This window comes from Mercenaria mercenaria, chromosome 16 (genome assembly GCF_021730395.1).
Source record: "Mercenaria mercenaria strain notata chromosome 16, MADL_Memer_1, whole genome shotgun sequence".
Taxonomy (NCBI): domain Eukaryota; kingdom Metazoa; phylum Mollusca; class Bivalvia; order Venerida; family Veneridae; genus Mercenaria; species Mercenaria mercenaria.
The window spans coordinates 4,620,782-4,685,319 of NC_069376.1; the positions used below are offsets into that span (position 1 = coordinate 4,620,782).

Sequence of the window (64,538 nt, forward strand, 5' to 3'; positions counted from 1 at the left end):
GTTAGCTTACAAGTGTGTTTTATGTCATTGCATACTGGGAGCAACTGCACTTGGAAAAAAAGCCGTAGGTAAGTAATTCATTTAAGAAATAATTCATAGCAAAACAGTGCTTTATCACTATTTATACACGATGGGCGGTTATACGTCGGGCGTAATAAATCCACGAGGGCGCAGCCCGAGCGAAATTTTTTCGGACGACGTATAACCTGCCAGAGTGTATAAATAGTGATAAAGCACTGTTTTGCTATAAATTATTTCGATTCTAATAAATTATGTTATTTATTGTAAAATTTATATCAAATATGATGGAACTGTTTCTTCGCCCAAGCATGGCGCCAATAGTAGACACATGTTTGTTAAAACACGCCAGGACCGGAAACGGTAATACGTCTTGCGGCAGAATTCAGTTTGAGCGAAAATTATTGCGAATTATTCAGCACAGCGAATAACTAATTCAGTACACTGGCACCAGATCAGAAAGAAAATGCCTCCGTACGTGTTATACCCTACCCCTAGGTTTTCTATAAGAACCATGGTCGTGAACGGGAAAATATACTAAACCGTTTCAATCGCACATTTCATACCTAAAACACGCAGTGTGGTAAATGTGTACTATGGATATCAAACAAGTAGTAATTTATCTTTCATTGTGTACCGGTCACATTTTTTCAATACATTTTATCTTAGAAAAACAACGCGTAGTTTATAGTAATTTCAACATTACACAAAAAACTTGCTTGAACTTCCCTGGTGAAGTTCCGTTCTAGATTACAAAACCATTCTGATTGGCTGTTGTGAAAATGTATGTCAATCGTCATTTTACTACACGTGTTCGCTAAAATGTGAAAATGCAGCAAAATGTGCAAAATGAATAAAATATACAGAACAGATGCAGACCAATGTACGATTTCAAATTAAAGATGATATACAAGATGAATTTCATTCATTATTTCGAGTTTTAGTGTAAAATTGTGATTTTTTTAAAATCTGTTTTTGTTTGTTTACGTTTCGCCAAACATGTGCGCACTGCCGTGACCTCTAGACCGGATGTTCATTAGGGGAGTTCAAGCAAGTTTTTTCTGTAACGTTGACGAAAGCATAAAATATATTGATAATCTCAGCAATATGGAATATTGAGACAATGTGACTGGTACACGATGGAAGATAAATTATCGCTTGTTCAATATACTAGGTACCCATTCACCGAACTGCGCGTTTAAGTTGAGAAATGTACGATTGAAACGGGTTAGTGCACTTTCCCGTTCATGACCATGGTTCTTATAGAATACCTAGGGGTAGGGTATAACACGTACGGAGGCATTTTTTTCTGATCTGGTGCCAGTGATTCAGTATGTGTATAATTAATCAAAACATTTGTGCAATGCGACATTTCGTTTAAAACATGTTATTAAGCAAAATATTTCATGAAATTTGTTGAAATTTGTTTGAAAGCGCTATTTCTTGATGCGTACATGGCGCTAAATATCACGTTGACGTAACGTCAACATAACATCGTTGTGATGATTAAAGCATTGTTAGCCGTATTAGAATATATGTTATAATTCGCCCGGCATATAACATCTTTGTCGTGTTAACATATGATACAAGGTTCAGCTATATATTGTTCCTAAAAATAATATCTGATTTTATTCAAATTTCCTAAAAGCTTTAAAATACTTTATGTCATATCCTTAAAGTCATTTACTTTTTGGTAGTTTTCTTTCACCAAAAAAATGAGAATAAAACATTTAGAGTTTGAGGTAAAGGATCCCGTTATAATAATCGGGAAATATTGTATATCTTTGTATACGAATTCGGCACTCTTCGGTTATTACGGAAAGTCACGTTCAGCTACATGTACGACCGCAGAATGCCGAATTACGTAACGGCAATATACGTTATTAGACGGAAAGTGCCGAGTGTCATTACGTCACCATTACCTTAACTTAAAAGCAATCTAAAATCTTTTCAGTAAGTATTTTGAATACACTGTGACAGAAATTATAAAACCTCATTCAGTATTGTTACAAAAAATGTAGGTGTTAGACAAATTATTGGTTGAAATGAAATATATGTACTTTTATAAAATGACACAACCTTTACATCATTGTTTTCCCTTTTTGTTGATAACGTCACACCGATATATGTCATTACTATGTTAACGAACAATTGAATACTTCTGCGGCGCGGTGCGGACTGATTTCATTTTTCTTATCTTTAACATTTAAGGCGTAATTGCTTTCTAAAATTCATTATTAATGTGAGATTATTTATAATTTGGATATCTCGCTTTTTGAAATGTAATAAATATTGTTTGGCATCTGTTAGTGAATACTTACTTATCTTTAACATTTCACTTCTCTGAAACTTTATCTGAATGTTGGCAATTGTTTTTTGCTTTTTTTTCAAGAAAAAGGCACTGTTGAAGGCGCTAAGATTTTTAAACGTAATCGCGACGTCTGCTTTTAATATAGATATGTTTTATAGAAATGTTTTATCATTTTTCTGGTATTCTAGGATGGTTACATAGTGTAGCCAGAAGTATCAGTGAAGCTAACATTGCCAACGTTACAGATAGTTGACCCAGCATAAAGGCGTATTACATCACAGCTTTTACGTTTACGTCACTGACGTCAATAGGATTCGGAAACGTGTCACCAAATAACAACGGCGAAAACATATTCTCAATATTTGCTGTTCTGCTTGGATGTAAGTAGCATTCGATTTATCGTTAATAAATGTACCTAAAAAGGAACATAGCCGGGAATATACAAATCTTGTTACAACTATTGTCTCAAACCGATAAATGTAGAATAAACGTTGAATATCACCAAATTGAGAAAACGTTTTGCATAAAACTAGGAATGTAGACAACTAGGTCAAAGTCATTAGATTTCTTTGAACGGTGTTCTTAAATATTCTAGAGTAGTCTACGGAAGAAAATGGTACACTGGTACCCAGTCCTACTGAATTTAAAATCCAAAACCTGCCTTCAGTTGTCGTAAATATTAATCACGTGACTATGCTATCTAGATTCTACACCAGGTTTTATTTAGAACGGTCCTCACTCGTTCTAATCATTTCGGAACACCTCTCTTTTTCACTCCATTTACTTTAGAGTAGATGCAGAATGTTTGCAGTAGTACAGGTAATACGCGGCATGTTTAATAAGATGGTTTGAATGATGTTCTGCGGTTTTCATTATCTCAGCTAATGATGTAAGTTAAAATAAATTACGTCCTGATCATTCTGTAATTGGCGGCCTAGTTTGAAGAGTTTATATATTTTACAGCACTGCTGAGTGTCAACGGTGAGAGTGTATCATGAGACAGATGAGTACCACGAGAAAATGAAGAGTATTAAAGAAACCAAAACATTCATCATCATCCGAAGAATCTTGCAAACTGATTGCACGAGTCCTTCTTACACACCTGGGCGTACACTAATGGAATTGACATGAACATGGTACAGTATATACAGAGTTTCTATGAATCAAGAGCGTTCAGTCTCAGTTTTAACTGAAGGTAGTTGCCCGTACTGACAATCGGAAATTTCCGTGTATTTCCGTAATACTCCGTGTGTGATTTCGGAATGCTTCTGTCGTGATAGGAAATTCCTTTTCATAAGTACTGGAGAACACTGAAATCGCATACTGATAAAACATCAGTGAACGGAAAATATCGAATGTCATTTTTTATATTTCACCAAAGTTCGGAAATATTTTATGTGTAAAGCCTAAATTTTTCACTTCATAAAGAGTCGAGTTTTGTTTTCTTTGGTTATTGATCGGACTATATAAAGAATTATTATACCTCACATAAATATCCAATGCAAATTTCCCATTAGTTTAACTTGAATAATATATCATATTCCCCAGCAATTTTATATCTCATGCGCAAAATCGTTATTTTCAGTTTCTGCGCATGTGATATGCTACATAATGATAATTTCATATCACCCGCGCAAAAGCGCTATTTTGTTTTTCTGAGCAAGTGATATTAACTTTTCAGATCTCCCGTTGAGTGATTGATACTTTTGCACTGAGTAAAAGACTGAGACGTTAACTTTTCAGAAGATGTGCTTTTATAATTTAGGATTAAATTTCTTTCATTTGTGAACTCGGCCGATTTTTCTTTTATTAATGATTTGTTCTACGTGCAAAAAAATTCGAAAACAACTTTTTTATCAAATATTGAATCGAAACTATTTCCATGAGATTGGAAATGATCTAACTAAGAAAATAAGTGCTCACACATATATGTTTCGTTTAGAAATAATATAGTTATCGCCGTTTTTCGAATGTTACTGCTAGCGATGTTGAAATGATTATGCGCATCATGAAACATAGGATTCAGCGATATGCAAACGTCTCGACTAAATCTATCAAAAATGTCTTATTACACAGAAGAGTTGCCACCGGAGTGCTAACAGGTAAGCACTCCTTAATTCAGTCTCCATTATTTGGTAATTCATTTTTAACGTTAGATAAATCATTTAAATCATTATGTTGATTTTACAGTAAATGTTTGACCTTTAATGTCATTTCGGTATAATAAAATATATATTGCATTCCTAAGAGGGTGATATGAAAAATGTTCACCCTCGAAATATGAATATAGACCTTGGCTGTCGCCTCGGTCGATATTCGTATATCTCGTATAGCCTGTAATAAGATGTCATAATCAATCTTAACCTCGGAGGGGTCAGATTGTCTATCTATAATGAGTGTAATTGATTGACACTAAATATCTTTATACGACAAAAGAGGTCACAAATGCAATCACAAGGACAGAACATTAATTCAAAAGGTTTATTCAGTTGTACATCATTAAATTTCAAATAACTCCAGACACTATCCTTCCCCCCCCCCCCCCCACCCCACCCCAACCCCGATTTTGTTAGCATTTACGACCCATCTTCTTAAACGCATTAATTATTTATTACTTCAAGATGCTGAAGAGTTTCTTCGTTTGACACCATCTCGACAAAGTGGGCGATCTACCTGCTAGAACGGGACCTGAGATAGGAGAGGATGAGCCGACATCTATGACATTCTAAATGCTCTCCAGCAAGTCTCTGTGACACAAATACAGCGTCCAAAGACAGAGCAGTGAAAAGTAAAGACTTTATTTATAAATATTAACATAATTCAAAGTCATTTCATGATTTTGATAATATATCTAAGAGATAATTGTAACAAAGCAATAAGATCTTTTATGATTTTTAAAAATAGTCAGTGTGAACAGCAGTATGTTATTATCACAGCGTAACTGTAGAAACATTTTTCCTCGGTTCTGTATAAGACAGGATCCAAGTATTTTCGAAAAAGGAGAAAGCAGAAATCACAGCTGAGAATACATAATTTTCTGATGTACATGACGGGTTAGATATTCTGTGAGCTGTGAGAACGTGGTTTAGGTCGCACTAATGAGATTTGGTGCAAACTGTGCGAGGTTATGTGCGCACTGTATATGAAATTTGGTAGACAGTTTGCGATTTTATATGAGCATCGTGTAAGACTAAGATCTGGTGCGCACGGCTGACTGGTTTTCAGCTCCAGAAGTTGTTTGTCCCTAACTGTTCCATGGCGGTGTCATATCATGCGGCTTTCTTTATTTGTTTTACTTTAGCTATATATGGTTTTATTTTGTCCTTGTGTAAATGTCAGTCATTTCTAAACTAAAGTAGGGTTTAGTTTCCTGGAAGTGGCGATTTTGGGACATGGTTTCTTACTTATGGTGCTAATTTCTCTTAATAAAGTTTATGAAATATTTATCATATATAAACATCAGACATTTGACTATTAAATCTAAATATTTTAGGTTCGTGTGAAAAAAAGGCGAAATATGAACAAATGTTGCAGGCCCTCACCTGGACACAGTTGCACAACGTCAGCCGATACAAGTAAGTATCGTCGTCTGCTTGTAGAACGCTGCGGTCACACAGTACATACAACGTCAGCAGTTACAAGTAAGTATTGTCGTCTGCTTGTATAACGTTACGGTCACACAGTTGCACAACGTCAGCCGATACAAGTAAGTATTGTCGTCTGCTTGTGGAACGCTACGGTCACACAGTTGCACAGCGTCAGCCGATACAAGTAAGTATTGTCGTCTGCTTGTGGAACGCTACGGTCACACAGTTGCACAACGTCAGTCGTTACAAGTAAGTATTTTCGTCTGCTTGTGGAACGCTACGGTCACAGAGTTGCACAACGTCAGCCGATACAAGTAAGTATTGTCGTCTGCTGGGAGAACGCTACGGTCACACAGTTGCGCAACGTCAGCCGATACAAGTAAGTATTGTCGTCTGCTTGTAGAACGCTACGGTCACACAGTTGCGCAACGTCAGCCGATACAAGTAAGTACTGTCGTCTGCTTGCGGAACGCTACGGTCACACAGTTGCGCAACGTCAGCCGATACAAGTAAGTACTGTCGTCTGCTTGCGGAACGCTACGGTCACACAGTTGCGCAACGTCAGCCGATACAAGTAAGTATTGACGTCTGCTTGCGGAACGCTACGGTCACACAGTTGCGCAACGTCAGCCGATACAAGTAAGTATTGTCGTCTGCTTGCGGAACGCTACGGTCACACAGTTGCGCAACGTCAGCAGATACAAGTAAGTATTTTCGTCTGCTTGTGGAACGCTACGGTCACACAGTTGCGCAACGTCAGCCGATACAAGTAAGTATTGTCGTCAGCTTGCAGAACGCTGCGGTCACACAGTTGCGCAACGTCAGCCGATACAAGTAAGTATTGTCGTCAGCTGGGAGAACGCTGCGGTCACACAGTTGCGCAACGTCAGCAGATACAAGTAAGTATTGTCGTCTGCTTGTAGAACGCTACGGTCACACAGTTGCGCAACGTCAGCCGATACAAGTAAGTATTGTCGTCTGCTTGCGGAACGCTGCGGTCACACAGTTGCGCAATGTCAGCCGATACAAGTAAGTATTGACGTCTGCTTGCGGAACGCTACGGTCACACAGTTGCGCAACGTCAGCCGATACAAGTAAGTATTGTCGTCTGCTTGCGGAACGCTACGGTCACACAGTTGCGCAACGTCAGCCGATACAAGTAAGTATTGTCGTCTGCTTGCAGAACGCTACGGTCACACAGTTGCGCAACGTCAGCCGATACAAGTAATTATTGTCGTCTGCTTGTAGAACGCTACGGTCACACAGTTGCGCAACGTCAGCCGATACAAGTAAGTATTGTCGTCAGCTGGGAGAACGCTACGGTCACACAGTTGCGCAACGTCAGCAGATACAAGTAAGTATTGTCGTCAGCTGGGCGAACGCTACGGTCACACAGTTGCGCAACGTCAGCCGATACAAGTAAGTATTGTCGTCAGCTAGGAGAACGCTATGGTCACACAGTTGCGCAACGTCAGCCGATACAAGTAAGTATTGTCGTTAGCTTGTAGAACGCTACGGTCACACAGTTGCGCAACGTCAGCCGATACAAGTAAGTATTGTCGTCTGCTTGTCTAACGCTACGGTCACACAGTTGCGCAACGTCAGCCGATACAAGTAAGTATTGTCGTCTGCTTGTCTAACGTTACGGTCACACAGTTGCGCAACGTCAGCCGATACAAGTAAGTATTGTCGTCTGCTTGCAGAACGCTACGGTCACACAGTTGCGCAACGTCAGCCGATACAAGTAAGTATTGTCGTCAGCTTGCAGAACGCTACGGTCACACAGTTGCGCAACGTCAGCCGATACAAGTAAGTATTGTCGTCAGCTTGTAGAATGCTACGGTCACACAGTTGCGCAACGTCAGCCGATACAAGTAAGTATTGTCGTCAGCTTCTAGAATGCTACAGTCACACAGTTGCGCAACGTCAGCCGATACAAGTAAGTATTGTCGCCTGCTTGTAGAACGTTGCGGTCACAGAGTTGTACAACGTCAGCCGATACAAGTAAGTCGCAACGTCAGCCGATACAAGTAAGTATTGTCGTCTACTTGTAGAACGCTGCGGTCACACAGTTGCACAACGTCAGCCGATACAAGTAAGTCGCAACGTCAGCAGATACAAGTAAGTATTGTCGTCTACTTGTAGAACGCTGCGGTCACACAGTTGCACAACGTCAGCCGATACAAGTAAGTATTGTCGCCTGCTTGTAGAACGCTGCGGTCACACAGTTGTACAACGTCAGCCGATACAAGTAAGTCGCAACGTCAGCAGATACAAGTAAGTATTGTCGTCTACTTGTAGAACGCTGCGGTCACACAGTTGCGCAACGTCAGCCGATACAAGTAAGTATTGTCGTCTGCTTGCAGAACGCTACGGTCACACAGTTGTACAACGTCAGCCGATACAAGTAATTATTGTCGTCTGCTTGTAGAACGCTACGGTCACACAGTTGCGCAACGTCAGCCGATACAAGTAAGTATTGTCGTCAGCTGGGAGAACGCTATGGTCACACAGTTGCGCAACGTCAGCAGATACAAGTAAGTATTTTCGTCAGCTGGGAGAACGCTACGGTCACACAGTTGCGCAACGTCAGCCGATACAAGTAAGTATTGTCGTCAGCTGGGAGAACGCTATGGTCACACAGTTGCGCAACGTCAGCCGATACAAGTAAGTATTGTCGTTAGCTTGTAGAACGCTACGGTCACACAGTTGCGCAACGTCAGCCGATACAAGTAAGTATTGTCGTCTGCTTGTCTAACGCTACGGTCACACAGTTGCACAACGTCAGCCGATACAAGTAAGTCGCAACGTCAGCAGATACAAGTAAGTATTGTCGTCTACTTGTAGAACGCTGCGGTCACACAGTTGTACAACGTCAGCCGATACAAGTAAGTCGCAACGTCAGCCGATACAAGTAAGTATTGTCGTCTGCTTGTAGAACGCTACGGTCACACAGTTGCGCAACGTCAGCCGATACAAGTAAGTATTGTCGTCAGCTGGGAGAACGCTTCGGTCACACAGTTGCGCAACGTCAGCCGATACAAGTAAGTATTGTCGTCAGCTGGGAGAACGCTACGGTCACACAGTTGCGCAACGTCAGCCGATACAAGTAAGTATTGTCGTCAGCTGGGAGAACGCTTCAGTCACACAGTTGCACAACGTCAGCAGATACAAGTAAGTATTGTCGTCTGCTTGTAGAACGCTACGGTCACACAGTTGCGCAACGTCAGCCGATACAAGTAAGTATTGTCTTCTGCTTGTCTAACGCTATAGTCACACAGTTGCACAACGTCAGCCGATACAAGTAAGTATTGTCGTCTGCTTGTAGAACGCTGCGGTCACACAGTTGGACAACGTCAGCCGATACAAGTAAGTATTGTCGTCTGCTTGTAGAACGCTACGGTCACACAGTTGCACAACGTCAGCCGATACAAGTAAGTATTGTCGTCTGCTTGCAGAACGCTACGGTCACACAGTTGCACAACGTCAGCCGATACAAGTAAGTATTGTCGTCTGCTTGTAGAACGCTACGGTCACACAGTTGCACAACGTCAGCCGATACAAGTAAGTATTGTCGTCTGCTTGTAGAACGCTACGGTCACACAGTTGCACAACGTCAGCCGATACAAGTAAGTATTGTCGCCTGCTTGTAGAACGCTACGGTCACACAGTTGCACAACGTCAGCAGATACAAGTAAATGGCAACGTCAGCAGATACAAGTAAGTATTGTCGTCTACTTGTAGAACGCTGCGGTCACACAGTTGCACAACGTCAGCAGATACAAGTAAATCGCAACGTCAGCAGATACAAGTAAGTATTGTCGTCTGCTTGTAGAACGCTGCGGTCACACAGTTGCACAACGTCAGCAGATACAAGTAAATCGCAACGTCAGCCGATACAAGTAAGTATTGTCGCCTGCTTGTAGAACGCTGCGGTCACACAGTTGCGCAACGTCAGCCGATACAAGTAAGTATTGTCGCCTGCTTGTAGAACGCTACGGTCACACAGTTGCACAACGTCAGCAGATACAAGTAAGTATTGTCGCCTGCTTGTAGAACGCTGCGGTCACAAAGTTGCACAACGTCAGCAGATACAAGTAAGTATTGTCGCCTGCTTGTAGAACGCTACGGTCACACAGTTGCACAACGTCAGCCGATACAAGTAAGTATTGTCGCCTGCTTGTAGAACGCTGCGGTCACACAGTTGCACAACGTCAGCCGATACAAGTAAGTATTGTCGTCTACTTGTAGAACGCTGCGGTCACACAGTTGCACAACGTCAGCCGATACAAGTAAGTATTGTCGTCTGCTTGTAGAACGCTGCGGTCACACAGTTGCACAACGTCAGCAGATACAAGTAAATCGCAACGTCAGCAGATACAAGTAAGTATTGTCGCCTGCTTGTAGAACGCTACGGTCACACAGTTGCACAACGTCAGCAGATACAAGTAAGTATTGTCGCCTGCTTGTAGAACGCTGCGGTCACACAGTTGCACAACGTCAGCCGATACAAGTAAGTATTGTCGCCTGCTTGTAGAACGCTGCGGTCACACAGTTGCACAACGTCAGCAGATACAAGTAAGTATTGTCGCCTGCTTGTAGAACGCTGCGGTCACACAGTTGCACAACGTCAGCAGATACAAGTAAGTATTGTCGCCTGCTTGTAGAACGCTGCGGTCACACAGTTGCACAACGTCAGCAGATACAAGTAAGTATTGTCGTCTACTTGTAGAACGCTGCGGTCACACAGTTGCACAACGTCAGCCGATACAAGTATTGTCGCCTGCTTGTAGAACGCTGCGGTCACACAGTTGCACAACGTCAGCCGATACAAGTATTGTCGCCTGCTTGTAGAACGCTACGGTCACACAGTTGCACAACGTCAGCAGATACAAGTATTGTCGCCTGCTTGTAGAACGCTACGGTCACACAGTTGCACAACGTCAGCCGATACAAGTATTGTCGCCTGCTTGTAGAACGCTACGGTCACACAGTTGCACAACGTCAGCAGATACAAGTAAGTATTGTTGCCTGCTTGTAGAACGCTACGGTCACACAGTTGCACAACGTCAGCCGATACAAGTATTGTCGCCTGCTTGTAGAACGCTACGGTCACACAGTTGCACAACGTCAGCCGATACAAGTATTGTCGCCTGCTTGTAGAACGCTACGGTCACACAGTTGCACAACGTCAGCCGATACAAGTATTGTCGCCTGCTTGTAGAACGCTACGGTACCACAAATGAGTCGTTAAAATTTGTATAAGCCCTATAACAGTTTCTTTTATGTTTGTAGAAATGAGAGAAATGAGATTTTTACTCTCTTATCACTTGATTCTTGTGTGTAAATCTGACTTTTTTTATAACTGCCAACCTGTTTATAGCAAAGAATCGCCGATGCCGACGCAAGAAACCACCGATAAAGCATATTTCGCAAAGAGTCCGCCGATATGGGTATTCACCGTGCAGTTGTGTACTGAATTTTAGTAATAATTTGAAATTGAATTCATTTTTATGCAACTTGTGTGGACAAGACATTTTGATTAATGATTTACGGCTGATTTCGAAATCAAAATATATAATTATACATAACATAACATATTCTTTATTCGACATAAAATTGCAAACATACAATTTATAGTCTATACAAACATACAATTTATAGTCTATACAAACAGTACAATTTTTGTAAAGCATAACACATGGCAGTAGTTTCCAAACATTTATCTGAGAAGTTCAGTAGAATAAAACCTAATACATGTATACTTCTATATCATAACTCCCGACAACAAAAGGGTATGAAAGAGAACTTGATCATACTTTACTCTTATCAACACAACTAAGAGCAGGGTAAGGACAAGTAACCTTTGATTATAATATATAACAGCTTGCAGAGGTTATTTCCCTTGCATTGTTTAACTAAATTGTGTATATACAATCACGAATAAGGACGGTCCGACTAAGTACATAAATTAAAATGTTCATAAGTGTAAAACATAATTAATCTGTTCATAGTTGATTTTACGAATTCAAACAATGAGAGAAAAAATCTACTGCCGATTATTAGATTAGATAATATTATAATTATAAAAGATCAAACTGTCAAATTAATTTACCCCCGAACCAAATAAGTCATAAATTCAAACTGACGAAAAAGTAATGAATTTTTTCTACCTATTCTATTTCAAGTAAAATACTGGTTTTTCATTTTTTTTATTATGATTTTTTTTATATAGTATTAAGTTTTATAAATAACATATCTCTTGAAAATATTTTCTTAGACATGCAAAAAGGATTTCATTTCAGCACTGTATTTTCTGAATTAATGTTTTAGAAATAACACCTGCACGGAAAAGATATTTTAACAAAATGCGATTCGGGATCTATAGGATGTTGCCGCTTATTTATAGATTCGCCTACTGATAAACGGTACTGATTGCCGCAAACTGATAAAGTTTCAGACTTCAACCTGACGAACAAAGCTTTTGAAGACTTAATGTTTGAATTTCTACATCAACTTTCAGCCGTCCTGTCAATGCCACAGTCAGTTTCCGGTGGAACTAACATATTATCTTGGGAAACATCAGACGACAGAGCGCCCTCTGTGATCGTCTAGTAGTCCTCCGCGTTCCAGGGAAGCTGGTGATACAGCGTCATCTGAAAGAGTGAGACAAACTCGATCGAGAAAATCAACTTCAAGCTCAACCATTTAGCACAGTACAATATCACAATGTGAATTTTCAACTTTAAAGAAATTATACAAGATCCATTTTGCTTCATATTAAATTATTAATGTAGTTTCGTGTAATATTCTGCTGTCGTCCAATTCTACTATTGTCAAACACATTTAATAATAATGATGATTTAAGCATTTAGTATCTTCTTAGTGAAATTCAAAGACGTTAACCGTCGTCATAAGTTATCCGTGGAATCATTTAGAATGTGTATCATGTGGTGTTGACCTGGCATTTGTGAATATTCCATATTTTTCCGTAAATTATAAACCTAAATAGTGATAATACATATATGATTCTTAATTCAGTTTTGGAATGTTGCACGTGTAGGTAGCTGTGAGGACAAAACGTAAACTGGAGCTTCCGCTATCGGGGTCGTGAGTAGCTTCCGCTATCGGGGTCGTGAGTATAGCTTCCGCTATCGGGGTCGTGAGTTCTAGTCCTTCGTCTGAATACTACGTTTGCGTGTGTGTGTTTGTGTGTGTGTGTGTGTTTTTATTGGTTTTTTTTTTCAAATTTAATTTACAAACTTAAAAGGGTGAAATATTGCTAAGATAATTTAAGAATGAAAACATGACAATAACGTTCCCGGTATATTACACAGAGCAAACATATTTCGAACCCGCGGTAACATTCATGGAAATACACTATACTGCGTAAACTCACGAAAACGCCAGAAAATATTGGCGAAGATTAATCAGTGCAAGGTCAATACTAAAGAAAATTCTCAGTTTGGTTGATATTTAGAAAGTGAAGAAGTGAAAAACTATTTTCTCTTTGAAGCATTTATTTACCAGATACAACTTACAAATGGATTTATTGTATTTCCTATGTTATCACATATATAAACTGTTTGTAAGCGGCGTAAGTACTGACTGAACGTAAATACCTTTTTCTTTCAGTCGAATGCAAGATTTCGAAAAACCTGCTCTGTACAGTGGACAAGATACATCTATTACTTGGACAACAACCAACCCAGTCTAGAGAAACAGTACCGGAACCAGACCGCTTACCTGAAACGTATTCCATACGTCGAGGTCCTCGACTTGTCAAATCTCCAAATGATCTCGCCAGTCTTCTCCATAGAATGTGGTTTCTACATAATAGTGTGCAACAATTCATTTTTTTTATTGACGGTTGAAAATTTATTATGAAATGTACAGCGTATTTTTACCTTCATCATAAAAGATCCATATTCAAATCTCTAAACCATCTCGCGAGAATATTGTCACGCTTTAACACGGCTACTAAACGCTAGCGCCACCACCAAATTGTGGTGATAAGGAAAAGAGCTATCGACATTTCCGTGGTGCAGCTATCGCCCGTTTGAAAATGTAAACACGTGAGTAAAATTTATATTTTATCTTATATTTTTATTGATAGAACCTTTTTCAAAAATCGGAGAATGTAGTTCCATGTAACAACACTTTAACTAGCGTTTGGCTGTGATTTCATTAAAATAATATGCAAATTGTGGTGTCAGGAGCTTTTCTCCCGAATTCTTGACTTTGATATTTGACCTCTAAGTGTGACATTGACCTTAGACCTAGGGACCCGGTTCTTGTGTATGACACCTCCGCCTCATAATGGTGAATAGTTGTGTCAAGTTTCATCGAAATCCCTCAATCCATGCAGAAGATATGCTCCGGACAAAGTCTGTGGATGCCGCCCGCCTGCCCTTCCTCCTGGAACATTCCCATAATACATCCTGTTTTTTTAAAAGGGGAATAAAAATATCGATTAACAAACTATCTCCCTGCATGCTTACCTGCAATGTTTTGTTTAGATTGACTGTTCCAAGTCATTTTAATCTCTGACTGCCAAAGGGCAACTTTTGAAACCTGCTCATTTTATTGCTGAAAATCTAGATTGAAGAAATATTAACGACTTCATGTGATATTTTATGCAGTAGGTTGTTACTTTGGTTATTGAATATTGTTCATATTTTCTTGCATTGCTATAACAAGAGCTGTTATAGGAAACAGAACGCCCGACTACTTCGATCCTGGAAAGTGAAAACTGGCACATCTGAGGAAACTGGAGCTGTCACTTGAGTGTAAAATGACTTTAATGGTGGATAAAGATATTGCACAATAGCTTTAGTCTGTGTCCAAAATAAAAAGTAACTAGAAAATGCTTTTGTAAAAAAGCGCATGTCTCCCCCAATGCAAAGTCCTATAGGCAAGAAGTCAATAGGGGTCAGGAGCGAAAGTCAAAGTGACACTGATGGTTGACTGCAATAGAGATCATCTACTTGGCATGTCCAGTCATCCCGCTAAATTTCAACACTCTTGGCCTAGTGGTTCTCAAGTCACTGTTCAGGCTCCTGTGACCTTGACCTTTGATCAAGTGACCTCAAAATAAATAGGGGTAATCTACTTTGCATGTCCAATCATCCTATTAAGTTTCAACATTGTAGGTCAAGTGGTTCTCAAGTTATTTCCAAAAAATGATTTTACATGAACAGGCCCCTGTGACCTTGACCTTTAATAGACTGACCCCAAAATCAATAGGGGTCATCTACTCTGCATGTTCAATCATCCTATGAAGTTTCAACATTCTGGGTCAAGTGGTTCTCTAGTTATTGATCAGAACTGGTTATCAATGTTCAGGCCTCTGTGACCTTGACCTTTAACGGAGTGACCCCAAAAACAATAGGGGTCATTTACTCTGCATGAACAATCATCCTATGAAGTTTCAACATTCTGGGTCGAGAGGTTCTCAAGTTATTGATTGGAAATGGTTTTCCATGTTCAGGCCCCTGTGGCCTTGACCTTTAACAGAGTGACCCTAAAATCGTTAGGGGTCATCTACTCTGCATGACCAATCATCCTATGAAGTTTCATCATTCTGGGTCAAGTGGTTCTCAAGTTACTGACCGGAAATGGTTTTCAATGTTCAGGCCCCTGTGACCTTGACCTTTAATGGAGTGACCCCAAAATCGATAGGGGTCATCTACTTTGCATGTACAATCATCCTATGAAGTTTCAACATTCTGGGTCACGTGGTTCTCTAGTTATTGATCGGAAATGGTTTTCCATGTTCAGGCCCCTGTGACCTTGACCTTTGACGGAGTGACCCCAAAATCTACAGGTGTCATCTACTCTTCATGACCAATCATCCTATGAAGTTTCAACATTCCGGGTCAAGTGGTTCTCTAGTTATTGATCGGAAATGGTTTTCAATGTTCAGGCCCCTGTGACCTTGACCTTTGACGAAGTGACCCCAAAATCAATAGGGGTCATCTACTCTGCATGACCAATCACCCTATGAAGTTTCAACATTCTGGGTCAAGTGGTTCTCTAGTTATTGATCGGAAGTGGTTTTCAATGTTCAGGCCCCTGTGACCTTGACCTTTGACTGAGTGACCCCAAAAACAATAGGGGTCGTCTACTCCAGCAGCCCTACAACCCTATGAAGTTTGAAGGTTCTAGGTCAAATGGTTCTCCAGTTATTGCTCGGAAATGAAGTGTGACGTACGGACGGACGGACGGACGGACAGGGCAAAAACAATATGTCTCCTGGGGGAGACATAATAAGAGAGATAAAGATAAAGTTATAAAAACACTAAATAACTATAATTCTAAGCAAACAGTGGGCAAAATTTATAAAATTTTGGTGCAAGAATTATGCATCTTGTGTCATATGAAGTGGGTGATAATGTGGAACAACTACTTCAAGTCTGAATCAAAAGTATCCAGTAACAACTGAGATATAGTGAAAATGCATCAAAAATTTATCTTAAATTTCAAGTAAAAGGGGGCATAATTCATGAGAAATTGGTGCCAGAGTTATGGACCTTGTGTAATATGATGTGGGGGATGTTGAGCAACTATTTTAAATTTGAATCGAATCCATACTGTAATAACTGAGCCACAGTGAAAAAGTACCAAAATTTTAACATGAAGTAAAAAGGAGGGAAATTAATGAAATACTGGAATGAAAGTTATGGCCCTTATGCTGAATGATGTGGATGGTGGTGGGGAATAGCTATTTACAGTTAAAAGCAAATCAATCGAGTAATTACAGAGATAACGAGGAAAAAGGGAAAGTGTAAAAAAAATCTTAACCAAAACTGGGACAATATTGGAAGACGCCAACGTCGGGGCGAGTAGGATAGCTCTCCATATACTTCGTAAAAAGTCAAATGCAAATTACTGAATAGATTTACTGCAAAAGTAAAACCAACTGAAAAATTTGAATACTATAAAATATCCGTCAAGGACTGTAGTACATTAATCCGAAATTCATTTTGGCCAATATGGTCGGAGTCTTTAGAAATCCAAGATGGCCGCCTGTTTTGAGACAATGGTTTTATATATATCTTTCATGGATATCTCTCACAGATTTAAAGATAGAAGTACCAATCTTCTTTTCTGCACATTGTCACTCTATGTCCATTATTCTGATATATATATATATTTTTTTGGTTGGATTTAACGTCGCACCGACACATGATAGGTCATATGGCGACTTTCCAGCTTTAATGGTGGAGGAAGACCCCAGGTGCCCCTCCGTGCATTATTTCATCACGAGCGGGCACCCGGGTAGAACCACCGACCTTCCGTAAGCCAGCTGGATGGCTTCCTCACATGAAGAATTCAAAGCCCCGAGTGAGGCTCGAACCCACATCAATGAGGGGCAAGTGATTTGAAGTCAGCGACCTTAACCACTCGGCCACGGAATTCAAAGCCCCGAGTGAGGCTCGAACCCACATCAATGAGGGGCAAGTGATTTGAAGTCAGCGACCTTAACCACTCGGCCACGGAGGCCCCTTTATTTTGATATATAAACATAGTTATATTCCAAGGTCAAGGTCAAATTCAAGGTCAAACTTGATTTTTGGGAAAATATGCGATTGTGATCTGGGTATTTTCTTTTTTATGCAAAAGCTACCATGCTAATTGGGAGAAAATTTACACTAAAATTTAGACTAAGGTTTGCTGTTTACAAAAAATATATTACTTATGTACAAAGTTTAGTTTCTATGGAGATATCCTAGATTGCGGACTACATGTTCGTCGCGAAAAATAACCACAATTATACCAGTTGTTTAGTAAGAAGCTCTTGAGCAACACCGTCTTAGTATTTATTATAAATTTCATATTTTCATTTTGTAAGACAGAAAATGATTGTTCTACAGTAACTGCTAATCGAAAAGTGTGTTTGTTAAAAAAGAAACGCCTTGAATGGTGTTAGTTAAATTTGGGGCCCTTAGCTCAGATGAAGACAAGGTGTATAAGGTTGGAACGAAGAAAAATGTATAATCACAGACCTAATTAGGTAATTCAGTACCCCATAAAGTGTGTTTGGACATGTACTACAATGAATGACAAAAATTTTATGTGTTGGTCATATATACTTGTTCACAGTTTCATGATAATTCTATGTATATGGCTACAGTTCATTAAGGATAATGCGGCAGTCACGTAATGCAATATTTACTCATTTACTTGTTAGCTCGACTATTCAAGGAATAGTCTAGCTATTCTTCTCACCCTTCTCACCTACTCACACCTTGGTTAAGTTTTTGCATGCAAGTACATACAGCTATCATTTAAAGGCATATAGCTTTGAAACTTATTTTTTCTTTTTCTAGGTCAATCACCAACCTCACTGGGTCAAGTTCCATAACTCTGACATGTATTAAAAAACTAATGCAGATATTGAATTGAAACTTCACATGTGTCTTCGGGGTTATAAAACTAGTTGATAGCACCAAGTCCCATAACTCTGACCTTCAATTTGGCCAAATTATGCCCCCTTTTTGACTTAGAAAATTCGGGTTAAAGTTTTGCGTGCAAGTACAAACAACTATTACTAAAAGGCATATAGATTTGAAACTTATTTTTTTCTTTTTCTAAATCAATTACCAACCTCACTGGGTCAAGTTCCATAACTCTGACATATATTTTGGGCAAATCATGCCCCCTTTTGGACTTAGAAAGTCCTGGTTAAAGTTTTACATGCAAGTTACTATCTCCAAAACTAATGCAGATATTGAATTGAAACTTCACAAGTGCCTTCGGGGTTATAAAACTAGTTGATAGCATCAAGTCCCATAACTCCGACCTGCATTTTATCCAAATTATGCCCCCTTTTGGACTTAGAAAATCCTGGTTAAAGTTTTGCGTGCAAGTACATACAACTATTACCTTTGGCATATAGATTTGAAACTTAATTTTTCTTTTTCTAGATCAATTACCAACCTAACTTGGTCAAGTTGCATAACTCTTGACATGTATTTTGGGCATATTATGCCCTTTTTGGACTTAGAAAATCCTGGTTGAAGTTTTACATGCAAGTTACTACAGTCGAGACTGTTTTAAGAGACCGACTTTGGGAAGCAGCGAAAAAGGTCACATATGACAGGGAGTCTCTTAAAACAGTCTCACTTAACAGGATGACGCTGGTTTCATATATTTTTCCAATTAAAGTACATGAATATCGGATACTTATATATTGGCCTCTATGGAAAATGATTAAATACTATTTCTTTAATTGCATATTGATAAAATAAAAAAAAAATTAAAAAAATTGCATCATTCGTATGATGTTGATAAAACAAATTTAAGCTCATGATCTGGCAAGAAAATAAAAGGGAGCAGTAAAGTATAAATGTTCCATTTGAACTATTTACACACTGAGGTTTATGATACATCTACATCTACATCTTCCACCCAACCGTCGATTTCCGAATATCACTGGGCGGCGCTGTCAGAGAAACAGTTGTTAAAGAAATGATATGTTACAATGTTAAAATAATAAAAGCTAAAAAAGACAGTATGCTACAGTTAAAATGGGGCAGAGGCATTTTTATATAGAGGATATTTATTTTTGTGTACTAATTGTTCATTGACATTTATTCGATTATTGACTGCATCTTTAATCTGTGTTTACTTCGTCGTTTCCTGTTAAATACACCATATTTTTGTTTCACCAGGAGTAAAGTTAATTTATTCACCGACTCCGAATTCTTCAGCGACTATCTACTTTCCAGATTTTATTTATACGCTGGTTTTCCCTAATCGAGCAATTCGAGTGCCTTAACAGCTGTTCTAATGTCGAAACAGTTCTTTTTTATGTTTTTCATCAGCCATTTTTTGTAAACAAATAAGTTCTCGTCTCAAACAACGTCACGCGAGATAAAGAACGCTAACTCTGATCGTGTAAAATCTTGCGAGGGAGCGTCTCAAAGTCGCTGAAAACGGTCTAAATATCGATTCGGGAGCCTGATTTCACAGTCGCTTGTCGCGTAAGGCAGGGGGTTGCTTAATTCAGACTCTTTTAATAGTAAATTGCATCCGGAGCATAAAATAGGGTCGCATATGACAGGGAGTCGCTAAATTCAGGGGGTCGTTAAGGCAGTCTCGACTGTACATGTATCTCCAAAACTAATGCAGATATTGAACTGAAACTTCACATGTGTCCTTGGGGTTTATAAAACTAGTTGATAGCATCAAGTCCCATAACTCTGACCTTCATTTTGGCCAAATTATGCGCCCTTTGGACTTAGCAAATCCTGGTTAAAGTTTTGCATGCAAGTACATACAGCTATTACTTAAAAGCATATAGATCTGAAACTTATTTTTTATTTTCTAGGTCAATTACCAACCTCACTGGGTCAAGTCCCATAACTCTGACATGTATTTTTAACAAACTATGCCTCCTTTTGGACTTAAAAAATTCTGGTTAAAGTTTTACATGCAAGTTACTATCCCTAAAACTAATGCAGATATTGAACTGAAACTTCACATGTGCCTTCGAGGTTTTATAAAACTAGCTGATAGCATCAAGTCCCATAACTCTGATATGCATTTTCGTCAAATTATGTCCCCTTTTGAACTTAAAACTCTTTTGATATTTAACATTTTGGGTAATATTTTCCTGCTTCTGGGACAATATTTCGAATAGTCGAGCTTGGCTGTCTTACGGACGGCTCTTGTTTTATATTTAAATTTAGGTAATACAGCATTCTGTATATCCATTGTATTACATATTTATGTCAAACAAAGTATATCCACTGTATTACATATTTACGTCAAACAAAGTATATCCACTGTATTACATATTTACGTCAAACAAAGTATATCCACTTTATTACATATTTACGTCAAACAAAGTATATCCACTGTATTACATATTTACGTCAAAAAGTATATCCATTGTATTACCGGTACATATTTATGTCAAACAAAGTATATCCATTGTATTACCGGTACATATTTATGTCAAACAAAGTATATCCATTGTATTACATATTTATGTCAAACAAAGTATATCCACTGTATTACATATTTATGTCAAAAAAAGTATATCCACTGTATTACCGGTACATATTTATGTCAAACAAAGTATATCCACTGTATTACATATTTATGTCAAACAAAGTATATCCATTGTATTACCGGTACATATTTATGTCAAACAAAGTATATCCATTGTATTACATATTTATGTCAAACAAAGTATATCCACTGTATTACATATTTATGTCAAACAAAGTATATCCACTGTATTACATATTTATGTCAAACAAAGTATATCCACTGTATTACATATTTATGTCAAACAAAGTATATCCACTGTATTACATATTTATGTCAAACAAAGTATATCCACTGTATTACATATTTATGTCAAACAAAGTATATCCACTGTATTACATATTTTATCCATCATGTTCTATAAGGTAAATCTAGCATTAAAATTTTGTCGAAACGAGAATAAAATGAATGACGTGACTGTCACATTATCCTTAATGAATGTACATTAAGCATCGTTAAACACTTTTCAAATGTTCCAAAGCTGCAAACCATTAATAGTGAGAATTAGTTAGTGATTGTAAATTTCTTTCTCTCGATTAGTTCGAATTTACCAACACAACAAAGAATTTAGTATGTGATGTTTTGTTTCTTTTTATGTACATGAGTTGTCATCATATACGCATATTAAATGTTTTCTTTAATCAATAGATACTGGCTGAAATATTCGAAATGCAATAAACTATTTTCGGACTTGTAATTAACATTTCATTGATTCTCCACTAAATATGAAAATTAAAATGTTGGAAAACTGAAGAAAAAATGAACTTCAAACTTTTTAGAACATTATTTTGAGGTTTAATGCTTATATAACAGTGAATGAATACTAGAATTTCTTAGCTTTTGTAGATAAAGTAGTCGGTATTTAGACTGAAATTAAATCATAATGAATTAATATTTTCATTTTAGACAGATACGTTACTTATTTTTTTTGTTTATTATGGATACTGTAAAAAGAAAGTATTACTCAAATAACTCACTAATTCTTTATGACAAAAGTGATATTTAAGCAAATATCAAAATAGCATCAAAAATTAAAGGGAGGTAATAAAATTTAACATCCAAACCCCTTGTCCGGGCTGTAACTCTGCTATCCTTAAAGGAATTTGGAATTAACATAAGTGTTCAACATAATGAGATGACATGTCACGCACAAGTACCAGAGCCCTAGTTCCAAGATCAAGGCCACACATAGAGGTCAAAGGTTAACAGGTTCGTTTCGTGTCCGGTCAATAACTCTGCCATCAGTGAAGGGATTTTGAAATAAAATGGCATAAATGTTTACCATAATGAGATGTGTCGTGCGCATAACCTAGAGATCTTTCAGGTCAAGGTCACAAAATGGTTCATACATTAACTATATGGCATATTTTGCACAGACAACTGTAGCATTCTTTGGGGGCATTTGCCACTAATAATGACAGCTATTGTTTCATTATCATATAAGAAGCTGTAGAAAAAAATACACTTATCATGTTATCCAAATTCATATCAGTTTAATCTGACAGTTTTTTAGTAACATAATCATAAAAATTGGTTAAAAAACAACAAACAGCATTCTTCGGGGGCATTTTGTCATGTAGAAATCGTGTCAATGTTTAATGTGCGTGATTTTTTCTAATAAACTTGTAATGGTACTCGGTTGGAAAGAGTAGTAAGTATCTATTTTGATTCAGAGTATTATTTATATAATGGCGCACACGAGACAATAACGTTGCTTTTGCAATTGCTTGATAAAATATTGATTATTGCATGGTGAAATATAAAAAGCTACAGATTTTAAAACCTAAGTTATATAGCTTATAATCTGTCAAATTTTCAAGGAACAAAAATCTAACAGTAACATTTTATGCAAAAGCCTTTTTATTCAGGTAAAATTCCTTTCCATCTAAGTTTTGAAACTAATAGGTAAGAAAAATAAGTTTATTATTTGTCATACATAAGGGTAAAATGAGGTTATTTCAACTCAAATGTATGCATCCGAGTGTTGGACAAGGCAAAATCGTCCACATGAAAATTATTATGAAGATAAGATTTGCTCAAATGTGTCAAACATATTTTAATCTGATTTTTCTTACTGTACAATAGTTAGACACATGTAAATGGCTCAGCATACCTACTTTGTTAAGTTGTATTAGCAAATACACACGTGGGGCAGGATTTTCAATTATTTTATATCACCTTAAAATTAATATGTCCAGTATGGCACGTGCAAGTTGTCCTATTTAGAAAATGCTTTTAATCTAATTTCGATGTTTTAGTGTCATCAGATATTGGTAAGTAACTTTGTATGCTAATCAAAATCAAAGTACTGATAGTACAGTACTGATGGAAGTTGATTTATGTAAAGAATCCATTCCAAAAATAGCACAAGCACTTTGATTATTAGAAAACCAAATATACTTAGGACCTGATTCGGCTAACCATATCGTCAATATGACATTGCGCTTTGGTGATATATACAGTTATTTAAACCCCGAAGTAAAGTAAAAAGATGTGAATTTAAGGCATGCAGCTGATAGTTATTCATTGGTTAATTACTGCGCCATTCGTATATATATATAGTCAAAGTATGATGGACTATTTTTACTGGGCATGAGAACATGTAAGTTTATGATCAAATTCATGGCGGCCTCAAATATTGTGTTAGAGAAGGCCAAATTTTTCGGTCTGTAACGATAATGACTTTAGAGGTGGTAAATTATTCTGCGTTGGACTATATTGTACAGTGGGTAGATATGAAATAGTTGCGAGACAGTCGATTTCTGATTAAATTCTGCGCGATTACATACAGAAGCAAACATGGAATTATAGTTGCATTTTATATCCGTGTGTTTAATGTATGACTACTACAGCGGAAAGAAGTAACCATGCAAGCAAAAATACACACAGATAACGACTTTAACTTTATTCTGCTGGTTATTATCACACGTTACTAGGCCACATACCACTACACAAATTTTGTATTAATATGCAAATTGTTTATTTAAAAATATAATAATTAAATGTTTCCAAGTCAGTTACAATTACTTTTTTCACTATTGTATGTTCTTACAAATTACTGTCGCTGATGTTCAGTCTAAAGATTTAAAATACACTTTATGAAATGAATCTGGGATTCAATGTTTTGAATAGATATACATGAATGTATATAACAAATGATATGCACAATATTTCTGAGTCACTAACACATGAAAAGAAAAATGGAAATTAAATGAGTTCTTAGTTATTTTATGTCAACTTGCTAACTAAAATTGTCACATGTAATGCGCCATTTATCATCATGTACCCGTTATACAAATTTAGTGGTGTCTAACCTTCTGGCTAATAATTAAAATCTTAAAATGTATGTTTTGTGACTAGTACTTTGAAATATTCTTAGCATACAACCTCGGCATATTTCAGTTTTGTAAATGCACTATAGTAACTGTTATTTGTGGCTGTGACATAAAATAAACGTATCTAATTAACGTACATGTTGATTTTCGTGACCTCAAATTTACCATATCTATATCCTCCTACCAGCAGTGGACAGCCTTATTGATATTGATATAAAATATTTTTTCAATCAAAATTTTTATACTAGGGTGAAAAAAATCGAATGAAGAGGATTAAATTGCAGATATTACAAGCCTTTAATAATATTTTTGACATAAAGGTGACCTTTGACCTTGAAACTGGCCTTGACATTGAATATTTTGATATGTATGGATGATTCTCAAGTGATGTTGGATATACACACATTAAAAAAAAATTGTTTACAATATTTATACAAATAAACAAAGAGCTATAAAAATAAATAGATTGGCAACTTGAAAGGCATATAGAGCAAATCTCGCCAACCTCCCGTGACAAAAAAACGAGATCTCGTTTACCGGAAGTGGCGCTTTCTCCACGCGCCATTTTGTATGCGAAAGCAATTATTCATCGGTAAAATAATTATCACCGTATGACCACGCTTCTTTCGATGGCAAAAAAAACCCATGTAATTCGTGTCTTAAGACCATTTCAAATTAAACTAATTTTGTTTTAGAAGCTAACATGTATTTTAAATGTAGTTTTAAAGGTACAAATTGTAACTCCATGCTCGCCGATGTTTGTTTTTAGTAAGATAACGCCGAATCACGCTCTGACACGAGCTCACGCGAGATTACAGCCAGTTGCCATTCTGTGTATTTTATACTTCTTTGAAATAAATAACCAGTTACAATATGTATAGTTGACTGCTTTCCTCATATTTGGCGGCCATCTTGGACGCCATCTTGAATTTCTGGATTATCCGACCATTTTGATTGAAATGAAATTTAGTTTTGTATTCTGCAGACCCTGACAAACATTTTGGTATATAAAAGTTACTGTTTACAGACGTAGACCAGTTTACCCCCAAAATAAGCATGCTATGCTGGTTCATTTCCTACACTATTAGTAGCAAATTATTAATCACAATAGACTAGTCTCACTCACATCAACTGTTGATATATGTTGATAACAATCAAATACCTTGATTGTTTGTTCCTTATATTGCTCAATTCAGGATTATTTAAGAAATAAAATACATGTTGTCGCACTGCATTTGATACACAAGATGATGTACATGTAGTAACTTCCAAGCAAAACTTTAACCTGTATTCTGCAATTCCAAAACTGGGCATAGCTTTGCCAATAATACCTTTCACCATGTTTTATCTATCACAATAGCTTGTCTGATGTTTCAGTTCAATATATGCATTGTCTTTGGAGAGAGCAATATATATGCAACCCTCCAACCCAAAAAGGGGAATAATTTTGTTAAAATTTATTTAAGAGTTATAGAACTTTTCTAAGTTAAAACGGGGCATGTAACAGGAAATACTGCACTTAGAGTTAAACAATTTGTCACACTAATTAGCAAGTATAACATGCTTCAATTGATTGATTTATTTATTGTGTTGTGTTTAACGTCGCACCGACACAACCATATGTTATAGGGCGACTTTCCAGCTTTGATGAAGAACCCAGGTGCCACTCTGTGGATTATTTCATCACGAGCAGGTACATAGGTAGAACCATTGACCTTCCATAAGCCAACTGGATGTATTCCTCAGGCATATAAAGAACTCAGCGTCCCCAGTGAGGCTCCAACCCACATCCATGAGGGGCAAATGATTTGAGATGTTTCAATTGAACAGAAGATATCTGGACACTATGTTATATTGCAGTATGAAAATATTAACAGTTTATATACCGTTAGATGAAATAAAAGTTGATTCACTGCCTTATATTTGTTATCACACTTACTGATAAAATTAATGCACCCAACATATACCATGATGTTGTTAATTGACAGATTATCAAATTACCTGTTTCAAGAACCAGCTGAACTCTGATGATTCCATGAATGACAGACATTCTTGTCCTTAGCATCTTGTATCTACTGTAGCTTGTCTTTCCTGGGGCCATTTTCCTTTTCTTTTTCCTGTAAGACCATCTTAAAAGATATAACCAAGAAAGCGTTTAACTGCCAGAATATCATCCAATTTACATTTATCACCCTTTATTAAATGTGACATCTTGGAAACATTAAAGCTACTGGTAATAATGTATGAAGCCAAGTTTGTGATTTATATGTGCCTTTTTTCCACATTGGCAAAATGATATAACTTCTAGACAATATTAATACAAGGGCACTGCCTTGCGGTTGATTTGACCCTGGATCGCTCACCTGAGTAATATGAGCCACATGTTTCAAAAGGAAAACTGATGCTAAAATATTAAGAAGGTAGATCAGTAGGTCACATTCATGGAGATTGAAAGTCAGTTTTAAGATCGGTGTGCAAAACTGCACATGTCATCCAAATTTCAAGGCTGTATCTTTAAAAACAAGAAAGTAGGTCAGAAGGTTAAGATCACAGTCAAATGATCCGTAATTGCTTGGGGTCATCAGGTAATTATCAATAAACAACCTAGGAAATAAAATTATGATCTGATAATTTTTTAATTACTTTTTCCTATATACATGTAACTCATAATTTTAAAAAGTGACCCCCAGGGTAGAGCCTCTTTTCACCCATAATTTGAACAACTTGTTAGAGATTCACCAGGCAATGCTACATACCAAATATCAAAGGCCTAGGCCTTGAACTTTCAGACAAGAAAATCTTTATTTTTTTCATATACATGTATAAGTCTATGTTAAACTTGGTGCCCCCAGGCCAGGGCCTCTTTTCACCCTACGGACATAACTTGAACAAATCTGGTAGAGAAACACTAGGAAAGGCAACATACTTAATACTAAAAGCCTAGGCCTTGCGTTTTCAGGCAAGAAGATTTTTTTCCCTATATAAGTCTATGTAAAACCTGAAACCCCAGGGGCATAATTTGAACAGTTTTGGTAGAGAACCACTAGGCAATGCTACATACAAAATATCAAAGGCATAGGTCTTATGGTTTTAAACAAGAAGAATTTTAAAGTTTTTTCCTATATACTGTTAGTCTATGTAAACTTGTGGCAGAAGGCATTCATGGCGTTCAGACTGACAAAATTTCATGAAGATCAGTTGAAAAATACAGCCTTTATCGCTTACACAAGGTTTTTCTTTGATTTGATCTAGTCACCTAGTTTTTGACCCAAAATGACCCATTTTCAAACTTAGCCTAGATTTTATCAGGGTTAACATTCTGACCAAAATTCATGAAGATCAATTGAAAAATACTATAAGATTCTTTCACTGGTTGTAGGGGCAGAATGGGAATATCTGGCCTCGAGGGTAACTGTTCAGGCGGTAACGAGGCTCCCTGCCGAGTTACCACTTAAACACTTACCCGAGAGCCGGATATTTCCATCGGCACCTATAACCAGTGACAGAATCTTTTTCTTGCATACCGATTTCAAGAAATAATGATAGAAATAAAATCAATCGAACGGCTTTTCTTTTAGAACTATTTCTTATGGCAGTGTATTTAAACAAAGCGCGGGAAACCAACGTCCGTAAACAGGAAAGATGTCATGACGTTTCAAAACAAATAACAATGTTTAGTTCCGGTTTTGTTTTATAAGCTGCAGCGTAATGTTGTGAATTTTTGATAAAATAACGTGATTTGAATCTAGAAATATATTATCAGGCACCAATAGGAACTGTCAAGGTATTGACTTTTTATTCGGTTTTTTAAATAAAATATAAATTACTACATAAATTTTCTACATATATGTAGTTTGTAATACGTCATTTACAGCACGAGATTCATCTTGCACCCCAGGGTGTAAGATGTATTTTTCCAGCACCGGTAAAAGTACTGGTATGCAAGAAATTCTTTATCTCATACACAAGGTTTTTCTTTGACTTGAGCTAGTGACCTAGTTTTTGGTTGCGGGTTTATCCCGCTACCAAAGTTAAGTGTATTTCTGACAATCATGTAGTATTTTTATTTGATTCCAAATCACATCCAAAGAATGTTCATGTGCTACACAAAGTAGTCCCATTCGTGAACAATGCGGATGAATTATCAATGATCAAGTAGTTCTTATTCATCCTCTATCCATTCACACTGGCCATTTAGATTATATAAGATCTGTCAATGATTAGGTATTCCAGCCCATGGTTACATCACTGACTTGCAGCTGTTCATGTAAGGTCAGGCAGAGTTTATCTTAGATATAAGGCACATTAGTATTTGTTTCTTATACATGTATATTTATAGATTTGCATTTAAAATGAAAATAACTCTAGCAAAACCCGCAACCACCAGACATCTCAAGGCTTTGATTTACCCTAGATGACCCATTTTCGAACCTGGCCTAGATTTTAACAAGGTATTCATTCTGACAAAATTTCATGAAGATCAGTTGAAAAATACAGCCTCTATTGCATTCACAAGCTAAATGTTGACAGACAGACTGACAACGGATGCTGGACATTGAGCGATCACAAAAACTCACCTGAGCAACAGGTGAGTTAAAAAAATTATACATGCATAATTATAAGGTTTATGTGTAATTTTATCATTGTTTTATATGAACTAATATACCTGTTACCAAGCCAGCTTATACCTTTGCACGACAGGTACATCTTTCTATCAGAAGGTTGCTGCATGGAATCTTGGAGAAGATGTTTGGCTGTCTGTAAGGCAAAACATCAAGGTTAAGTTTACTCCCTAGATCATGTGAAGAAGTTATCAGTTACTTGTAGAAAACAACAAAAATTTGTAACAAAGGTCCCTGGCTTAGGGACATTTTTCACAAAATATATTGCATGAAAACACAATGTCTTCTTCTATACTATAGATGTATGTAAATCAAAACTACATATCAGAAAATTCACACAGAGGTTATGTAGTTTGAAAATTTCTGGAAATCTATAATTTGTGAATGCTTTCAAATGCTTATATATGCATTGTAATGGTTTACTGTATTTTTATCTTTAAATAAGAAAAGAAATTAATTAAAATAAAATGAAATATTTTGTCATATTAAAGGGAGGTAATTAATAAACAAGTGAAATACATGACGTTTATATGGTACTAAACAGTCTATCAATACAAATTATCTTACTTTCATTTTTAAATAACAAATGTACTGGGAAAACTGATATAAATACATATGTATTGTACTTTATCATAAAAAGGGAAGTAATTTCATGTACAAACTGAAAAAAGAAATTAACTGGGGTGCCTGTGACCTCGAATTTGTATATGTATATGTCTTGTAATGGTGAATATTTATACCAACACCACTGCATCAAAAAGTTACTGAGCAGAAAAAAATTACCAAAAATCCAAATAGGTGATATTGACCTTGCATTAGATGTCTGAGTCTTACATGCAACAAAATAATTTGTTTTTGTGACTGTTTAAGTCAAGTTAACATCTAACTGTGACCTTGACCGTTGTAACAGGGGCCTGGTCTTGCACATGACACACTGCCTCTTAATGAGGAATATTTGTGCTAAGTGATTTTAAAATTCCTTGACAAATGTCAGAGCAATGGATAGGACAAGAAGCAAGACCATGTTAACCTTTGACCTCTATGTGTGAACTTGACCTTGGAGCTAGAGGTCTGGATCTTGCATATGATATATCAACGACATGATAGGGAAAATTTGAGAGAAAACTAGAATGTGTCTGTAGGACACAGGGTGTGCCCCCCACTGGTACATTTGTCACAAATAAGTGGCAATAATTCAAATGTTTGCAGTCTTAATGGGGTATAGCCTCAACAAACATTTTTTGAAAAGGATTCATTATTCTAGGCGCTATACTTTTTGAGCTATGAGCATCACAAACAAAAAATCCACTATTTTGGCTATTTCAAGGGCCATAACTCTGTAATAAGAGCTAAGGTTCTCAAGAAGAATGCTAAGTGTGCAAGGTCACATCACGATAAAGACTCCAGCAAGGTTTCCTGAATTTACATCAAATACTTTTTCAGCTAGATATATAATTAGGTGAAAAAGTGCATTTTTTTACTATTTCAGGGGCCATAACTTTAAAAATAAGGGGTGGAGCCAGACAAAAAATTAGAGGTGTGCAAGTTTATATCATGATAAAGACTTATGCGAGTTTTCAACCATTTATATTAAATACTTTTTGAGCTAGGTGTGTCACAAGGTGAAAATGTACATTTTTGACTATTTCAGGGGCCATAACTCTAAAAATAGGGGGCGGACTCAAATAAAAAATAGGAGGTGCACAAGTTCATATCATGATTAAGACTCATGCAAGGTTTCATGAATCTATATCAAATACTTTTTGAGCTAGGCATGTCACAAGGTGAAAATGTGCATTTTTGACTACTTCAGGGGCCATAACTCTGAAATTGGGGGCAGACCCAAATGAAAAATAGGAGGTGCGCAAGTTCATATCATGATAAAGACTCATGCAAGGTTTCATGAATCTATATCAAATACTTTTGAGCTAGGCGTGTTACAAGGTGAAAATGTGTATTTTTGACTATTTCAGGGGCCATAACTCTGAAAATAGGGGGTGGAGCCAGATGAAAAATAGGAGGTGCGCATGCTCATATCATGATTAAGACTCATGCAAGGTTTCATGAATCTATATCAAATACTTTTTGAGCTAGGCATGTCACAAGGTGAAAATGTGCATTTTTGACTATTTCAGGGGCCATAACTCTGAAAATAGAGGGCGGAGCCAGATGAAAAATAGGAGGTGCGCAAGTTCATATCATGATTAAGACTCATGCAAGGTTTCATGAATCTATATCAAATACTTTTTGAGCTAGGCGTGTCACAAGGTCAAAATGTGCATTTTTGACTACTTCAGGGGCCATAACTCTGAAAATAGGGGGTGGAGCCAGACGAAAAATAGGAGGTGCGCAAGTTCATATCATGATAAAGACTCATGCAAGGTTTCATCAATTTATATCAAATACTTTTCGAGCTAGGCGTGTCACGAACTTCGGACGGACGGACAGACGGACGGACGCACGGACAAGAGCAAATCTATATGCCCCCACCACTCATGGGGGGGGCACAAAAAACACTTTAAAATCCCTTTATAAATGGCAGAGCTATCGACTGGACAAGAAAAGGACCAAGTTAACCTTTGACCTCTATCTGTGACATTGACCTTTGAGCTAGGGATGTTGGTCTACAGAGTGACACATCAACTTATTAAATGGAACATTTGTGCCAGGTAATTTGAAAATCCCTTATGGATGACTGGACTAGAAACATGCAATGAGAACACTGAACCTCTAAGTGTGACCTTGTCCTTGGTGCTTGAGGTCTGAGTCTTGTACATGACTCATTGCCCCACTACAGTGAAAATTTATGCCAATCAATTTAAAAATCCCTAGAAGAATGGCAGTTATGGATCGGACATGAATCAGACACTATTTACTTTTTACCTCTTCTTAATCTAAAAATCTACATGTACATGTAGGTGTTTGGTTATCCATATAATTCATAAAACAGGATCAATCACACGGCACTTCAAAGCATTATTCATGCCAAAAAAAAATTATCAAAACTTCAACTTATTTAATTGAGGGCATGACTGAGGAAAGACTGATACGAAATTTATGGTTTTAGTTTCATATGATACAAGTGTTGTGAGGAATTACTATTTTCAGTGAATTAAGCCATCAAGTAATAACATAGACGAAGTAGAAGTTCAGGAAACTTTTAGCATTTAAACTGAAGACATGAAAGCCGGTGCCAGAGAGACAAGAATTACTATTTTCAGTGAATTAAGCCATCAAGTAATAACACAGACGAATTAGAAGTTCAGGAAACTTTTAGCATTTAAACTGAAGACATAAAAGCCGGTGCCAGAGAGACAAGAATTACTATTTTCATTGAATTTTGCCATCAAGTAATAACACAGACGAAGTAGAAGTTCAGGAAAAATTTAGCATTCCAACTGAAGATGCGAAAGCCGGTGCCGGAGAGACAAGAATAACTCCCCTTATACATTGTACAGTCAAACCTATAATATTGATTCGTTTACATAATTTTTTTCAGCAGGAACATACCATATCCTTACATATTCTGTACCCTTTTCCTGTAACTATTCCTTCAACTCCATACATGTGAGACACAAATCTGTGCAACAAATGTGAACTTCTTGTTGTGCTTATGGAAAACTGCCCTACCTCATATATTTCTCTACAACAGAAGAATATTTCCTCACATGATGTACATAAAAGATAATTCCTTTTTTAATGCAAAGAATATATTAAGACATATCTCAGTGTTATGTCAGAATTGTGCATTGTAGCAACTGTTTCCATGTGTGATGTTAAGTTGTGTTAAAACATTTAATGTTCAAACAGTTGCTTTCCCAGTTTTCAATTTTGTTCTGTCTGTAACTGATAGCAGAGCTGGACTAAGTGAAACAAGTGATGAAAGACTTAGTGATAATAAAGAAATCCCTGCTGTTAAGGTGAAATTACACAAAACCAGACAGCCATTATGACCAAGTGAAACAAGTGATGAAAGACTTAGTGATAATAAAGAAATCCCTGGTGTTAAGGTGAAATTACACAAAACCAGACAGCCATTATGACCAAGTGAAACAAGTGATGAAAGACTTAGTGATAATAAAGAAATCCCTGGTGTTAAGGTGAAATTACACAAAACCAGACAGCCATAATGTCCACTTACACTGACTTAATGATAATAAAGAAATCCCTGGTGTTAAGGTGAAATTACACAAAACCAGACAGCCATTATGACCATTTACACTAAACAAATTCTTAAGTTGCGTATCACAGCGGAGCTTTCTGGCAAAAAAAACAACAACAGCCCTGATCTATATAAAGAATGGTTTTAATGTCCATCACTGCCTGCTGAATGTTCCAAACTGGCTAAATTTCTGCAAATACCTTAATAAATTTCAACTTGAGAATCTACAATTGGTTCTCCTAATTTTTCCGGTGACTACTATCAATTGAAGTGACCCTTCTTGTGATAGAACCAGTATCTTCTGTGTGACTGGAAAGCCTGCGGCCAAACCATATCTGAAATATGACTCAAGCTAGTCATAATATCTCAAATTGAATACTTATTCAGTTTAAACGATTGCATGTATGTGCAAAATATATTTCAAAACAATATGACTGCAAAGAAAGTGTGAAATGTAGGAAAGTGTCCCTCTAAGCAACTTTTCTGTGAACATTTACATCACAATCTCCTTTCCCCATACTGAAACTGTCATAATGTAATATAAAACCTAAAAATCAAGTCTTACGTATGTAAAATGTGTCATAACAAACACTTTGAATAACAAAAGTATCAATTACAATGTCTGTTCAAACTGCTTTACTGACTTCCAGATCTGAAGCAATGTTAACTGTTTTCAGGTAAAATTTAGTACAGTAAGCTGTATTCCAAGTGAGAATATATATAGGTCAGCTCATAGCTAATAATTAGCTGCAGTCTGACCTAATAATTCTCATCTGGAATACAGCTTACTGTACCAATTATTATGAACAAAGTTCTGTCCAATTTCAAAGTAACAGATTACTAATGTAATCTCACTACCACACATGCTTCAGAATGTAGTCATTATGGTTAAACTGGCTGAAATAATGTTATTCCACTATAATTCTAATTTCTACCTGCCTTTCAATTGCCATTGCAATTTAAACGAAGTCTATTAAATTTTAAAGTATCATGGAAAAGTACCTGACTTTTATTAAAAATATTAACAAAGGAATTATTTACCCATCCACAACACCAAACAATTGTCTTCGGTCAAATCTGAGAAGTTGTAGACTTATATACACAAAGGTGGTCAATCCCCTTCTATGCGACAAACTTCACATTGTTCAAGCGCTCTCATTTCAGGGTTTTGAGTACTGAAAATATAAGAAATCCAACAAAATAAGTAAACATACAATTCAGGACCTCAAATATGAAGACTTATGCTCAATTTAGCATTTAAGGAAACCAATATTCAAGTCTAGTGTGTAAAAATCTGCCTGTTTGCCTTCAAAATCTATTGAAATATGCCAATTTCAGGCCTGATCTGTTCCATTTCAAGTCCTTGCACAGATTATGATTACACATATTTCTCTATTCAGACTGTGTGTACTGTGTAAATTCTTGTATCCAAAAGAGCAATTAAATGTAAACAAGACGAAAGATTTCCTGTGGCCAGAAGTTATACAGACAAAAAATTGTTGATAGTAACTTATGGGTGAATAACGTACTTGTTTTGCTTTTTAATATACCATTACACTTTAATGTAAGAAACTATGTATTTCTTACTTCTGAAAGTTATTGTTTTGAGCAAAAATAACTATATTTCCCTTTCATGTATAACAGAACTTTTAGCTTAACCGGTCGCATTCCTCGACTATTGAAATACTTTACTAGAGCTTTCACAAATGTAATTCCTACCTTCACCTGGACTTCCTTGACAACACAGGACCATATTCCAGGAAACTCAAGAGCAATTAATATATAAACCCTTATGCACAAAAAGTTATCAATATTGATCATTGTTGAAAGTTTGAATAAATTATATAAAATAATGAATGAGGAATTCAGGTCACAAACATTTCTCTATATATCATAATTCGAGGGGTATATGCATAAACCACGTAAATCTGATTTTGAATTTTTTTCAGAATTAAGAAAAAACTATTTAGTTTTTCTTTGCACTAGAATTTGATGATACTACTTAATTGTTGGGTGTGTATAAACGTTTGCTAAATGGTGTAATATTCCCTAGTACGTAGCATTATAGGAAAGGGTGATGAATATCAAACTCTGTTTATGCATGCAGGTTTTTATCATTTAATAATTTTCTTTCCGTGTAAAAACCACGTATTTTTTTATACTTCATTTTTCCACAGATATACTGTGCCACTTTAATGGTAAGAGTTTTATGCACAACCAAAGTATATCAATTTGCGTTTCTTTTGCAGAAAAGATTTTTCAAAAGTTTAAACATTTAAGTCTGTAAAAACCATGCATATATAGAGACGTTATTATTCCATGTTCACAAGTTTTCAAAAAGCGCAATGTCTACTCAAACAAAAATGATGTGTCTGGATTTGCTCTGTTGTAGTATAAACTTTTTTGATAGTAAATAGCATATTTTGACTAAAATAATAAGGTAATATCAGAATACTTGTTTTTTCCACTAAACATTTCGAGACAACAGTATATTTTAAAATGTGTATAACAACGTCTCTTACGAACTATTTTACACATTAAATGAAATTATTGTTTAGCAATGATTATAAGTATAACAAAGTTATAACACCTCTCTGTTATGTTATTTATTAAAATATATGTCTGCTCAAAAACATATACAGTTGTTGTAGCATATTTTGGTGTCATACAGACAAAGAACATTAGGTCATTTAGTTTTATAGAGTCTTCATATGGCATCAAACCATACTGTTTCAACAAAATCTAATCCTAGATTCCGTGTCATTAAACCGGTTCTCATATACCATCAAACTCAAAAACTATCACAATGTTCTTTGCTTTGAGATTTACATTTCTTAATAGACATAGAATTATTTTGATATCAAATCTTGTGCAACATTTAGTTCCCTTTTCACTTCATGCTCAAAAGATTGTCATTTATCACTAAATTTTATAGTCCTTTAAAATTATGACTAGATCTTAATTATAATCTTTAGGTTTATGAATCGCTTTTGCAGTCAATACGTTTATATACAATAGTTAAGCAACCATTGATGTTCGGATAGTTGTCTGATTCATCACCATCAGATTCCTCTATGTCTGACTCTGGTAATCTATCCTTCACTGGGGCACTTGATGGTAAGTTTTTGTAATACTCAAGACGTGATAATCTTTAGGAATTGCTCCATTCTTACACAATGTCATTAAGTCTTTCTTCTTAGCTGCAGAGACAGGGAGTTTCTGTCTGTATTTGTTGGGTACAACCTCGTTGAGTTTGACGTCCTTTGCGATCTTAATCGCTGTAAAATCATCCCTAAGATCGTTCTTGAACAGCATAGTATCGGGCAAGTCTTTCACAAAACGCATGTGTCGAATCTGAATCCATGACACCTGAAAACAAATGTAAGAACTGTACATTTTTGCAAAATTAAGTTTACTATTATAATAAATATTTAGAAATAATAAACTAAAACTACTGTTTTAACAGATGCGAATTTATGATTATTGTTTTGTTTGCAGTTAAAAATATGAATATTGTAAGTTATGTGTATACTTTTACTCAAGCGTTAGTCTGGACCTTAATTTGGTTCTTCTTTACATCTTTATAATCAAGAAAATCTGAGTATCTAAGTGGAATTACATGGTATGGATGTCGTCGTCCCGCCATAGTTATAACTTTTCCTGACTTTGAGATATACTGTTTTCCACTTAAGCGTAGTTTTGTCTTTATATTTCGTTTCCAGTTCTCTGGTGTAGCCTTTCGTTTTCTTACTAAATGCCTTTTCATGGGAGTGTTGTAATTTGCAGGCTTTCTCGGAGTAGCATTTACATTTTTGTTTAATGGTGTAGACTTTCTTGGAGTAGCACTGACATTTTCGTTTAATGGTGTAGACTTTCTTGGAGTACCATTTACTTTTTTGTTTAATAGTGTAGCAACCAGCTTGTCAATATTATGTTCATTTGCATTCTCTTCATTTACAGACTGGTTCTGTGTATCAATGTTATTGTCAACCGTACATGCGTCATAGTGTTCTATAAGTCCTGGAATAGAAATATATGCCAGGTTAATGATATCACTTGGCGCTGGTTCTACAAGATTTGGTTGTATCTTCGTTTGTATAAATGATAACACATTTCTTCTCAAAATTTGCTAAAGATAGTGGCAAAACATCAGCCACTCTGTTTGACCAATATCCATCACGTTTAAGATTTTCTACCTCATTTAGATATTCATTCAGAAAGACTTCGTCATCATCAGGTTTGTTTTATTGAGTAGAAAGCAGGCATAATCCTCAGAGTTTTCCTCAAGATGTTCACTTAATAGCTCCCTTAATTCCCCTGCGGTTTTATTTGATCCACTTGATTTTATTGAAGCTTCAAAGAAGCAATTCCCATGGCCTGGTACTTTGACCCGTGTTAGAGAACTCTTTGTGAGAAGTCCATCTATTGTTCTTTCAGCTACCCTGATCCTTGCGTTTTGTATAAGATTTTCCTTTATACTTGCATTTACTGCTACATACTTTTCTGAATTGTCTGATCTTTTATTTCTTTTGTAGATGGAGAGTGTTGTTGATTCTTTTAATGACTTTATTTTGTTGTTGTGGTTGCATTTTAGGACGCTTATGAGATTTCTTAGTGCATTTTCGATTAGTTTTTTAGTTTTCTTCTTTCGATTACGGTCTCTTTTTGTTTTTTCCGATGCATCTGACATAGATTCGGAATCGGTGGAATTCAGATCTTTGGATGAAAGATGATATGTTTATCTAACCCACTGTCACTATCAGAGCTATCCTTTTCATACGACTTTCTTTTTCCAAGTCCAACAAAATGGCTGAGAGGAATATTTTCGCTTTCACTTCCACTATCAACGTCGTCCTTTCTTCCATTAGTATTTTCATTGTCAATATACCCAGTAGGCGAGTAGGCTTTTTGCGCCAATTTTTTCGTTTGGGTTTAGGTAATTGGCCTCTGCACATGTCATCGTCATTACATTGCTTTCTCGATGCAACATTTATGACATTTTTGTCACAATCAGTATCTTGGGTGGCAATATAGTAACTTATAACTCTTCCCTGATAGTCTGCTTCGTTTTCAATAATCGTGATATTATCCGTCAGATATTCTGCATTTTTATCGACAGAACACTTATCTTTTGCATTTTGAGTCTTGATATAATAATTTATAATACTTTGACCATACTCTGCTTCAATTTCTATGACCATGCTATGGTCCGTTTGATCTGCAGCGTTTTCTGTGTCGTTTTCAACAAAAATACTGTCTATCAGTCCCTCCGCTATTTCAACTACCTTACTGTCATCTACCATATCTGCTGTGTTATCAATAGCTGTTGCCTTTTCATCGACCGTGCTTTTATTTGTTGGATGTACTTCACTGTCAACGGATCTTAAATCAGAAGTTGCAATGTAGTAGTTTATAACATTTTGTTCATACTCTGCGTCATTTTTAGCGACCATGCTAATGTTCGTCTGATATATTGCATTATTAACTATTGTACCGGTGACCATCAAACCTTTCAGATTTTCATCGATTTTAATATCATCTACCCGAGTTCTTACTGTATTAGAAATGTTGTCAATGTCCAGTGATTTGAAAAACTCATCTTCACTATCAGATATCATCTAAAACAGAAGAAAGCGCATTTAAAATTGTGCAATGATTAATAACTATGATGGCATTAATTAACGATTCAAGAGAAAATCTTTGAAAAAATAAGTAAAATGGTAAATGTAATGGTCACTCTGTGTATATCATTAGTCATTTTGATTTCATAATAAATTAGTTAGTTTCATATTATTGTTTATTTTAATAAGTTTTACTATAATCCATAATATACTCCAACTATTCACTTATTAAGTTTTATATGGAATAAAATAATTAGAATTATTGGTAGAATTATTGGTATAACAATATGGCAAAACTATATTTGTAGCAACTCATAAATTATAATACATCAATTTAATATTCAAAATATTAAATATGCATACCTTTTTAATTGTTATCCCAGCAATTCTTTTTACAAATCTATGTACATTAGACTTGTTATTCTGTAAACTGATATATAAGAAAGTTTGGGAAACATTGTTGAGACATTCCAGATACATTGTTTTATCTTAGAACATGAGTCCTTTGTATTACCATGTTCTCTGGTAAAACCAATTAACACTCATTAAATGTGTTTGTGTTCTGAATGGGGTGAACAGCAGATGTTCAATTTGCAAAGCAAAAGCACGTATTTTTATTTACTTTATTTATGCAGAAAAGATTCTTATGACAACATGAACTGTTTCTATGTGCAAAAGTGGTATATTTTTATTTGCGTTGTTTTTGCATAACTGAAATTAATACACTTGAAGAAAACGTTCTGTGCAAAAAGAGTGTGTCTGTATCTAATTGGTTTATGCAGAATATTCTTATTCTATTTTTGAAAAAATATTTAATGCAAAACAATTGTAAATTTAAAGGAGTGTTTGTTGCATAGAACAAATACTTCAATACCGTTGGTAGTTACAACATATATCGCTTTACGTGATTTTTGCACAAACATTAATATGTGATATAATTTACGTGGTTTGATCACAGATCAATATCTCAATAACCAATCGTGCTATAGCCATGAAATTTTGACACATTATGTATCACTCAAAGTTACACCAATTTTTCGCAAAAAGTCAATTTCACAAAATCCATCATTTACGTTGTTTATGCATATACCCCTCGAATTATAGAGTGCTAGCTATATTGCAACAAGAGCGCCGCCATGCGGGGCAATATACGCCTGAAGGCTTACATCATAGGACTGGAGCAAAGTTTTATGAAATTGACTGTTGTAGCCCCAAAGGACTGGAACAACAAAAGGAAAACTTCAAAAAACAAAGTCCACAAAAAAAAAAATCAAAGTCTACAAAAAAATCCTTATCAGGTATAGGTATGTAAAAATACACCTTAAAATTGGAGGTACCATCCATGTTGTACCACAGAAAAGTGGTCTCGGTTTTTTCCTATGGCCAATAATAAAAAAGTTTCAAAATAAGCTATTTATAGTAACATAAAAGGGAAGTAATTCCAAAAAAAAAAATTATTGTAAGTACAAAAAAGAGATCTGCCAAATAAAAACAAGACCACTGCAATGCAGAGCAATATACACAAAGCAAAGTCATATATGACCTTTGACCCTTAAGTGTGACCTTGACCTTGAAGCGAGTCATCCGGAACATGCGCTCTGCACATCGTTACAATGTGGTGAACATTTCTGCCAAGTTTCTTTGAAATCCTTCCGGCAGTTCAAGAGTTACAGAGCGGACACGAAACAAACTGATATGACTTTTGACCCCTAAGTGTGACCTTGACCTTGAAGCAAGTCATCCGGAACATGCGCTCTGCACATCGTCTTGGTGTGGTGAACATTTGTGTCAAGTTTCTTTGAAATCCTTCAAGGGGTTCAAGAGTTACAGAGCGGACACGAAACAAACTGATATGACCTTTGACTCCTAAGTGTGACCTTGACCTTGAAGCGAGACATCCAAAACATGCGCTCTGCACATCGTCTCGGTGTGGTGAACATTTGTGTAAAGTTTCCTTGAAATCCTTCAAGGGGTTCAAGAGTTACAGAGCGGACACGAAATTGCTAACGGACAGACGGACACCAGCGTCATAACATAATCTGTCCCTTCGGGCGTATAAAAATGGCGTTCCATAAATGCGATAAGCCAATTGCATATCAGTAAAAAGTCAAGTGAAATCACCCAGTCCCCATGTTATATACTACGTGTTCCATTCCAATATACCTGCGGCCTTCAAGCCGCAGATAACAAGAATAGAAATTTCAGAAGAGAAGATTTTGAATTAAAGTTCTTCACACAGTCACATAGAGAAAACTAACAAATTAATGTGGCTTGAAGGAATTTGATACAGGATCACCCACGGAAAAGTGTAGTGAAATTATTTTCTAATCAAACAAGTACTTTTCACAGCTTTACAATTTTCCATATATAGGGAAAACTTGCCCCATCCTAGAAGTTTAGGAGAAGATAATTATGTTAACTTAAAGCCATAGAGAGAAAACTAGCCATGACCCCAGGTAGCCATGACCCCAGGAAGCCATAACTCCAGGTAGCCATGACCCCAGGTAGCCATGTTCTTTTTGAACAATAAGTATAGCTTGCCATAGAGAGAAACTAGGCATGACCCCAGGTAGCCATGTTCTTTGGAATTTGGTGAATGGCCATACAAGGAACATTGCTTTGAAATTATTTTCAAATCAAGCCAGATGTTTCAAAGCTGAAGATTTTTAAAGTTTTCTATACATCAATACTGGGAAAACTAACCTACCCCCTCCCCCACTCCACATTTTTTAATGCAAAAGAATGATCTGAAGGAATTTGGGAAATGGTAACATAAGGAAAACTGCTGTGCAGTTACTTTAAAACTGGACAAGCAATTTCAGAAAAGATCTTCCAGTGCACCTTGTGTCATATGATGTTAAACAACTATTTTAAGTTTGAATCAAATCCATTCAGTAATAACAGAGATAGAGTGAAAGTGCATAAAAACTTTGACCTGAAAATCTAAGTGAAAAATGAGGATAATTCATGATATATTGTGGCAAGAGCTATAGCCCTTGTGTCATACGATGTATGTGATGATGTTGAATAACTATTTTAAGTCTGAATCAAATCCATTTAGTAATACCTGAGATAGAGTAAAAGTGCATCAAAAATCTAACCTTAAATTCCAAGTAAAAGGGGGCATAATTCAGGAAATATTGGTACCAGAGTTATGGACCTTGACTGTCAAAAGATATGGGTGATAAGGTAGAATTTCTATTTCAAATTTGAATTAAATCTATTCCATAATATCTGAGATAGAGTGAAAGCTCATCAAATTGCTCTAAGTAAAAGGGGGATAATTCATGAAATATTGGTGTGAGAGTTATGGCCCTTGTGATGTGCGTGGTGATGAGCAATAACCATTTAAAGATTGAAAGAAATCCATCAAGTAATAATAGAGATAAAAAGAAAGTGCATCAAAACTTTAACCTAAGTGCATATACAGGACGCCAATGCCGGGTCGAGTAGGACAGCTCTCTACACATTGTATAGTCAACTAAAACTTACCTAAAGTCTTTTGCAATCTGTCTTGTGTGAAAATTCTGCCAAATTATGTGAGAAACTAAGCATCCACTGCGAATTTTTCGACTGGACAGACACATAATAGTCTGACAGACTGGTACACACATCACTGTCCAACAGACCTGTAGAAATACTATTATAGGGTATGGTAGTGTTTAATTGGTATGAAAATATAATGCTTCATTAACTGTAATTATGGAAGCATTCATCAATTCTTAAAATACCAGTGTAGTCATACTCGATCCAAAACTAGAAACCTGATAAGATTCTGTAAGTGAAAATTTCTATGAAAGCAAGGGCATTTCAGTATGTATTTTTTTAATTAAGTTAGCTCCCTTCAATTGTAAAATCTGTTTTATAGAAGACTGGACATTTGTTGCTGCTTTTTAAAGTATTGGTATCTGTTCAGCTCTTACGTAACTCTAAATGCAGTTTTTTAAAGTGGTAAATTATTCTTAACAAAAATTATCTGGTTACTTATTAGATATTTCTATGACTGCCATGAAATCCAAATTTCCACCATGGTTCCCTCATACACCATACAGAACAAAGACCTGCATCTCTTCTTCAATTCTGAACTAATTGTCTGTAGCCATTCTGCTTAACTGTTACTTCACACTACAAAAGAAGAGACACTTTTCAGAGTGTTTAGAAAGAAATATATTATGAGAAGCAATTTTACAATTTAATGATAATCATCTAAAACTCCTAACTTGTAACTTGAAACTATTAAAGTTTCCTTTTATGAAATTTCATGCAATGATATTTGTAAGTGAATCTATGTCAAGGGGCCTCCGTGGCTGAGTGGTTATGGTCGCTGACTTTAAATCACTTGCCCCTCATCGATGTGGGTTCGAGCCTCACTCGGGGCATTGAATTCTTCATGACAGGAAGCCATCCAGCTGGCTTACGGAAGGTCGGTGGTCCTACTCAGGTGCCCGCTCGTGATGAAATAATACATGGAGGGGCACCTAGGATCTTCCTCCACCATCAAAGCTAGAAAGTCGCCATATGACCTAAACTTGTGTCGGTGCAACGTTAAACCCAACCAAAAACTAAAAAAAAAAAAAAAATAAAAAGAATCTATGTCAGTAAGTAAAAGGTTTAGACTAAATAAGAAAAAAATACCTAAAATAACTGGTGTACAAAATTTATGTCACTTTAGATTTTCCTTGAAATTAATTTCCCCTGTTATTTTGCGTATCTGAATAATTACAAAATCAATGCATGTAATGCAAATTTGTTGAACAGAAAGGAAAAATGAAAATGTTTAAGGATAGTCTTTACCCTGCTAAATTTTTATAATGCACTTGTCTATCTTTCAATTTGGACAGTACCATTAACAGTCAAAAGGGGTGTTTACTAAACAGATACTGGCTGAATGGCGAACAGAGCAGATCTTGATCAAACTGCAAGGACGCTTATGCTGATCATGATTTACAATGGTCACAAAGGAAGAATCAACTGTGTCCATTATTGTAAGGGTTAAGGGACCAATGATAGAAAGAGGAAGAACAGAACAGAAAATATCTGGTATGAATCAAATCTCGGCCATGAAATATTTTTACCAGGCTGCTGGTGTAGTATATCATTATACCTGAACAGAAACCTAAAATGTTGATTTGTTTCTTAACTGTTTTAGTAAAAATTTCTGTGAAAACAAACCCTGTAATTTACCAAAATAGAATTAACTTTTTATTAAGCAAGGGCATTTGTGTGTATGTGTTTTTTTTTTCAAATTTGAGTTACCTCCCTTCAACTGTAAAGTTAAAAAAAAATCTGGCTTAAGAAGTGCAGTTGGATTTACAGGAAAATAATTCTAAATACAAATTTATGGTGTGTTTACTTACCAAATCATTTCATGTCTGTGACCCACAATGTTTCCCATATACACCACGCTGAACAGAGGCCTGTGACCCACAATGTTTCCCATATACACCATGCTGAACAGAGGTCTGTGACCAACAATGTTTCCCATATACACCATGCTGAACAGAGACATGCATCTCTTCATTTTCTAAATTTCATGGTCTGTAGCTATTCTGCTTTTCTGTAACTTCACACCTACAAAAAAGTAGAATTTTTTGAAAACGTTTTGTAAATCCATCAAAGTTCTAAAGATGCACATTCAAACAGCACAAATTTAATGAAAATCATCTACACTTCAGTTAGACAGACTGACAGACATTCCATCAGCAAACACATGTAAAAGATAATAAGCACTATATCTAACATTATATACTTGAATTTCAAAGTTACCTTCAATAAATGTAAAGTTGTATGATAATGGTAAAATCATACAAGTAGATTTAAAACAGTCTTCATGCATCAGAGAACACGAAGGTTTGTAGTATGTGGAAAGGAGTCTTGAAAACAAACTATGTGTAATATCAAGAGGTGTGGCAAAAGTTAGTTCCCTTGGTCCGAAGCTTTATTCACACAGGCTGCTTGCCAGTAACCTCTTATGGTTGCATGGAAACATGTATCAATGATCTACCTTATCGATTCAAATCTGCACCATGGGTCCATCAATCACCATATAGAACAAAGACCTGCATCTCTTCAGTTTTTAAGTTAATGGTCTCCAGCCATTCTGTGTTACTGTTACTTCACACTACAAAAAGAAATATAAAGTGCACAGACATATTAGATGCACATATATCACAATAAAATCAAGCTGGAGAATTTTAGCTATATAGCTGTAATTTGGTAAAAAAGTGCCAAATAAATAGATCCTATTTTTTTCCATTTTTGGCACTACTGAATATAACAGAGAACCAAATGGACATTATTTCACTTTTCATAAAATAAGACACTTCACCTTTATATTTGCATGTTTTCTTGAAAACGAAAGTATGGTATTTATTCTGTAGACTACTTTCTGGAATGCTGCAATACGATGGTCCCTGACTTCAGATGACTTGCACTCACTGCATACCATTCAACACCACCTTTTCTTTTCATTTTCTTAAAGCAAATGTATGAATATGAATACGTTGTGATAAATAGATCTCCGACGGAATGAATATCTAGAAACTGTATCAAAATTGATCTGAAGTAACTCAATTTTATATGAAACAAGGATTGTAATGTAATACCTAGGTTTATAATCGGATAATTAAGATTTTAACTGTACATTTCAGAAGTCAGACAAAACTTGTCAACTCTACAGTAGCTTCAGGGTGTAAAACATCTGTGAATTAATTACTAAGTTTACGGAAGTTGAAAAAAACGTGTCTGCAATGTATTCCTGTATTAGCCTATATATACTCAATATATTCTGTGGTCGAGGGGGGCTTCCCAGGTGACGGGCAAAGGTTATGGTCCTCCCACTCCCGCTAAAACTCAATTATCATTGTTAAAAGCAAGGCTGAAGTACATTTATAATAAGAAATGTTGTCAAGAGTGCAGAACTGTTTCAAAAGGCTAATTGAATATTGATTATATCTGTGAAATTAGACCAAACATTTTTAACTTACTGTGCATTGCTCTTTGTAGTATATAAGGCCTAAAGCAAATAAGGATACATTTTAGTGAAGCAAAAAATAAAGTTAGTAAGAAAGAACAATCTTTGCACAAATATAGATTAACAGTTGACTTTTGTGATAAGGCAGCCTGAAACCATTTATGTTTCAAATTTCAGGCAAATCGGATGATCGGTTGAAAATTAATTAACATTTGAAGTTATAGAATTTCTCAAAAAATAGCTATTTTCGTGTGACATAATCTTTTTTTGTTTTAATATTTTATTTAGAAAATATTCTGTATCAAATGTTTTACACATTTACCATGTTTATACAGTATGTTGACCATAAACCTATAAATGTTAACTACTGAAATATTCAGATTTAGTTTCCAAAAAAATTTTGAACATGTTTTGAAAAGTACCCAAATGAAGCCAAACATCTTAATTTATACCTTTCTCATATATTTATGTGTTAAAAGAAAATATGTTAACATATTAGAAAGTAAAATGTTCTTTTGGATAGCTAATACAATATACTTTAATACAAACATTTCAGTTTTTACATACATTTGCATGTCATCGCACATTAAGTATCCTTTTATGCTTGTTTTTTGTCCCAACCCTAACGGTTTAACAGTTAACATGTTCCTTTGCTTGCAGAATGTTGTTTTAATGAGCTTTGCATACCTATATTGTCTCATTATATTCCTTAAGACTTATTGTTTGCACTAATATTTCAGATATTGCTGTATTTCTACACAACCCACCATCAGGGCATCCTTAATTTTGTCCCAACCCTAACGCTTTTTTGTCCCAACCCTAACATGCTTTTTTTAACTTGTTTACTATAACAGGATTAATGATAAAGTGTTTTAGAGACATTATTCACAACAACATATTCAAACTTTTTCGTATAAAATTTTACTTCAATGTTCTTGTACATGTCCTTCTACTTTTTCGCATCATATACGCTGAAAATTTCAGGAAACGAAAAGTCAAGTACATGGAATGACAAAAATAAGGGAAGTGTTTCTGAAATTAAACTAAATCTAGTTAATCCTAACTGTAACTTGTTAAAACAGTGCATTTCAATTCATTTATTTAACATATAGCTTTTAGTAAGTCACTTTAAGCCTTCTAGTCAGTACCGTTAGGGTTGGGACACTTTTTTGGCTTTAATGACAGTTGCTGAATTAATTATGTGTTTTCAAATGCAGGAAAGGAGTACATAACTGTATTAAAAATTAAAATTGAAATTAACAACAAAGTTAACATAAAAAAAGAAATCATTACGCAAAGAAAGTAAAAGTAAAAGCAAATTAAAGGCTGTGGCATACGTAAAATTTAAAGACAATGAAATTGAAATGAGCCGAAAATACGAACAGTAAACTCTGCTTATTACGAACTCCTTGGGGACCTTTCATAATTATGTGCTCCTTACATCCCGAGTTACTTTAGTTATATCCACATAAAATGATTTACTTATAAATGTATGATATATGTAAACTGAAGAAAAGGAATACAACAAACAAGAATTATCAAGTCAGATACGATAAAAGTGGTGACCATCAGTTTCACATTTATTTTCTACTGTTGTAGTTTTATATTTCCCCTCCATATCTATTTTTTTTTATTTATGAGCAAGTAACTGAACACAGTGACAGTCTTAATGATATTAATTCAAGAAATTTGATTTTATCTTACATATCTTAGCTGGAAGAACCATATTATAAACTCAAAGGCTATTTTACCTCTACAATCAATCTGTTTTCTGGTTACAATCATGGTAATTAAGTCAGTTACATCCTTGAAAAGCGAGTTTATCTACATACATCATGTAAATGCTCACTTTTATTAAGAATCAAATTTAAATCACACAAATACTGCAGAAAATTACATGTTTTTTCGATGTATTTTATTTGCCATAAAGATGTTAATGCAGGCTATATTCATTTATGCAAGTCTGGCAGGGAAAAATATGATGCAGGTGACAAAAGAAAAATCCAAAAACAACATATCTTTTAAAATACTGATACTAAAGAATATGTAGATCTTTATGAATACATGTACAGTATTGTCCAGTCTTCCTTTTCCGACAGGAATACTAATATATTGTTCACTTTACCTAAAGATTTGTTTCAACGGTTTATATGTACATTAAATAAAAAAAAGTATTAGGACCAGGCCAAACAAATATGTTAGTTATATCCAAAGCTGTTATAACGTGTATTTACTGTAAAATCTAAGAGTGCTCAGTATTAGAACATTGTTTACATTGTGGAATTGACAATACCTTTGAGATCAGTGAATTATACCAGTCATTGCTACAGTTTACAAGTTTTTAGTTCTCATATTTGTTGAACATACAGCACTATGTCCCAACCCTAACGCTACAAAGACAATTATCTTCATAAAAAAGTGTTAAAAATAAATAATGGGGGTACTATTAACTATATTAAAGTATGTTTTAAATGTTGCTTTGTTATGTTAGTAACTAGTTATGTTGATATTTTTGTTCATTCTTGTGACAATTTTTAAAGCTAACGAAAACGTTTCATTTTAAAACTTCCTTGTAGTGTAAGATTCTTGACAAGAAAGATCATACTTAGCAATTTACTTTAAATAAGATTATTAAAGAACATTTAACAGTAAGTTGTGAAACAATATTACTGTACAAGGAATGTTTTAAATAAATCTATAACCACTTAAAAGCAGCATTTTTATGTTACTGAAAAACGTCCCAACCCTAACATTTTTTGAAGATTCTCTCATTTTGTGATTTTTTCTTAGAAAGGTAAAGGGGAGAATATATTTTTATTGTTGTATTGATTAAGTGTTCCCCCAAGGTTATGTTAGAGACACTAAAATGTGAACAACAGTGTTTTAAGCCTTTTGTTATTAGCAAACTTAAAACATTTGATATTTTCTTGATAAATACATGTAGCAAAAATAAATCGAAATCAGGTTCAGACTGTAATGTTCTTTTGTGTTTGTTGACCTAAGTTTCCCTGTATTATGTGAATACTTTCAGTTCTGAAGAAATATAATTATTAATAACACTAGTCATTTCATAAATTCACATGCATATAACATGTCCCAACCCTAACAGTCAAATTAAAACTACTGGCTAATATCAGAAACTAATATCTTATGGGTGGTTCATATTAGAATAAAGAAACTTGACACATACATAGATGTTGCATTGTTTTATGTGTTAAGTGGTTAGTTTTTATTCTATATGTTCATAATTACTCAAAATAAAATTTCTATTTGTCATTATTGACTTTCTTCTATTCATTTTCTGAATTATTCTGAAAAAAAAATACTGAAAAGCAAATACGGCCCATGTAAAACACAGAAATCCATTTGTTCAAATCATGTGCACCCTTGAGTAAGTTTATCTGCTGTCAATCATCATTTACTTTGAGACTTTTTCAATGTAACTTTAGCAATTTTTCTTTAATTTTTGTATTAATTTGACAACATCCTTGTAGTGTTTTTCAAAAATGGTCAATTACTTTTCTAAAACCTAACATTTTTTATAAACTTTGATGGTTATGCTGTCTAATAAAACTAAAAAAAGTTAATTCAAAGACAATATTTTTTTTGACAAAATGTCACACTTTATTTGCTCTAGGTCATAAAAATGTTAGAACTGTCATAATCATGTTGTGTTTTAAGATAAACTTCAGGTGCCCAAGTGTTACGTTACAGAATCAACTTCTTTTATTGGTATATAACCTTTTATGTTCTTTTTCTGAAACTGAGTTACCTCCCTTTCACTGTAAAATTTGTTTTATTTTTAGAAGAAAATTCAGCTTTTCTATAACTCAGATTGCAGCTGAATTAGAGGAAAATGGCTCTAAATGTAAATGATCTTCTTACTTGTCACATGCTTTCTGTCCACTATGTTTCCCACACACACCATGTTGAACAATTTAGCGCTGTATCTCTTCATTTCTCTTCAAGGTCTGTAGGTATTCTGCATTACTGTCACTTCTCACATTGCACTGCAAAAGATTTGTTTGTTTTTTGTTTTAGGTTTAATGCTATTTTTCAACAATATTTCAGTTGTGTTCCGGCCAGCAGAAATTTAACCTTTCCTGTGAGTGTTCCTGGATTCTGTATCAGTACAAACTTGTTCTCTGCAACTGGCAATTCCGCATATGAAACAGAGGTTGAATAAAAATAATGTCACAGAGAACATGTGCCAAACACGTGGCCCTAACTCACGGATGTGCAGGCTGATCTTGGTCTGCACTGTTCGCTATGCTATCAATAAATTTTCAGTGAACACCCCTTTGAATTATAAATGTTAATGCCCAGATTGAATGACAGACCAGTCCATTTTAGAAATTTAGCAGGGTAAAGGTTTATTGTTCACACAGTCTACAAAATATGTTACAGTCAATATTGACTTAACTGATCGGTATTCCTTGACCAACAGACTATATGCACTGGTCACAAAGGCAGAATCACTTGCCGACACTGGTAACAGCAGGCTAAAGGTTAAACAAGAGCTCATCGAACACGAAATGCTCCCCTTGATGCATTCAGTAATTGTACAAGGAACAGAAATTATTTGCTCACTGTTCTGGTTAAATGTGACATTGACCTTTGTCCTATTGACCTCAAGTTATCTGCCAGAAACCGTTTAACTGTTCCTGGCCAATCTGACCTTGAACTTTAACCAAATGACCTCAAAATTAATAGGGGCCATCTGCTGGTCATGATAAATCTCCTATCAATTTTCCTGATCCTTGGCCCAAGAGTTCTTGAGTTATCGCCCGGAAACCATTTTACTGTTCCTGGTCACTGTGACCTACTGACCTCAAAATCAACAGGGGTCATCTGCTGGTCATGACCAACCTCCTTATCAACTTTCATGATCCTAGGCCCAAGCAATCTTGAGTTATCATCCGGAAACGGTTTAACTGTTCCGGGTCACTGTGACCTTGAACTTTGATATACTGACCTCAAAATCAATAGGGGTCATCTGCTGGTCATGACCAACCTCCCTATCAACTTTCATGATTCTAGGTCCAAGCGTTCTTGAGTTATCATCCGGAAACCCTTTAATTGTTCAGGGTCATTGTGACCTTGACCTCTGACATACAGATCTCAAAATCAATAGGGGTCATCTGCAGGTGATGACCAACCTTCCTATCAACTTTCATGATCCTAGGCCCCAGCGTTCTTTAGTTATAATCCGGAAACGGATTGGTCTACTTACAAGTTTGGTTAAAATCAAATCATAAATGAAGTTGCTATTGTGCAGACAAGGTCAAAATAGCTAATTTTGGCCCTTTCAGGGGCCATAACTCTGGAACCCATTAAGGGATCTGGCCGGTTCAATAAAGGAACTGAGATCTTACGGCAACACAAGTTTTGTGCAAGTTTGATTAAATTCAAATCATAAATGAAGCTGCTATTGTGCAGACAAGGTCAAAATTGCTAATTCTGGCCCTTTCAGGGACCATAACTCTGGAACCCATAATGGAATCTGGCCAGTTCAAGAAAGGAACCAAGATCTTATGGTGATACAAGTTGTGTGCTAGTTTGGTAAAACTCAAATCATAAATGAAGCTGCTATTGTGCAGACAAGGTCAAAATAACTAATTCTGGCCCTTTCAGGGGCCATTTCTCTGGAACCCATAATGGGATCTGGCCAGTTCAAGAAAGGAACCATGATCTTATGGTAATACAAGTTGTGTGCAAGTTTGGTTAAAATATAACAACAAAAGAAACCAATATTGTGCATACAAGAAATTGTTGACGGACGGACGCACGGACTGACGACGAACGAAGGATAATCACAAAAGCTCACCTTGTCACTATGTGACAGGTAAGCTAAAAACGGGACAGTGAGTTTTCACGTGTTTATTCTAGGACTGTAACGGGTATCCGAGTCAGGGTTTTTTTCCGGCCGTTTTTACAGCCGTTATTCAGCTATATTCCCAATGCCAAAAAGTATGTTTTTTTCCCAAAATGAGTGCAAAAATTCCCAATCTACATTGTGAAAAAAAAAATCATCAAAACTGCACAAAAATTGACCAATTTATGGACAATTTTGTAATGGAAGTATGTTAAAGATGTTCTAAAATGTGAAATAAGTGTATGAGAAAAGTCTTTAAACACATCCTTACTTTATCCTATGGGACTCAATATTTCCCAATTGGGCTGTTTTAAAAAAAATGGCTAGTTTTAGTTTTTCTTAAACTACTATCACATTATGCATTATTAGATGCTGATTTGTTTGTCAAAAAATGCAGACTGGTGTCATAGAGCTGTATGTAAAGTTTGGTTAAGACTGCTTCACAGAAAAAAAAGTTATGTCTGAAAAACATGCCAAAAATGTCAGGAGTGCAACAAACAAGAGCTGTCGGATGACAGCGCGCTCGACTATTCGAAGAATTGATTGAAGAATGGGGTCAAAATATTTCTACAGATATTCAGACAAAAGAAAAAAATACATTAGACAAACAATGTTCCCATATTTGTGGATTTTGATAAGTCTTGCACTAAATGGCAATGTGTGAACAAATTTCAAAGTCCAAAAAGGGCCATTATTCAGCCAAAATAGTTGTCAGAGTTATGTACACTTCCCTACAGATGGAAATCATGATGATAAACAAGTGTTCAAAGTTTAAAAGCCATATGTCAAATAGTTCTGACAAAACGTGGACTTGTATGAAATCAGAACTAATTTTGCAAGTCCAAAAAGGGCAATAATTAAGCCAAAATATATGACAGAGTTATGTACTCTTTCCTACAGATAGAGACTATTATACTGAATAAGTGATTAAAGTTTCAAAGCCATATGTCAAACACTTTACACAAAATATAAACTGGTACGAAAAACTTAACCAAGATTTCTAAGTCAAAAGGGGCCATAATTCAGCCAAAATCCTTGATGAAGTTATGTACTCTTGCCTATAACTGGACATGGTGATGGTAAACAGGTGTTGAAAGTTTCAAAGCTTTGTCTTCAAAGACTTTGTCAAATATGAACTGGTACGAAAAACTTAACCCAGATTTCTAAGTCAAAAAGGGCCATAATTCAGCCAAAATCCTTGATGGAGTAATGTGCTCTTGCCTATAACTGGACATGGCTATGGTAAACAAGTGTTGAAAGTTTCAAAGCTTTATCTCAAAAGACTTTGTCAAAATATGAACTGGTACGAAAATTTCTAAGTCGAAAGGGGCCATAATTCAGCCAAAATCCTTGACGGAGTTATGTACTCTTGCCTATAACTGGACATGGTGATGATAAACAAGTGTTGAAAGTTTCAAAGCTTTATCTCAAAAGACTTTGTCAAAATATGAACTGGTACGAAAAACTTAACCATGATTTCTAAGTCAAAAGGGGCCATAATTCAGCCAAAATCCCTGATGGAGTTATGTACTCTTGCCTATAACTGGCCATGGTGATGGTAAACAAGTGTTGAAAGTTTCAAAGCTTTATCTCAAAAGACTTTGTCAAAATGTGGACTGGTACGAAAAACTTAACCAAGGTGTGACGCCGACGCCGACGCCGACGCCGACACCGACGCCGACGCCGTGGTGAGTAGGATAGCTCTACTTATTCTTCGAATAGTCGAGCTAAAAAGTGTGACACTTTAAGAAAAGCTTAAAATTCAAAATATTATTTCAATGTCAAAATGTATATGAGAGAGTAAAACATGTATTTTTTATTCAAGTTGAATGTCTTGACTAAAAGACAACATAAAACTATGGATGATATAAAAATGTTTTAGACAAAATACATGGCTGAAAAGGAATGAGGGCGGTTCTGTTATTTTCCATAAAAAATCACTATAAATCTATGTAAATGACTACAAATTTTTGGTACTAATAGTATTTCATAACCTACACTTACTATTATAGAGTAGCACATATAATTGACTTAAAAAAGTAATAATTTAATCATAATATCTCCCAAAACTATTTTTAACACGGTATATCGCAGTGGACCCAAATTTGGTCAGGAGTGAAACATTTGCCCTTAATGAGGCACCGTGTTTGAAAATAAAACATACATGTACCCAAATGCAGTTTTCCAAGTAGTATGTGTAGTGTGGCAATCATAAAAGACAGTCATGAGTGAAGTTTGTGTTTTTGTATGGAGTATGTGGCTCGTATGTATATGTCAGGAGTGAAACATTATTTTCAGTTTTGGTGCTATTCTTAAAACTAGCATATTAAAAAGCAACACTGTTCAGCTGGGCATTTTTTAAAATTCTGGGTGATGAATGGAGGATATCACTACAAACTAGTTCATTTAAGGTAAGTGTTTTACTGCTCTATAAACTGAAATTGAAACATTAATAGTTTAGCAGTAGAAAATATATCTTATAAATATCTATGTCCACAAAGTAAAACATTTTTATGTATTACTTTTAAGATTTTCCTGTTTATGTTTTATCAAATGTATTTACCTGTTGCTGAAAATAACAAGTTACAGCATATATCTTTTCTTTTTAGCATGCTTTCTTGCATGAGTAAAAATGTTTCACTCCTGACATTAAAATGGTAAAATTGCATACATTCATTTTATAGAGTAAATATGAAGCAGCCAAGATGAGAAAACTTATTGTTAGCCTTCCAGCCATCAGAAAAATCATGAAGAACATAAAGACTGAAACCAATAGAAAAACATCCACAGAAAGAGTTTGAAAACTTTTACAAAAGCTGAAAAAGGATGGACAACTACTTGAAAAGGCGAAACTGGAAAAAAAAACAGAAACAAGTCAAAAGAGCTGGTCAGAAAAGGAAGAAAATCAAACAAAGTTGTAGATGAAAGAATGAAATCTAAACAGAAAGAATGGATAAAAGAAAAGTAGAAAACAAGCAGTATCATTGTTGAAGGTAATACTAAAAACACTAAGAATATCACTGAAGCTGATGAATGTACCCTACTCCCCTGCACACAATGACACAGTACATTGCAATCTGATGCACACAAGATTGCATAATTATGTGGAGTGTATGTTTAGTAACAAAAAACAAAGTGCCATAACTCTGCAGAATATTTATCAAACAGAACCTAACATGCACTGTTCACTGTACTAGAGTTTTTACTGATCACTTGAGTGAAGTTCCATTAAATTTGTATGCAGGGGTTCGGGATATTAGGAGTGCACAAGATTGCATCTGCAGATTGTATGTATATAGTTTATTAACAAATTACAAAGTCCCGTAACTGTGCAGTATTTTTTCTGAAAGAACCTAACAAGCACCTTGCACAACGATGGTTACTACTGATCACTTGTCTTAAGTTTCATCAAACTGTGTGCATGGGTTCAGGAGATTAGGCATGCACAAGAATGCATATGCAGACTATGTATATAGTATAGTAACAAAAAAACAAAGTCCCATAACTCTGCAATTTTTTTTTCTGAAAGAGAACATAACCTGCACCATGTACAACTACAGTTGTTAAATTTCACTTTTGTGAAGTTTGTTTCATCAAATTGAGTCAAAGGGATGAGGAGAGTTGATTTGCACAAGACTGTGTCTATAGACAGACAAAATGAAACTAGTATACTCCCTTACAACTTGAGTTTTTTGGGGGTAACAAATTTAATTGGTGAGCACAAGGTTGTGTCTACAGGCAGATGAACAGACTGATAGTCAGACAAACTGAAACCAGTTAACCTACCTTACAACTTTGATGTCCAGGGGGTTTAATTAATACAATAGTAGAAACTGACACTTCAAATAATATAAAATAATCAAGTTTATATGTTAAGGTAATAAAATATAACTTATGTAATATTTAGCTCTAATTTCTAAATATAACCTTGCAGTTCACATGATTTTGCAGGTTTAAAAGGTTGATGAACCGGAAATACAGTTGAGGTTCCTCCAGAAGACACTGAGGCTTTCCGGGAGTTCAAACATAGTCAAACAATGTTGTGTCCTGGCAGTCACTAAATTTAACAAACTCTAACTCAGCCTGAACTGTTGCCTTGCAGTGGAATCAAAATGGAGTTCAATATACCAGAGCTTGAATGTGCAGGATGAACTATTCATTCTTAGTGTTTAAGTTGACAAACGTGTCAGGAGTGAAACATTTTGACATTTTTATGTTTTCAGAAGTTATCATGGTTATATTCTATTAATAGCATATTGTTACTTTGATACGGTATGTAACAAATCAGCACTGTGAGGAGCTGTTCTTATAAAACTGTTCGTAAGTTAACTCAAAGTTGAAAATCTGTTGTTGTTTCTTGAATCAAATTCATCGTTGTTGTTCTAAATATGTAAACATATCAAAGTTTCAGAATCAAAACTGTTAAAAAGTCGTTTCATTTCTGCATTGCAATAATAAATTAAGGTGTTATTACACTTGCATTCTGTTCAGATCACAAGATTAAGTTAAAATCTAAGTTAGGGTAATAATGTGTATTATGTCAGGAGTGAAACATTTATTTGTCAAACTGTTAATCAGTTCTGTAATATGAAATACTAAGTCATGTTTATGTAATACCTTGTGGTATTTATTTGATATTCTTTAAAATATATGGCAAAATTGCCTTTTTGTATTAAGGGTACACAGTTGATTTAAAAAACAAACTTTCTTCATTATAATAGCCATAAAATTGAGCTAAATAAAGAAAAAATCAATTAATTTAATTTTTTGGAGGCATATAGCTAGCTTGGACATTTTTTTCATTTTCTTTAACACCTAAACTAAGAAAAGTTAGCATAAAAAGACACAAAGAATTATACTTTTTGTTTCTGCAGTGACTTTGAAGATGGTATGTTGTTTTCTCTTTTTTTGTTGGGTCAGTTGAATTAAAGATCAATAAAAAAATTAATATGTGTTGTATTTTTTGCACGCAACCATTTTTATAGACAGCAATGACGGCTTATTAAAATGAGGTAATAAGAATGCTACTTAGACCTGTTTTAATTTTTGATCATTTTTACATGTTTCCTGCCATTTTTTTTTAAAACAGCCCAATTTGGAACATTTACGCGTCAAAATTCCCAATTTTGGGGGTTTAGGCTATGTTCCCAAATTAGCTACTATAAAAATAGATTTGCGAAAATAAAAATAGCAATATTGGAAATCTAAAACATACAGAAGACGAATGTGAATGTGTTGTTCTCAGATCTTTGTTTAGAAAATCAGGTACTTTAGTCTGATTGTATCTCTTGAACATATGATGGAATCTAGCTAGTTTTCAATAGGAACCGAGATCTTATTGTGATTTAATTTGTGTGTAAATGTAGTTAAAGTCGAAAGTAAAATGTCATGGCCATCATGTTCATAAGGTGAACATTTCGGCTCCTTCAGGAATTAAAATCTGTTGAAAATCAGGTCGTGTTCAAAAGAAATTGTGGACAGACGACGGACGAAGGGCAATCAAATAATCTCATCTTGTCACTAAGAAAAAATCTAAACTTTTTCCTTGACACTTTAAGATGCTGTGTTAAACGTCTAAAAATAAAAGGATATTGTTGAAGAAGAGGTAAATTAGCCTACTTGTAAAAAGTCTTAACTCCAGTAACACAGCTGCTCAATGGCATTTTGTTTTGGTATGCTACATATTAGTAATTGTTTTTAGTCAAGTTAGTTTATCATACGATGCAGAAGTTGCATGTGATCAAATTAGAAAATTAATATTGTCACTTGATATTATGTATTTACGGATGTGCAAATCGATGTCATATTTATTCTACACTTTCAGTTTTTGTTGCTACCTAATGTCAAAGTGATTTCATGGCCCTACCCAATCAAAATTCTGGGAAAATACTGTTTACTCCAATTTAAAGTCAATAGCAAACATTAAGGAAACAAGATCCACCGTAATGCGTTGCAACTGTACCCACCGCACACTGCGTTGGAATGATTTTGGTTGACTATTTGGTATGCTTGCAATGAAAAATCGCCGATTACGGAGAAAAAGTTTTTTCTTGACAGTGTCATACTTACATTTTGATGCAAACGTGCTCAGGGGTTCTTTTATACAAGATTTTACCATTTATTATATAAATTCTACAAAAAACGGCAGTCCCTCATCAAACTGTACAAAAGTGTTTGCATTAAAGACAAAGAATTGCACTGAACAAGTGTTTGTGCCTGGAAGAATACACATGTGGGCTCCTGTCTCACTGGTTGTTTTCAGTCAAACGTGAAACACTCGTTAGAAAAAGTACCGTTGAAAGCGTAAATATAGTCAATCGGCCATATTTGTCCACCCCTTCTGCGACGAATCCTCCACTGCCACTGCGTTGGAACCACCGCTTCTGCGAAAGCTATGGCCAGTGTGAGTATAGGAAAACAGAATCAATGATATTTTGAGTGAATTTGTTATTTACTTTAAATCAGTAGACTTAAACGAGTTCGATCCTCGGGCGGGGTGTATGTTCTCCGTGACTATTTGATAAACGACATTGTGTCTGAAATCATTAGTCCTTCACCTCTGATAATTCATGTGGGGAAGTTGGCAGTTACTTGCGGAGAACAGGTTTGTACTGGTACAGAACCCAGGAACACTGGTTAGGTTAACTGCCCGCCGTTACATGACTGAAATACTGTTGAAAAACGGCGTTAAACCCAAAACAAACAAACAAACTTAAACAAAGACAGGAAATACTAAAAATAGTAACATTATGTTAAGCATATTTAGTGCCTTTTTCAACTTGCATGTCATGGTGTTAAAATATTTCCACATTTTCCTATAAAAATCTTGTCACTTCTCCCTAAAATTTTAGCCTAGCTTAAGCCCTGACTTTCATCTCAAAAACTAATTCTTGACAAGAATTCACAATGACTGTGTCACATACTAAAATGGTATTTTTAGTGACATCTGAATACAAACAACTGAAGATATGCATAAATTTATGATTATTCAAAGCCTATGATAAACATGAAAAATGATAACTGAAAAATAAAATGTGTTTAAGTGTTTCATGGGAAAAAAAGTTGTTTTATATTTTACATTGTAATGCGAAAGCGCATGCGAATTACGCACACGCCAAGTTTGTCTATTATTTTTTCCCCTGAAAAAAAAAGTGGCTATTAATTTATAATAGCCAGGGCTAGCACTGGCTAGAAAAAACCCTGCGAGTACTCGGATATCCACAAGTTTGACCAAAAGTTTGAGTACGGATATTCGTCATTGTCAAGATCGTTGGATCGCGATCTTTTTCATTAATACATGCAATATGTAAAATTCTGTCAATAAAACTAAATTAAAGCCATTAAACATGTTAAATGTCTTCAATGAATTTTCTTGCACATCTAAGACGATTACGCGTTGTCAGATTCTAAACCGGATGTAAACAAATGTCTTAGGTAGAGTTAGCATTGGTCTTATATTCAAACTAAAATTAATATGAAATCTGTCACATTTATCATTTAAGTAATTAAATTCAATAAAAAGTTAGATACGAAATTTCTGTCCAACAAATAAAATTTTCTTATCAAAAAGTGCGGAACTGTTACTAAATATTGTGATATTAATGATCGACGTCATATCGTTTATCTGCAAGAATGGTCGAACAAGTCCACCCGCGAAACCTGACTTTAATTAAATGAGCAAAACATTAAACATAGGTCAAAACTATTAACTGAGCACTATGAGAACTGCAAAGTTTAGATTCCATAAAGAAAGAAGTACAAAAATAACAGCCTTGCATTTTTGTATCATTATGTTCGTTGCTGCTGGTAATCCATGGTTCGATCTGTGAATCGTCAGCCCCGACTTGCGGATCGGATTGGATCGCCACTTGTCTGACGATCCACAGCCCTAGTTTATTCGTATACTAGTGTTTATCATTCCAACTCTGTGGTGCCAGGTTGTGGATTATACCTGAACATACCACTGCTGAACCAGTTGGGTTTCGACATTTCTGGCAGTCAACATTACAACAACAACAATATGGCAGACAGTAAACGCAGATAAATGCAAGGGCACGGTAAAATTAATTAAGAGAACAATATGCATGACATTTACCAAGAAACAAAGTGGATTTTGGCAGCATTATGCATAGAAATAAAATTCTGTTTATTTTTGTTAGAGAACCGGTTCTGGACGAATACGTACGCTCTCTAGGGAATCTGCCAAACCATAAAAAAGGGCTTCTCTATCACTAAAATTATCTATATACTGACGAACAACGTCTACGTCACCGAAAGGGGTTCGGCGGTTACGGAAGATAGATGATACTGTTGCATGGTGGTACAGTAAGGTGTCTGACTTCAATTCACGTGTTACAGTCATATTGTGGTATCCAGACATTTGTTGAAATTGTTCCTTGTTGTAATTTTTGATCTTGCCTGACACTGGGTACGAAAGTTCTATGTACGAACATCGAAGGCTGATTGCTTCATAAATAACTTCATAAAAGTTCTATTATTAGTTAAATCGATAGCACTTATCCGTAAATAGTTTTACAATTCATTATTAGTTGCAGTCATACCCTTATTTACATGAAAACATGCTTAAAAGTTGACGTAGAGCAGCAGCCAGCAAATGTCAGCCATTTTGAAATTATGACGTCATATTTGGGTTAGTATAAATACTGGGCGTTCCGTATCGCTGTAGTCACACAGTCACACAACCGATCAGCCTAATACGGGGAGTAGAAACTCCGTATATAAATCAATACATTTATCTGTATTATGCTGTCGTCCATACCTGTAAATATCGACCAGTCGTTAGCGATCGATATTTTGTTTTCGCCACTATCGATTAGCGTGTAATTAGCATAATACCTCATGTTAATCATGGAGCTATAACACTTATTGTTCAAAGGGTTTACCAGTCACATGTTAAGTGGCGATAATTAGATGATCAGAGATTGATCTAAAGGGATTCTGAAGCAAAAACAGCATGCGACTGCATGTGGTGATATGCTTAATTATTATGAATTAACTCGAGCTCACTTCCCTGAAGAAATATTTTACCACGTAACTTCAAACCTTTATCAAAGGGCCGGTTTTTGTTGGATTTGAATTACAAAAAAGGAAAATAACAGAAAGCTGACACTTTTCTTAATCTTGTAGAGCCATAATTATAATTATTGTTTATAATGTCAGATTTCTACATACAGAAACAAACATTCTTCTTGAACGTAGGGAATGTTTCAAACGAAATTGTTGTTTAAACTCCAAAAATTAGTTTAATAAATTTAATCTTAAAACTGATGTGTGAAAAATACAATGTATTTAAATTAAAATAACAATATTTTTTTAAAAAGGCCGACAACGAAGTTACATTTAGTATTCCGAACTTTTAGATAAAACTGCAGAAAATCATTTAGGTTTAACACTCATTTAAATGGTGAAGAACAGAGCAATATCATAAACAAATATTTTAAGGCAACAGTTTACAGTTTTGACTTGCTATTTTCATTAAAATATGTCCTAATTTTTTTGTTCTAAATACTCTGAATCAACAAGGCAAATATCATGTAAAAAACGACATCTTTCTCTCTGGGTAAGACAAGTCTAGATTTAGCCATTTTCACAGGGCGAAAAGTAACATTAATGTAGATATTTTCCATTTAAAAACAGATGCAGGCAATAATTTAATGGCAGAACTTTTGTTTTCAACAAAAAATTCAACAAATGCTTTCCCAGATTTTCACTGAAAGGATGAGTTAAACTGTAAGGCGTAAGTGTTTGAGTAATAGCAGAATAACCTACGGCATACGCTTCGATTGGACGACAGCATAAGATAAGATAAATGCCGGTTTCCAGTCCACGTATCAGTTGTTCCAGCATCAACACAGTTGTGTTGAAAACAGAAAAGCTAAATCTCTCTTATCCGATAATAGAATATGGATCGTAATAATACTTGTTACATTTGCCTGTTCTCTCATTCCAGTGCAGATCAGTTGATTGTTAACTTTGTTATAACCAAAGAGCTATAAAATAATGTATTTTATAGTTCTTTGTTATAACCAAAGATTTTGCCAAATCTGGTACACTACCAAATCTGGTAGATCTAGATCTACCCGCTAGATCTGTTTACCGTCGTCTGCTAAGTCAAATCTAGATAGGTCTTTTATATATATCCTTATTATACCGTAGAAGTGGGTGGATATATCTTTGAGCTGGAGATTCAATCCGTATGTAAAAGTGCGCAGATGCTTTAGAAATACAACCGTAGGCCTAAATGTGGGCAGACTAATAACAGTACCAGAAACAAATTTAAGGAATCTGCCCATATAGGCCCTATCAGTGTCAACGTTTTCTTTGTTTGAATACTGAAATTACTAGATCTACAGTGTATGTATACAATTTTTACCCGTGCATTGACCTTACTAACTATTGAATCTACTATTTTCTCCCCATTTAAAAACATGTCGATACGTGAACCAAGATATTTGAAAATACTTTGGGAAGGTATTACATGACCGTTACACACAACTTTAAATAAAGAAATTTTCTTGAGCTTCCTAAGAGAACCAAACAACATACACTCCGTTTTACCACGATGTAGGGACAATCTATTATCAATGAACCATGTTGAACAATTTTCCATAACTCTGCTTAATTTTTCTGAAATAATGTGGGGATCTTTATGGGCAAACAATATCGAACTGCCATCAGCATATAAGCTTGCAGTCTGAATCTATACACATTGGCATGTCATTTAGGTAACAAGAAAGAGTAAAGGCCCAAGGATACTTCCTTGGGGGACTCCACGTAAGACATCGGCAGATTCGGATGAAACTTTGTTAATATTAACTATCTGAGTTCGTCCAGTAAGATAAGATTTAAACCAATTTATTGACTGAACACCCATAGCTGTAAGCTTGTTACAAAGGATAGTATGACTGACGGTATCAAACGCCTTTTGAAGATCAAATAAAATAATGCCAGTATATAAACCTTTAGAATTATTCTGTTTAATATAGTCTAACAGATTTATAAGGCAGGTATCGGTAGAATATTTGGATCTGAAACCTGAATGAAACTGGTATAAAAGGGAATTCTTATGTAAGTATTCAGAAAACTGATTATATACAGAACGCTCCAGAATTTTAGAAACAACACTGTGAATATTTACAGGTCTATAGTTACCTACTTCAAGAGGGGAAGACTTTTTATAAATAGGTCAAACCTTAGCTGTTTTCATGCCGTCAGGAACAATTCCGGAATCAATAGACATATTTACAATGAAAGTAATAGGAATCTTAAAGACATCTGCCCCATTTTTAATAAACTTATAGACGGAATACCATTTTAACCCGTGCTCTTCAAGGCATTAAGCTTAGTTGACCTTTTATGGACAAATTTTTCTGAGACATGGTTTATTCTAAAACAAGTAGGTTCATCTGTATTTCCATAAAATGATTTAAAAAATTTCGAATTACTTTGCTTAGGAGACCTATGACAACAGTTGGTTTTGTTTTCGATAAAAACAGTTCTATGAATAAAAATTCATCAGGCTGTTCACACATGCCTACTTCGTTTCGAACATTAAATCATAATCATTTCGGATATGCATGCATATCCCGCCTCAGTATTTTTGCTCGGCAGTCTGTCAAGTCCCTTGATGTGATGTATCAAGTGCACTTTATATGGGTCTTCGACTGGCAAGCACTACAAGACACCGCTTTGCTGGTAGCTGTGACTCCTTTCTTTTAGACAGTGCATGGATACTTTGCTTGCCACTGTCTATAAGAAGTAACGTTTACCACTGCAGGTCCAGGGTTTGACTGTATGTCACCACATTTGAGAAGGCACAGAACAAAAATACTACTAATATTTAGACGAAAGGTAGCGTAAGGTTTCACGGAGCGTACCCCTTGATCATAGTGATGACGATCTATGGTTATATGTAGAGATTGTGTGATCAATAGTCCACTAACTAGGTATCGGTAGAGTAATTCAAATATTTAATTTAATGGTGTTTAGCCTAAACCAACATTTTTTGAAAAGGATTCATTATTCCAGGCCATATAATTGTGAGCTATTAATATCACAAACAAAAGATTGCAAAGATTCTCAAGAAGAATGCCAATGGTTCAAAGTCACATTATGATAAAGACTCAAGCAAGGTTTCATGAATTTACATTAAATACTTTTTGAGCTAGGCACATTATTAGGTGAAAATGTGCATATTTACTATTTTAGGGGCCATAACGCTAAAAAATATGTGACGGAGTCAGACGAAAAATAGGAGGTACGCCAGTTAATATCATAATGAAGAATTATGCAAGTTTTCAACCATTTATATTAAATACTTTTTGAGCTAGGCACATTATTAGGTGAAAATGTGCATATTTACTATTTCAGGGGCCATAACGCTAAAAATAGGGGGCGGAGTCAGACGAAAAATAGGAGGTACGCCAATTAATATCATGATGAAGACTTATGCAAGTTTTCAACCATTTATGTTAAATACGTTTTAGCTAGGTGCGATACAAGGTGAAAATGTGCACTTTTGACTATTTCAGGGGCCATAACTCCAAAAATAGTATGGCTGGAGCCAGACAAAAAAAACAACAATAGGAGGTGCCCAAGTTCATATCATGGTAAAGACTCGTATAAGGTTTAATCAATTTATAAGAAATACTTTTTAGAAAAATAGGAGGTGCATATTTATATCATGATAAAGACTCATACAAAGTTTGATCAATTTATATGAAATACTTTTTGAGCTAGGCGCGTCACAAGGTAAAAACGTGCATTTTTGATTATTTCAGGGGCCACAACTCTGACAGACCAAAATGAAAAATAAGAGGTGCGCAATTTCTTGACATGATAGATTATTAAGGTATTATTAAACGTATTTTTGCATTTTATATACGAGAATATTGAATACATAATCAACGTTCAGTAGACTACTAACAACCTACAATATTACAATATCAAACAGA

At 35.4% G+C, this 64,538-nt stretch overlaps 2 protein-coding genes and 1 long non-coding RNA gene across 3 annotated transcripts in view; 1 reads left to right on the plus strand and 2 right to left on the minus strand.

Annotated features, from left to right (window-relative positions):
• The window catches only part of LOC123541058 (uncharacterized), an 8,416-nt gene extending 3,571 nt beyond the window's left edge, over window positions 1-4,845 (plus strand). The window contains exons 2-4 of the long non-coding RNA XR_008367623.1: window positions 1-68; window positions 2,518-2,709; window positions 3,293-4,845. The exon at window positions 1-68 is cut by the window's left edge and continues 140 nt beyond it. This is a non-coding gene — a long non-coding RNA (uncharacterized LOC123541058). The remainder of the gene's footprint in view (window positions 69-2,517; window positions 2,710-3,292) is intronic.
• A 30,489-nt stretch (window positions 4,846-35,334) lies between these two features.
• Window positions 35,335-37,640, minus strand: LOC123541052 (uncharacterized). The gene is made up of 2 exons (XM_045326417.2): window positions 36,715-37,640; window positions 35,335-36,464 (listed from the first exon to the last, which is right to left on the minus strand). The coding sequence occupies exons 1-2, from the start codon at window positions 36,859-36,861 to the stop codon at window positions 36,195-36,197; spliced, it is 417 nt and encodes a 138-aa protein (XP_045182352.2). The 5' UTR covers window positions 36,862-37,640; the 3' UTR covers window positions 35,335-36,194.
• Window positions 37,641-37,837: 197 nt separating this feature from the next.
• Window positions 37,838-39,777, minus strand: LOC123541044 (uncharacterized). The gene is made up of 2 exons (XM_045326399.2): window positions 39,080-39,777; window positions 37,838-38,713 (listed from the first exon to the last, which is right to left on the minus strand). The coding sequence occupies exons 1-2, from the start codon at window positions 39,194-39,196 to the stop codon at window positions 37,838-37,840; spliced, it is 993 nt and encodes a 330-aa protein (XP_045182334.1). The 5' UTR covers window positions 39,197-39,777.
• Window positions 39,778-64,538: the final 24,761 nt, after the last annotated feature.

Bases quoted from the DNA above. Each gene is read 5' to 3' on its own strand.
- LOC123541052 (XM_045326417.2), bottom strand. From the start codon at position 36,861: ATGAAAAGGCATTTAGTAAGAAAACGAAAGGCTACACCAGAGAACTGG. The intron at 36,465-36,714 runs GTAATTCCACTT...ATTTGTTTTCAG, and splicing joins GACGACGACATCCATACCAT to GTGTCATGGATTCAGATTCG.
- LOC123541044 (XM_045326399.2), bottom strand. From the start codon at position 39,196: ATGTATCTGGAATGTCTCAACAATGTTTCCCAAACTTTCTTATATATC. The intron at 38,714-39,079 runs GTATGCATATTT...CTTCTGTTTTAG, and splicing joins CTGGGATAACAATTAAAAAG to ATGATATCTGATAGTGAAGA.